Source organism: Bos grunniens, chromosome 7 (genome assembly GCF_055505025.1).
Source record: "Bos grunniens cultivar Pamir isolate PY7600 chromosome 7, Bosgru_T2T1.0, whole genome shotgun sequence".
In the NCBI taxonomy this organism is placed as follows: Eukaryota; Metazoa; Chordata; class Mammalia; order Artiodactyla; family Bovidae; genus Bos; species Bos grunniens.
The window spans coordinates 51,802,569-51,869,966 of record NC_141171.1 but is presented as its reverse complement, the minus strand read 5'-3'; the positions used below and the strand labels follow the sequence as shown (position 1 = coordinate 51,869,966).

Below are 67,398 nucleotides of genomic sequence, written 5' to 3'. Positions count from 1 at the left end.
TTCTCTTTTATTAATTGTGGAAACCATAAATTCAAAACCAACATATTTACCTAGAAGACAGCAGGAAAATTTTAGCTTATAGGTGTGACTAAATTCTGAAAGAGATATGACAAGGAAACAAACCTCTGCATATTTGCTGATAGAAATACTCCAGTTCCTATGGGAATGACTCCATGCTGAAGATCTGTTCCACTTTTGGCTTAAAGAGTTGCTTCATTGATTAAGAACATATGAAAGATAGCTTTTAAAGCTCCCACATATCAAGGTTATCATATAGCTAAATCACTACAGTATATTAATAAACCTGTGGGTTCTTCACTCATCTTGAAACAGGCTATCACAAATGCTAAGCCATTGAGAGCCAGGAATACTAATAATTTGCCTCATTTTAATGCCATCTAATACAGAGCATGTTAAACAGAGTTATAAAAATAAGATGTTATAGTTTCAAAACAAATGGACTAACTCCTTTTTTGGCAAGAATGTTAAAAGCAATCCTTGGGGATTTCCCTAGTGGTCCAAAGGTTAGGATTCAGTGCTTCCTCTGCAGCAGGCTCTGGTTCCATCCCTCCTGGAGAAATTAAGATCCCTCCCTCAAGCTGGGTGGCTCCCAGAAGGAGGGGATGAGAGTAATCCTTGACTCAGGAAATTTATATGACTTCATTCTAAAATGTCAGTCCTTCTGAATTGAATGAAAGAAACTGTCCACAAAGTTGTTAAAAATATTTACGTTGGGCTTCCCTGGTGGTTCAGTGGTAAGGAATCTGCCTGCTAATATAGAAGATAGGGGTTCCATCCCTGGTCTGGGAAGATTCCACATGCTGCCAAGCAACTAAGCCCATGCACCACAACTACTGAGCCTGTGCTCCAGAGCCCTGAAGTGGCAATTACTGAGCCCATGTGCTTCAACTACTGAAGCCCATGAGCCCAAAAGCCTGTGCTTTGCAAAGGGAAGTCACTGCAATAAGAAACCCATGCACAGCAATTAGAGGGAAAGCCCTAATCACCACAACTAGAGAAAAGTCTACACAACAACAAAGACTCAGTACAACCAAATATTTAAAAAAATAAAAAATAGATTTATCTTAATAACAGAGCCACTGGAAGATATTGTCACATTAAAATTTTAAATCAGTAAAAAAAATAAATAAAAATGAAAAATATTTTGAGTCCAAAACACTTAATTCCATTTATTAGGACATATTTTATGAACTATCTCCCAGTCTACATACTCCAAGGTGTAAACACTGAAGTTCAAGTATGCATTAAAAGTTATGTTGCACTACACATATTCTTTATTTAAGGAGCAAAACCCACATTTTTATCACAGAGGGAATTAATCATAGCAGTCTTTTTGTTAATGCAATAGAGTTATTTCAAATTTTAGATTTAATAATAAAGTACTTTTCTTACAAATATTTGTAACATTAAAAGATACTGGTTTTTGGAAAAAAACATTAAAACCTGCAACATACACCAAATATTTGTACTGGAAAATATAAACGAATTTAGTATACATGGCATTTACTAAAAATTGAAGTATCAATCAAAAGGTGATGCAGAGGGCACTGTAAAGAAAATATAAAGTGAATTTTTAGAAAAAAAAACAATATTACAAAACTTATTACAAGAAATCTTTGAGATATTTTATAGAAAGATATGTTCTTTAGACAAAAGAAAGATACTCCAAGAAATATATTTGAGGCGGGGAAACGGGATAAAATATTCACGCAGCAAAGCATGAAAATAAAAAGCAATAACCCACCTTGATAGAGTGGTCGCCTCCAATAGATTGTTCTTCCACTTCCACCTCTGGTTGCGGACACGGAGGAAGACTGGGACTGAAGGCGATGAGGTCGGCCTTGGGCGGCCCCTCGCTGGAGCACACCTTCTGCTGCTTCTGCTGACAGTAAGACCAGCTCCCCACCGCGCTGGAGCACACCAGCCTGGGCTTCACCGACCCGCACGCGCCCTCATTGGGCGGCGCCGAGCACCTCAGGGCCGTGTACAGCAGCAGCGTGACCACCAACAGGCTGGACACCGAGCAGATGGCGATGATCAGGTACACATTCACATCCACTAACGCCGTCTCTGCGCCGGCTGCACCAGACAACGCCCGCGAAGAGGCCTTGGGCGCCTGGCCGCTGTCCTCCAGCGACAGCAGCACGGTGGCCGTGGCCGTCAGCGCCGGCTCGCCGTGGTCCTTCACCAGCACCAGCAGGCGCTGGCGCGGCGCGTCCGCCTCGTCCAGGGCACGCGTCGTGCTGATCTCGCCGGTGTACAGCCCCACGCGGAACGGGCTGCGTGCGCCACCCGCCGCCAGCTGCAGCTCGTACGACAGCCACGCGTTGTAGCCCGAGTCCGCGTCCACCGCGTGCACCTTCGCCACCACGTGGCCCGCGTCCACGGACCTGGATACCACTTGGCTCACCGCGCTGGGTCCTCCACCTGGCCCGGACGGCAGCAGCGCGGGCGCGTTGTCGTTCTCGTCCAGCACGAACACCTGCAGCGTCACGTTGCTGCCCAGGGGCGGCACGCCCGCGTCGCGCGCGCTCACCTGGAACTGCAGCAGCTCCAGCTCCTCGTGGTCCAGCGGCTGCAGCGCATACACCTTGCCGCTCTCCGCGTGCACCGACACGTAGCTCGACAGCGCGCGCTCGCCCACGCGTCGCTCCACCAGCGAGTAGGACACCAGGGCGTTCTCCTCAGCGTCCGCGTCTCGCGCCGACACGGTGAAGATGTGGCAGCCGGGCGGGTTGTTCTCCTTCACAAACACCGTGTACTCAGGCTGCGGGAACGCGGGCGCATTGTCGTTCACGTCGGCCACCTCCACGGACACGCTGGCCGTGGCCGACAATGAAGGCGAGCCCCCATCTCTTGCAGTCACCACCACCTCATAGTTCGCCACGCTCTCGCGATCCAAGACGCTGTCCAACACGAGTGAATAGTAATTCTTGAAGGTGGACACTAGTTTGAAGGGGCTTTCAGGTGTTAGTGAGCAGGTGACCTGCCCGTTGGCGCCGGAGTCACGGTCGGACACGCTGATCAGGGATATGACGGTACCTACCTGAGCATCCTCTCGCACCGGGAGAGCCAAAGAAGTGACAATCACCTCAGGTGAATTATCATTTTCATCCAGGATTTCCACTAGGACGGTGCAGTGACCAACCATGGGTAGGTTTCCTTTATCTGTAACATCTACATGAATTTCGTAAGTGTTACTATCTTCGAAGTCAATGGCATCATTGATTCTTACTTCTCCCGTTCTTTCATTAATTAAAAATTTCCTTCTTATGGTGGGTGGAACCAAAGAGCTAAATGAATATATTACTTCCTTGTTTATCCCTTCATCCGCATCAGAAGCATTTAGCCAAATGACTAATGTTTGGTTCGCTGAATTTTCATACATCTTAACTTCGTACACGGTTTGGTCAAATACAGGTGCATTGTCATTAGCATCTAACACCAGGATCTGCAGAGTAACAGATCCGGTAAGTTCAGGTTTGCCTCCATCAGTTGCCGTTAATAACAACCGAAGCTGAGGGTTTTCTTCACGATCCAGCAGTTTGCTTAAAACAAGCACTGGTAATTTGCCTTTGTCCTTTTTGTTTATAATATCAAGAGTGAAAAACTCATTTGAACTGAGTCCGTAAGTAAGCATTGCGTTCTCTCCAATATCCGCATCAGATGCGCCTTCTAGAGGAAATCGAGAGTCAAGCGGTTGAGATTCCAGAATTGAGAGCTTTTGCTCTGAGGTGGAGAAAACCGGCCGGTTGTCGTTAATGTCCTTCACCTCCACCTCCACATGGAATACCTGGAGCGGCCGTTCCACGATCACCTCCAGGTGGATGCTGCACTCCGCTTTCCGCCCGCACAGCTCCTCCCGGTCGATCCGAGAATTCACAAACAAAATGCCATTCTGCAGATTCACCTCCAGAAAGTCCCCGCGGCCTTTGGATGCAATCCGGAAAAGGCGGGGCACGAGCTCCGCCAGCTCCAGCCCCAGGTCCTGAGCGATGCGACCCACAAAAGTGCCGTGTTTAGCCTCCTCCAGGAGCGAGTAGTGGACCTGGCCGCTCCCAGCGTCCCAGGCTGCAACAAACAGAAAGGAGAGAAGCAGGCGCCGGGTGCTCAGACCGCTGGGTCTGTAGACCAACATCATACCCTTCTTCTGTTTTACAAATCAATAACTGGGTCATCTAGAACACACCCACACGCTCCGAATTTTCCTATTCCGTATCTTACATTCAATTTTATCAAAATGGCTGAGATCTCCGAATGTAGCTCCTTCCTCGTCCTTGAGAAACAGCCTTGAGTCTGTTCTGAAAAGCCATTTTTGTGGAAGACAGCGACATCCGGTGGCTTAATGTGTAAGTACAATTCCATGAGTTTAACAACTCATTCGTATCTTTTCATTCTATTTTCACAAATTCGTATCTTTATGAACTTTCAAAGACACATTATGTTTCTTTTGTATATAATAATGATCATTGTCCATATGCAGTGCAGCATTTTCTTTAATGGAAAAGCACCCAGAAGTAATTCCTTCCAACCATGATTGTCATTAGTTAAATTTGAAGACAACTTTAGTATTTGTATAATACTGAGTGTACTAGCATTTTGTTGGATAACGAATTTAACTCTCTTCAACTTCTAACACAATTCACTCTCTTCATCATTATTTTTATATTAAATAAACCTTATTCAGACATTAATTTCAATCATCAATTCTCTGTGAGGTATTTGCAACTTCTAAATGCCAACCATCACTAGAATGCAGAGAGAAGGTCACAGGCTTCAACATCAGAAATTCCTCTCTTTTTATTCCTAGTCTTCAACTTACTAGCTGTGTGACTTAAGGAAAATAATTTAACCTCTACATCTCAGTTTCCACTTTGATAACATTCATAGAAGATTAATAATAATATGGTGGTTGCATGAATTATGATATATTAAGTGCCTAGGATAGTACTTTAAGGAGAGTGAGTGTTTCATAAATGGCTGTTACTCTCAGCTCACTTCAGCCACATTGTATTCATAAGGCTCAAGATCAAAATTGGCTCTTTGGGAAAAACTGTTACCTATAGAATGGTGTCACCCTATAAAGCCTTTACTGTTGCTACTGCACAGGCTGAGCAGTGTTCCTATCTTTAAGGAACAGAAAAGTGCTTATATTGAGAAATTAGTTATACTGGGGGAAGTTTCAGTTTTTTATACACATCTTACATGAGCAAAAAATCTTAATTGTGATTTAAAATAAAATAATGTTATACTTTGATTTCTACTTTCAGAGACAACTAATTTCATCCTTGTCATATTTATGTTTTTTCAAACACCCCAAATATAGAGTTTTGGCATTATCTAATAATTTTGTGTTTCAATAGTTTTTCATCACCTGTGGTAAAAATATTTTATCTCAAAATTCCTGGAATCAAATATTCAGTAACTGAAATTCTCAATTAATACATCTACACTAATGATAAAACCTGAAGTTTCTCCTTTTCCAAAAAGGAAAACTTAGGAGTTTTGTCTGATCCAAAGGATAATTTCTTTGATTATGTTTTTATTTTTAAAAGAAATCAATAATTTTGAACTCTTACAGTTATTAGGAGCTGGAAAATAGAATATTTATGAATATGAAAATTTATAGGAATGAGGGTCAGTTAATTCACTGATGTATGTATGCTGCTAAATTCTGATTTTATGGTCCTATACTCCTTTAGAATGATTCTAGTGTCAAAGTCTATTCAAATACTGATTTTAAGAGTTACTTTTCTTACAAAACATAATAAAAATTTAAATGAGTTCATCTATCCATACATAATAGCAATGTTCAATGTGAGCTGTCAATACTATCTGGAGTCTAAAAATAAGTTTATCATTGATTAATCATCTCAACACAAGATAATGATATAAGGTAAATTCTATTACTGTTAATGAGCATTTTTGAACCAATTAATAGCATAAATGTCCCAATATAAATCTCCAATAATGAATAAAAAGTAGTGTAGTTAAGTTACATCTTGTCAAATAATAAGAACTTACTTTCCCAAGCAACTCATTAGGGCTATTGCATCTAAAACTTCAGTTGGATAAGAGTTAACTGGAATGTTTGTTAAAATATAAATTTTACTGGTAATTTCAGAAATTTGAGATGATGTCTGGGAACCAGAACGTTCAGTTTTGAGGATAGGCTGACCACAGACCCCAGTCTGCCTGGATACCCTCTATGTTTGTCTGCATTCTTGTATAAATCTATATAGTGCCCCTTTCAAAAGTGTCTAAATGTCATAACTTTAGTTAGCCCTATCTTGACACTACAATTCAGGGACTGGCATAGGGGAGCTTCATTGTTGGTCTCATGATTCTAGCTTAAAGTGAAGAAGGTTACCTATAGATAAACAGAGGGGTAGTTACTAGGCAGGCGAAACACTGAAATGTCTTCCAAGCTCTCACCTCTCTGTTTTGGACTTTCCCCCTGTTTTGGAACTTCCCAGTTCCCTGAATTATATTGTGCTCATGCTTCCTGTGGAGAAGGAAATGGCAACCCACTCCAGTGTTCTTGCCTGGAGAACCCCAGGGACCGGGGAGCCTGGTGGGCTGCCATCTATGGGGTCGCACGGAGTCGGACATCACTGAAGTGACTTAGCAGCAGCAGCAGCATGCTTCCTGATGACCCGAAAAATCAATTACTAAGATGTTTACTGATTTGAAATTTTTCACACAATGATAACCCATGTTCTGGGAGGGAATAAAGATTAGTATAAGGGACTAAATTACTAATTATATTGATACAATTAAAAATGATACAGAATAAAATGTATAATTATAGAAGATGTAGTAAGTACTTAATGAATAATATTAGGTCTAAGATACTAGAAGAGTGATGGGAATTTGGAGGGGGGAAGGAAATGACATTTCTAGTATCCCTCAATCCATATAACATAATCAAATACCTGGACCCACATACAGGTGGCCTATGGAAACTGAAAAAGTGCACAGACAGAAATAATTGAAAGTATAAGTCTGGATTTAAAGTGTGTTATGCCAATAGACATAGGTTTTAGGACGAGTTCTGAAAATACTCAAGTTTTGAAATAAATAGGATGGAAAAAAAGTAGATTGCTTTGTTCAGTTCAGTCGCTCAGTCGTGTCTGACTCTTTGTGACCCCATGAATCGCAGCACACCAGGCCTCCCTGTCCATCACCAACTCCCGGAGTTCACTCAGACTCATGTCCATCGAGTCAGTGATGCCATCCAGCCATCTCATCCTCTGTCGTCCTCTTCTCCTCCTGCCCCCAATCCCTCCCAGCATCAGAGTCTTTTCCAGTGAGTCAACTCTTCCCACCAGGTGGCCAAAGTACTGGAGTTTCAGCTTTAGCATCATTCCTTCCAAAGAAATCCCAGGGCTGATCTCCTTCAGAATGGACTGGTTGGATCTCCTTGCAGTCCAAGGGACTCTCAAGAGTCTTCTCCAACACCACACTTCAAAAGCATCAATTCTTTGGCGCTCAGCCTTCTTCACAGTCCAACTCTCACATCCATACATGACCACAGGAAAAACTATAGCCTTGACTAGACGGACCTTTGTTGGCAAAGAAATGTCTCTGCTTTTCAATATGCTATCTAGGTTGGACATAACTTTCCTTCCAAGGAGTAAGTGTCTTTTAATTTCATGGCTGCAGTCACCATCTGCAGTGATTTTGGAGCCCAGAAAAATAAAGTCTGACACTGTTTCCACTGTTTCCCCATCTATTTCCCATGAAGTGATGGGACTGGATGCCATGATCTTCGTTTTCTGAACGTTGAGCTTTAAGCCAACTTTTTCACTCTCCTCTTTCACTTTCATCAAGAGGCTTTTTAGTTCCTCTTCACTTTCTGCCATAAGGGTGGTGTCATCTGCATATCTGAGGTTATTGATATTTCTCCCGGCAATCTTGATTCCAGCTTGTGCTTCTTCCAGCCCAGCGTTTCTCATGATGGACTCTGCATATAAGTTAAATAAGCAGGGTGACAATATACAGCCTTGACAGACTCCTTTTCCTATTTGGAACCAGTCTGTTGTTCCATGTCCAGTTCTAACTGTTGCTTCCTGACCTGCATACAGATTTCTCAAGAGGCAGGTCAGGTGGTCTGGTATTCCCATGTCTTTCAGAATTTTCCACAGTTTATTGTGATCCACACAGTCAAAGGCTTTGGCATAGTCAATAAAGCAGAAATAGATGTTTTTCTGGAACTCTCTTGCTTTTTCCATGATCCAGCAGATGTTGGCAATTTGATCTCTGGTTCCTCTGCCTTTTCTAAAACCAGCTTGAACCTCAGGAAGTTCATGGTTCATGTATTGTTGAAGCCTGGCTTGGAGAATTTTGACCATTACTTTACTAGCATGTGAGATGAGTGCAATTGTGTGGTAGTTTGAGCATTCTTTGGCATTGCCTTTCTTTGGGATTGGAATGAAAACTGACCTTTTCCAGATTTCTTTGTAGCATATACCAAATGTGTTCTTTGGAAAAAAGAAAAGCACTGAAGTGTTTTATTTTAAGAGATTTTACTAGCACATTTATGGTTATATGGTGGCTCTACTCTCAACGCCATTCTGATTTTCCTCTGCTGAATTTTTAATTAAGAAATACCTTGTAAAACACCTGACACAATAAAGAATAAAATCCCTGAGTAGAAATACAAGATGCATTACACAACTACAATGCAAGAATAAAGGAAGTTTTTAAAATATAAATCAGAAAAGAAAATGAATGTTCAGACTAACCAGAGTATGGAGAACCACCAATTTGAAACTCACAAGCCACAATCCAAGAATTGTAACTTTAACATGTAATAAATTTAAAGGTGCACAACCTCATCTACAGACTTCTGTCTTTTGGACTATTGAAAGAAAAAAAAATCCTCTTCTAAACTGCTTAAGTTCCATACAGTTAATTTCAAGAGAATTCAAAGTGCAGAATGTAGAATATATTTTAATGCTTGAGCATTATTATATCACTAACAGAAAAAAATTTAAAAGCAGAAAGTCTTCTTGAGGAAAGAGAGTACCTTTCAGGAAGTATTTTCAATGATAAAACATGAATTTCAGGAAATTTTCTAAGTGGTAGAAAAGATTCTTAACCAACACTTTCTTGTGAACTACATTGTCAGACAATGTAAAAAAAATTTTTTTTAACAAGAGGGAATGAGTTATATTTGAAACACTTATATTCAAAATGAGATTCCTAAAGTAAAGCATCTCTTTTCTAGGCATAGAGGAAGGTGCTCATTGAAGTTACAGATACTAATTATTGCTGACCACCATGTCTCCAAAAAGGTAGACAACTACAAAGTTAACAAGGTCACGGTTACTCATATACCTGCTATAGTAAAGTAAAGTAAAAGTAAAGTTGCTCAGTCGTGTCCAACTCTTTGCGACCCCATGGACTGTAGCCTACCAGGCTCTTCTGTCCATGGGATTTTCCAGGCAAGTGTACTAAAGTGGGTTATCATTTCCTCCTCCAGGGGATCTTCCCGACCCAGGGATCAAACATTGCAGACAGACTTCACCGTCTGAGCTACCAGGGAAGCCCACTCACTATACCTGCTATTGGGTTGCTTAAAAACAAAAGAATTAAGACTACAGTACCATGCGTAGTTTAGAATGGTGTTTCCATTTACATAAAGTGTAACGACTAAATTTGTTTACACCTAATAGTTTTCAGGTAAGGCGGCAACAATGGATCAGGAATTCAATATGACTCCCAGAACAGGTTCTAAATAAAATGAATTCAGTCCCAATAAATATCTGTTTAGTGCATGGTTTATAATAATTCTCTATTAAAGTACAAACAAAAAAACTCAAAAAAATAAATAAAGGTATTCACTTTCTGCAAATAAATTTAAACATTCTGGCAGAACTAGGATAAATGGATGAAAACTATTCTAATATACCTTAGAAGATAATTAAGATATTTTTCAAGACAGAATACAAAAATGAACAAATAAAATATTAGAATAACCCACCTTACCAGAGGAGTCCAAAGAAGCCTGTGGATCATTGGCTACAGATCCAGGACAGGGAGGCAGGCTGGGGCTGAAGGCCATGAGGTCGGTCTTGGGCGGCCCCTCCCCAGAGCACACCCTCTGTCGCCTCTCCTGCGAGTAAGACCAGCTCCCCATCGCGCTGGAGCACACCAGCCTGGGCTTCAGGGGTCCACACACGCCTTCGCTGGGCGGCGCCGAGCATCGCAGCGCCGTGTACAGCAGCAGCGTGAGCACCAACAGGCTGGACACCGAGCAGATGGCGATGATCAGGTACACGTTCACATCCACTAACGCCGTCTCTGCGCCAGCTGCACCAGACAACGCCCGCGAAGAGGCCTTGGGCGCCTGGCCGCTGTCCTCCAGCGACAGCAGCACGGTGGCCGTGGCCGTCAGCGCCGGCTCGCCGTGGTCCTTCACCAGCACCAGCAGGCGCTGGCGCGGCGCGTCTGCCTCGTCTAGGGCGCGCGTCGTGCTGATCTCGCCGGTGTACAGCCCCACGCGGAACGGGCTGCGTGCGCCACCCGCCGCCAGCTGCAGCTCGTACGACAGCCACGCGTTGTAGCCCGAATCCGCGTCCACCGCGCGCACCTTCGCCACCACGTGGCCCGCGTCCATGGACCTCGACACCACCTGGCTCAGCGCGCTGGGTCCTCCGCCAGACCCGGGCGGGAGCAGCGCGGGCGCGTTGTCGTTCTCGTCCAGCACGAACACCTGCAGCGTCACGTTGCTGCCCAGGGGCGGCACGCCCGCGTCGCGCGCGCTCACCTGGAACTGCAGCAGCTCCAGCTCCTCATGGTCCAGCGGTTGCAGCGCGTACACCTTGCCGCTCTCCGCGTGCACCGACACGTAGCTCGACAGCGCGCGCTCGCCCACGCGTCGCTCCACCAGCGAGTAGGACACCAGAGCGTTCTCCTGCGCGTCCGCGTCCCGAGCCGACACGGTGAAGATGTGGCAGCCCGGTGGGTTGTTCTCCTTCACAAACACCGTGTACTCGGGCTGCGGGAACGCGGGCGCGTTGTCGTTCACGTCAGCCACCTCCACGGACACGCTGGCCGTGGCCGACAACGAAGGCGAGCCCCCATCCCTCGCAGTCACTACTACTTCATAGTTCGCTACGCTCTCACGATCCAAGGCACTGTCCAGGACCAGCGAATAGTAATTCTTGAAGGTGGACACTAGCTTGAAGGGGACATGAGGCGTCAGAAAACAGGTCACCTGTCCATTTTCACCTTCATCTCCGTCAATCACACTGATCAGGGCGATGATTGTCCCCAGCTGTGCATCCTCTCTGATGGGGAGCCAGAGAGTTTTGATAGTCAACTTAGGAGCATTGTCATTAACATCCAAAACTTCCACAAGAACTGTACAGTGACCAGTCAGGGGTGGGTAGCCTTTATCAGTCGCCTCTACTCGGATTTTGTAGGTTTTTCTTTCTTCAAAATCGATGTGTCCTGTAACTGTAATTTCCCCACTTACAGGGTCTATGTAGAACTTAAATTTTATATCAGGAGACGCGTCACTAGAGAATGAATAAATAATATCCGCATTCAAGCCTTCGTCTAAATCTGAGGCGTTAAGTTTAATTACCAACGTTCCATTAGGGACATTTTCTGCTAATTTCACAGCATAGAGTGTTCTATCAAAAATTGGAGCGTTGTCATTGGCGTCCAGCACGTTGATGAGTAACTGAACGGTGCCAGTCAGCTCAGGTTTGCCTCTGTCAGTGGCCGTGAGCACTAAACGAAGTTCCGGAGATTCTTCCCTGTCTAAAGGTTTGCGTAATACAAGACTGAGAGGTTTTACCTGTTGGTCGGTGGTTGGTACCTCCAGAGAGAAATACTCACTAGAGCTCAGCCTGTAAGTCAACAGAGCGTTCTCCCCGATATCTGCGTCGGAGGCGCCCTCTAGTGGAAACCGAAAGTCAAGCGGCCTGGATTCCGCGATAAACAGATTCTTTTGTGTCCCCTGGAACACAGGAGGATTGTCGTTAATGTCCTTCACCTCCACCTCCACATGGAACACCTGCAGCGGCCGGTCCACGATCACCTCCAGGTGGATGCTGCACTCCGCGCTCCGCCCGCACAGCTCCTCTCGGTCGATCCGAGAATTCACAAACAAAATGCCATTCTGCAGATTTACCTCCAGAAGGTCCCCAAGACCTTTGGAATCCAACTGGAACAAGCGGGGCACCAGCTCTTGCAGCTCCAGCCTTAGGTCCTGGGCGATGTGGCCCACGAAGGTGCCGTGTTTGGCCTCCTCCATAACTGAATAACGAACCTGGCCACTCCCTGTCTCCCAGGCTGCGAGGGTGACAAACAACAGTAGTAGATTCCGGTTCCCTTGGTTGCCTTGACTTGCGCACAGCATTTCAAATAGTCGAGCTTATTTCTTCTTAGCGAAAAATTTCTCAATATTAAGGGAAATCTTCTGATTCCGTCAGTTCCATCCTGCTGTGTTCGTCATCGTTCTGCACTAGGAAACTATAAAAGACTCTAGCATATTTCCTAAGCCTCAAAGATGGCTGTCGCCTTGGATCAGAGAATTTCTCGGCGGAGAGTGACATCACGTGGCCCAAAAAGTAAGTACATACTCCATGGCTGAACATTTTACCTTATCCTGAGAAATTTTACTTCCTTCTCTGAATTTTTTCTTAATCATTAACGAAATAGAGAACAGTATTTGAGTCTTGTTGGAGGCATTCTAGCAAATTAAGTACCTCTAAAAGTTTAGTATAAACCAAAATTGTGAACTTTTGTCATCTGAGAAAACATTCCACACAATTTTAAAATAATCACAGAAATGAAGTAAAAATAAAAATGATCGAACAACCAGTAATTTTAAAGTGGAAGATTCTTTCATCTTGTAATTCAGGATCTTCCACATTTATAGATTTAGGGTTTTGGCTATAAGATTTTGGTGACTATTTCCAGGGTCTCTAGGAAACCCTACCATTGAGAAAGAAACTCTCACATGTCTGAAAAAATAATTTAGGAAATTGAGCAATTAACTGAGTATTTTCTTAAGTAATTTTATGAATTGAATGTATGTAAAATGAGAACAGAATTTGCTTTACTATATAGTGTACCAAGATACTATTTTATATTTTTATTAGAAATTATATAACTTGTTTCCATAAGTGTGTTGCATGCCTATATCTATATAGTTCAATTTTTCCAAGCCTTAATATTTATGAATATTTTTTTAAAATCCCCAATATAGTTTATATTCTATCTTTTCATAATATATTTTAATTTCATTATTGTTCATCTTTAGTACTTAGGCCAGTTTCCAGTTTTGAAGCTATGCTTGGGATTCTTCCTTCTTAGTATCTACTTAACAAGGAAAGTTCACTTGTGAATTCTGCTCTCATTTCAAACAGCAAATAGATTACTCGCATCTAGATTTTAGTGCCTCTCAAGAGTAAAAGTGTAAGTCAACTATACTCCAATATAAATTTTTTTAAAGTTTAATTGGTAGAGGAAAAATTATCAGTTTATGGTGCCACTGATGCTTTTATATATCTTTCTTTTCTTTCATATTCCTATAGCAAGCTAAGAAACATTTTTACCTAATGCTGTTATCCTTGATTATTGCAGTAGCTTCCTAGATTTTCTTTCCATCCAAACTTTTGAAATACGATGTTGACTTCTTTGCTTAAAATCTTTTGCTAGCTCCCAACTAACTTCTGAAGAATCCAAATTTCTTAATCTACTACTCAAAGTGACTTAGTCTAGTACTCAAAATTAAGAGATATTTTCATATCACTTTTTTGCCTTTATTTTATGTGAACCATATGTTTTCATCAAAATGGATTATTCCAAGTTTCCAGTCAACTGAGGCCTGTGGGTGTCTTCAAGTTTGCTTAATTTTCTCCTTCACAGAAGTGTTCAGGGGAAATTTACTCGTTTGAAAACACCATGACCCTTCCAAGTGTTCCTTTAAAAATGCAAACAAGGAATGATTTTCTTTCAACTGCAGCCCCACTTTTATACCTGTTTTAATATCTTCTTTTAACTTGTATGACTCATGTGTTTTTTATCTCAAGCTTTACAAAGTCAGAGGCTGGGTGTTCATAATTCAGTGGTTTCTGGCATGTCATGGTCTTAGAATCCTCTAAAGATCTCTAAAGATCCTCTAAAGATCTATTAATGTTTAATGAAGATAAATAGCTATATTTTAAAAGTTATTCTATAACACTCTATATATAAGGCTTACTTCCTTAGTTAGTAGGAAGTAAGTACTACTAATTTTTAAATCATCAATAAGACATATTGTGTATTTCTTTTTAAGGAAAAGGAAACACTACTAATGGAAAAGAACAAAGATTTCAAACACATTCTCAGACTTCTGATTTGAAGCAATTTATAAGCATGGAAAAATACATCACTGTCCACACAAGATTGTCTAGACTTTCCCTAAGGAGGTTTTATCTAAATAACTTTCTAGATCCAAAAAGATTTTCTATACCCAGAGTGCTAATTGGACTTTCCAAAACCTGTAACAACTGACTTTTAGATGAATTTTTTATTCTACCCCAAAGAATTCAAAGCATTGAGACATTCTAGGTTAATCTGAAAATAACTTCACAAAAGACGATTTTTACATAAGAGTAATATGGAAGGTCATAATGACTTTCAAATATTTTAGTTTTTCCATTTCCAAATATGAACTCCTTGTACTTTTGAATAATAGTAATCAGATTTTCTTATGCACATAGTGCTTGCCATAGTTTTATAAGCAATTTTATAAGTATTTACTTATTTGATACAAAAATTCTATGCAATAGAACTCATTCATCATTCATAGGATGTGAAACCAAGGAATTGAAATAACAGATGCTTTAATAAATGTTATATGAAGAAAAATTCATAGAGATGAAATTTTGATACAAGATGCTTCAGGGTTCACAGTATTTAATAACTGAGCTCTGGTGCCTTTCAGTTAAGAAATATTTAATAGCTAAAAGCTCTGCATTAATAAAATAGTGAAAAATATTAAAATACAGATATAGATTTTGACTCCCTCTTTGTGACAGGCATACTTCCAAATTGAAATTCAAATACCAATTAGAGAGTTGGAGGAACACAGAACTAAAACGATTGAAATTATGAGATTAGTCAAGTAAATGGTAGGTGGTGGAAACAGTCTTTGTTTCTAATTAAGGGATTTTTAAAAAATAAACATTTAGGAGGAGAATTGAGTGATTAAAGTTATACCTGAGAATCAGATAAGCTTGGAATAGGAAATCTAAGAGTACCATCACTTTCACAAGGTTAAAACTCCATACTTGATTCAAGCAGTACAATAAAAATAAGCATATATAACAATACACAGCCATTTAAGTTGAAGACTAAAATTTAATTATTCCTTTTATGTCATGTACTTTTAATAACCAAATATAGGCAGTGATGGCATGGTAAGAAATATAAAATAAACTGCAAAATAACACTGATTTCAGATTACTTACAATTGATCAAAGGAAATAACATGAGATCACAAATTATTATATTGCTGACCATAACTGATAATAAGATGAAGAAATATGTTAATAACAAGTTATAAGAATTGAGAATACCAGAAACCCTTCATTCTGTCCCATTAAATTCCCCCATTTTCTCCAAAGGAAGATGCTCAAAATCTATGGCTGTCTGATTAACATCGAGGCAGGTCAAAGAGTTATAAGAAAAAATATTTTTAAAAGACAAGAAGAAGTAAAATAATGAAAAAATGAAATGGCAAACTAATAAACTTTCTTGGACTTTCAAAATTTTACTCTATAACACTAAAAATCTTTACTTGAATTAATGGGTCCTAACATCTGCATTGGAGAAGGCAATGGCACCCCACTCCAGTACTCTTGCCTGGAAAATCCCATGGATGGAGGAGCCTGGTAGGCTGCAGTCTATGGGGTCGCTAAGAGTCGGACATGACTGAGTGACTTCACTTTCACTTTTCACTTTCCTGCATTGGAGAAGGAAATGGCAACCCACTCCAATGTTCTTGCCTGGAGAATCCCAGGGACGGGGGAGCCTGGTGGGCTGCCGTCTATGGGGTCGCACAGAGTCGGACACGACTGAAGCGACTTTGCAGCAGCAGCAGCAACATCTGCATATTCTATGTAATGAAAATTTATAAATTTATCAGTTGGTCACCAAGAATGGCATTAATACATGCTTCTTCTATTCAAAATATTTTTCTAAGTCATATAGAAAATAAAAATCAATGCAAAATATTTTCCCACACTACTCCAACTCATCTACAAAGGGCTGATAGTATTTTATTCAATATTAATCATTAGAGTTAAGTAGATTTTTATCAGTCTAAAAGCAATTATTTACTATACTTACATCCTCAAAACATATTATGATTGACATGACAAAAATTATCTGATAGTAAAGTACATATCTTGAAATGGTAAAATGATCTATTTGATATTGTATTGAGAGGATATTGTATTGTGAGTTTTTTGTGTATTTTCTCCTTGGGGATTTTTTCTTTGTTTGGCTGAGTAGTTTGCAGAATCTTATTCCTCCTATTAGGGACTGACAAACTTGGGTCTCCAGTAGTGAAAGCACTGAGTTCTAAACATTGGACCTACAAGGAATAACCTGATAGTTCCTATTTTTATTATTCCTGTTTTGTATTACCTATTTTTATAACTTCTGGTCTATAATAAATATAGGATGGAAACATTTAAATTTTGAGAAGAAATTATTATTCTTTATAACTAAAGAGATACCAAGGGAACATTTCATGCAAAGATGGGCTTGATAAAGGACAGAAATGGTATGGACCTAACAGAAGTAGAAGATATCAAGAAGAGGTGGCAAGAATACACAGAAGAACTGTACAAAAAAGATCTTCATATCCCAGATAATCACGATGGTATGATCACTGACCTAGAGCCAGACATCCTGGAATCTGAAGTCAAGTGGGCCTTAGAAAGCATCACTATGAACAAAGCTAGTGGAGGTGATGGAATTCCAGTTGAGCTATTTCAAATCCTGAAAGATGATGCTGTGAAAGTGCTGCACTCAATATGCCAGCACATCTGGAAAACTCAGCAGTGGCCACAGGACTGGAACAGGTCAGTTTTCATTCCAATCCCAAAGAAAGGCAATGCCAAAGAAGAATGCTCAAACTACTGCACAATTGCACTCATCTCACACGCTAGTAAAGTAATGCTCAAAATTCTCCAAGTCAGGCTTCAGCAATACGTGAACCGTGAACTTCCTGATGTTCAAGATGGTTTTAGAAAAGGCAGAGGAACCAGAGATCAAATTGCCAACATCCACTGGATCATCCAAAAGGCAAGAGAGTTCCAGAAAAACATCTATTTCTGCTTTATTGACTACGCCAAAGCCTTTGACTGTGTGGATCACAATAAACTGTGGAAAATTCTGAAGGAGATGGGAATACCAGACCACCTGACCTGCCTCTTGAGAAATCTGTATGCAGGTCAGGAAGCAACAGGTAGAACTGGACATGGAACAACATACTGGTTCCAATAGGAAAAGGAGTACATCAAGGCTGTATATTGTCACCCTGCTTATTTAACTTATATGCAGAGTACATCATGAGAAACGCTGGACTGGAAGAAGTACAAGCTGGAATCAAGATTGCCGGGAGAAATATCAATAACCTCAGATATGCAGATGACACCACCCTTATGGCAGAAAGTGAAGAGGAACTAAAAAGGCTCTTGATGACAGTGAAAGAGGAGAGTGAAAAAGTTGGCTTAAAGCTCAACATTCAGAAAATGAAGATCATGGCATCCAGTCCCATCACTTCATGGGAAATAGATGGGGAAACAGTGGAAACAGTGTCAGACTTTATTTTGGGGGGCTCCAAAATCACTGCAGATGGTGAGTGCAGCCATGAAATTAAAAGACACTCCTTGGAAGGAAAGTTATGTCCAACCTAGATAGCATATTGAAAAGCAGAGACATTTCTTTGCCAACAAAGGTCCGTCTAGTCAAGGCTATGGTTTTTCCTGTGGTCATGTATGGATGTGAGAGTTGGACTGTGAAGAAGGCTGAGCACCAAAGAATTGATGCTTTTGAAGTGTGGTATTGGAGAAGACTCTTGAGAGTCCCTTGGACTGCAAGGAGATCCAACCAGTCCATTCTGAAGGAGATCAGCCCTGGGATTTCTTTGGAAGGAATGATGCTAAAGATGAAACTCCAGTACTTTGGCCACCTGGTGGGAAGAGTTGACTCATTGGAAAAGACTCTGATGCTGGGAGGGATTGGGAGGCAGGAGGAGAAGGGGACAACAGAGGATGAGATGGCTGGATGGCATCACTGACTCGATGGACATGAGTCTGAGTGAACTCCGGGAGTCAGTGATAGACAGGGAGGCCTGGTGTGCTGTGATTCATGGGGTCACAAAGAGTCAGACACAACTGAGCGACTGAACTAAACTGAACTGATAACTAAAGTCAGATATGCAGACGACATTACTCTAATGACAGAAAGCGAAGAGGAACTAAAGAGCCTCTTGATGAGGGTGAAAGTGGAGAGTGAAAAGGCCGGCTTAAAACTCAACATTCAAAAAACTAAGATCATGGCATCCTGTTCCATCACTTCATGGCAAATAGCCATGTGGAAATAGTGACAGATTTTATTTTCTTGGGCTCCAAATTCACTGTGGATGGTGACTGCAGCCATTAAACTAAAAGACGCTTGCTCCTTGGAAGGAAAGCTATTACAAAGCTAGACAGTGTATTAAAAAGCAAAGATGTCACTTTGCCAACAAAGGTCCAGATAATCAAAGCTATGGTTTTCTCAGTAGTCATGTATACATGTGAGAGTTGGACCATGAAGAAGGCTGAATGTGGAAGAATTGATGCTTTCAAATTGTGGTGCTAGAGAAAACTCTTGAGAATCCCTTAGACAGCAAGGAGATCAAACCAGTCAATCCTAAAGGAAATAAACCCTGAATATTCATTGGAAGGACTGATGTTGAAGCTCCAATATTTGGGCACCTGATGCAAAGAGCCAAAGAGCTGACTCATTAGAAAAGACCCTGATGCTGGGAAAGATTGAGGGCAAGAGGAGAAAGGGACAACAAAGTATGAGATGGCTGGATAGCATCACTGACTCAATGGACATGCGTTAGAGCAAACTCCCAGAGATAATGAAGGACAGGGAAGCCTGGTGTGCTGCAATTCATGAGGTTGCAGAGTTGCACATGACTTAGCAACTGAAAAACAACATAACTAAACTGCTTGATATACCAATAGAGAAACTCTATATAAATTCAGGCTTCCCTGGTGGCTCACACAGTAAAGAATAACCCCAAATATGGGAGACCTGGGTTGAAAATAGTACATATAGAGTTGTAGATATATCTGTACATCTATATACCAACAGTAAGAAAGAGAAGAAAATGAAATGTATGGACTCTGATCTTAAGTGAGTAAATTAAAACTAATCACCAAAAAATACTTCAATATTATCAGAACATACCATGTGAAGGTTAAAAAGTACACACAATATGTAATCATGAAAAATAAATGCTATGTGGAGGAATACATATACACTGGATGTTCTTAGTGTTCATAAAGTGAGGTATTACAAAGGATAAAATCATATCCAATAAGAAATTCATCCAAGGAAAATTTTAATTTGACCAGAAATCTAACTTGGGGAAATAGTTAATAATGTCTGATAGCACTGAGAAATTGCAACTAAATTTACTATATACATGTATATAAAATTATCATCTTTTACACCTTATGGGGAATGTTATACAACAACTATTTCTCAATAAATCTGGGGAAACTAACGATTAATTGTAGATATTTATAAACCACAATAATGTTTGAATATAGAACTGTGAAATTTGCAATACATTTTAAAAGAAAATATATGAAATAGTTTTAGAGTAAATATGAAATTTCATTGTAAATAATTATAATATAAATGTAAATAGACTTACTTCCGCCCAATGATCAACATTTAAGTCTTGCTGTTTGCCTATGGCTTCAGCATCTGGGAATGGAGGCAGGCTGGGGCTGAAGGCCATGAGGTCGGTCTTGGGCGGCCCCTCCCCAGAGCACACCCTCTGTCGCCTCTCCTGCGAGTAAGAGCAGCTCTCCACCGCGCTGGAGCACACCAGCCTGGGCTTCACGGGCCCGCACGCGCCCTCGCTGGGCGGCGCCGAGCACCGCAGCGCCGTGTACAGCAGCAGCGAAAGCACCAACAGGCTGGACACCGCGCAGATGGCGATGATCAGGTACACGTTCACATCCACTAACGCCGTCTCTGCGCCGGCTGCACCAGACAACGCCCGCGAAGAGGCCTTGGGAGCCTGGCCGCTGTCCTCCAGCGATAGCAGCACGGTGGCCGTGGCCGTCAGCGCCGGCTCGCCGTGGTCCTTCACCAGCACCAGCAGGCGCTGGCGCGACGCGTCCTCCTCGTCCAGAGCGCGCGTCGTGCTGATCTCGCCGGTGTACAGCCCCACGCGGAACGGGCTGCGTGCGCCACCCGCCGCCAGCTGCAGCTCGTACGACAGCCACGCGTTGTAGCCCGAGTCCGCGTCCACCGCGCGCACCTTCGCCACCACGTGGCCCGCGCCCACGGACCTCGACACCACCTGGCTCAGCGCGCTGGGTCCTCCGCCAGACCCGGGCGGCAGCAGCGCGGGCGCGTTGTCGTTCTCGTCCAGCACGAATACCTGCAGCGTCACGTTGCTGCCCAGGGGCGGCACGCCCGCATCGCGCGCGCTCACCTGGAATTGCAGCAGCTCCAGCTCCTCGTGGTCCAGCGGTTGCAGCGCGTACACCTTGCCGCTCTCCGCGTGCACCGACACGTAGCTCGACAGCGCGCGCTCGCCCACCCTCCGCTCCACCAGCGAGTAGGACACCAGGGCGTTCTCCTGAGCGTCCGCGTCTCGCGCTGACACGGTGAAGATGTGGCAGCCGGGCGGGTTGTTCTCCTTCACGAACACCGTGTACTCGGGCTGCGGGAAGGCGGGCGCGTTGTCGTTCACGTCAGCCACCTCCACGGACACGCTGGCCGTGGCCGACAACGAAGGTGAGCCCCCATCCCTCGCAGTCACTACTACTTCATAGTTCGCTACGCTCTCACGATCCAAGGCACTGTCCAGGACCAGCGAATAGTAATTCTTGAAGGTGGACACAAGCTTGAAGGGGACATGAGGCGTCAGAGAACAGGTCACCTGTCCATTTGCTCCAGAATCTCGGTCAGACACGTTAATCAAGGTGATGACTGTGCCTGGCTGAGCATTCTCTGAGATAGGAAGGGACAGGGAAGTGACTGTCAACACTGGAGGATTGTCATTAGCGTCCAAAACTTCCACAAGAACTGTACAGTGACCAGTCAGGGGTGGGTAGCCTTTATCAGTCGCCTCTACTCGGATTTTGTAGGTTTTTCTTTCTTCAAAATCGATGTGTCCTGTAACTGTAATTTCCCCACTTACAGGGTCTATGTAGAACTTAAATTTTATATCAGGAGACGCGTCACTAGAGAATGAATAAATAATATCCGCATTCAAGCCTTCGTCTAAATCTGAGGCGTTAAGTTTAATTACCAACGTTCCATTAGGGACATTTTCTGCTAATTTCACAGCATAGAGTGTTCTATCAAAAATTGGAGTGTTGTCATTGACGTCTAGCACTTTGATGAATAACTGAACGGTGCCAGTCAGCTCAGGTTTGCCTCTGTCAGTGGCCGTGAGCACTAAATGAAGTTCCGGAGATTCTTCCCTGTCTAAAGGTTTGCGTAATACAAGACTGAGAGGTTTTACCTGTTGGTCGGTGGTTGGTACCTCCAGAGAGAAATACTCACTGGAGCTCAGCCTGTAAGTCAACAGAGCGTTCTCCCCGATATCTGCGTCGGAGGCGCCCTCTAGTGGAAACCGAGAGTCAAGCGGCCTGGATTCCGCGATAAACAGATTCTTTTGTGTCCCCTGGAACACAGGAGGATTGTCATTAATGTCCTTCACCTCCACCTCCACATGGAACACCTGCAGCGGCCGGTCCACGATCACCTCCAGGTGGATACTGCACTCTGCGCTCCGCCCGCACAGCTCCTCCCGGTCGATTCGAGAATTCACAAACAAAATGCCATTCTGCAGATTTACCTCCAGAAGTTCCCCGAGGTCTTTAGACGCCACCCGGAACAGGCGCGGCACCAGCTCCTCCAGCTCCAGTCCCAGGTCCTGGGCAATTCGGCCCACGAAGGTGCCGTGTTTGGCTTCTTCCAAGACCGAGTAGCGGACCTGGCCACTTGCTGTCTTCCAGATCGAGAAAATTATAAAAAATAGCAATAGCTGCCGGTTCCCCAAGTCGCCTAGATTTGAGTACATCTCAAATTATTGGGATTTTCTTCCAATCAGTGTATCTTGTTCCAAAATTTAGAGGAGTCTTCTTATCCCCTCTTTATTTTCATGATGTGTTCGCCATTGTTCAACCTCCGAATATTAAAACAGATTGGAGACTCTTTCCAATGTGACTTAATTCTGTCTTGAATTGAGAGAATTTCACAGTAAAGAGCGACATCATGTGGCCCAAATAGTAAGTACGAATTTAAAAATCAGCTTTGTATTATTAGGACACGAGGTTTTATTTCAACCTCTGAATTTTTCTTTATTTTTCTTAAAGTGTAGGACCATATTTCTCATGCTTGCTTAAGGCATTATTAGAAGATTTATGTGCCTAATATTTAATATGACCATAATTGTGGCTTCCTCATGCCTTGAAAATATGTTCTTTACAAAACGTTTAAAATTAGGATAAAAATATTAATGACAAATTGAATTATGTTAGCAATACTAAATTTTAAAATCCTTAGTTCACAGTTCAGAAAATTCAATTTTTCTGAAATAAAATTCAATTTATTTTAAGAAAATTCCTGGTCTCTCTAGGGACCCAGGATCTCAAGAATCTAATGGGAGAAAAACTTAGAAAGGTCGTTTGTTTGCAGAATCAAGGAATATAAGGAAATAATCCACATTCTTTTCTTAAGAAAGCAGACTTTAATCAAGCTTGTGGTGTTTTATCCTTTTTATTTCTACTTAACAGAGTGAGGTGTTTTGTTTTTTTTTTAATATTTCACCCCTATGTTCCCAATGCAAGTAAAATAATTAACATCTGTATTCTAATGCTTTCCAAGTTTTACCTGTGCCTAAATGGGTTTTAAATATTGTTACTGTCCTGAATTATTGCAATAGCTTCTTATTGTTTCATCTTGTCACAACTCCTTTATCCTTCTCTTAATCCTGGCAGTCATCTTAGTGAAAAGCACCTTTTATTCCTATTGATTCACATTTTTTATAGCTTTCAAATAATGAGAGGTGAGTCAAAATTTCTTAGCGAAGTACCCAAATTACCCAAGAAATTTTTCTCACATTACTTTTCCTGCTTTATCGCGTACTCTTTCCTATGGGAACCATATGTTTTAACCAAAACAGACTATTCTCTATGTCCAGGCACATTTGGGATTTTGTATGTACTCATTTCTTTAAGTTCCTCTGTTCCCAAGAATACCTATTATACTCAGTATTCTCTCAAAGGAAACTTTTCCATTTACAAACCGCTAAAAATATCATACCTCTTGAAGGGCTTCTTCAAAAAGAAAAATAGGCAGTTATTTCTGTTCAGTCCACTCAGAGTGGTTTACATTTCTTGTACCTGTTATAATATTCAACCTTCTAAGATGATCATATTTATGTATGACAGATGTCTTTATTTTTCTACCAACTTCTTGAAGCCAGGGGCTGGGTCTTGTTAACTCAATGATTCTTGGCACAGCATCATTTTCAAAACTTACAAAAATTAACACTACTATCCATTTCTTGCATGTAGAGAAATGGTGAATACTTTAAATCATAATACAGAATGAATAATGAAAGCATTAAATTAGAAGAAATAAACTCTCCATGAAAAGGAGCCCACCAAATAAGTCAAACATAAATATGGGGTTTTCAGTGTCTGAGAACTCAATGCACATTTTACATGAATTTACTTGGTCAAAGTCCACATTCTATTGAATTATTGTCAAATATTTGGATCCCTGATAAGCTGAGCAATAACATGGGTATCACATGGTAGTTGAGAGTGTGAAATTTCCCCATTCACTTTTTCATCCCAATCAGAAGTATTCTGGGCCTCACTGGAGGCTCAGAGGTAAAGAATCTGCCTGCTAATGCAGGAGACATGGGTTCAATCCCTGATCCAGGAAGATCCCACATGCCCAGAGCAATTAAGCCCATGAACCACAACTATTGAGCCTGGGCACTAGAGTCCAGGAGCTGCAAATACTGAGCCCACCAGCTCTAGAACCTGTGATCTGCAACAAGAGAAGCCTTTACAATGAGAAGCCCATGCTCCACAGCTAGAGAGTCGCCCTTGCTCCCCAAAACTAGAGAAAAACCCACACAGTAATGAAGATCCAGCAAGGCGATAAATAAATAAAATTTTAAAAAGAAGAATATTAGTTATCAGGATAACTATTATTATGTACTTTGTCTCTAAATAGTTTAAAAGGCCAACAGTAAATGAGCACTACAGACTCTTGGACTCTTGGAATCACCAGGCCCAAAAAGGAATATAGATTTAAGATATGATGAAGATAGTCATTAAACAAAGTGGATAATCAAAAGTGTTGGCTAAGCAGAAGCATCAAAGAAGAGAGAGAGAGAGAAGGAAAGGAAGGAAGAAGGAAGCTGAAGGATAAAACTATAATAAAGTGATGTTGAAATAATATATCAATTAAAATGAGTGTGAAATAACTCTCCTGAAGTTCAAATGCAAAGTAATCAAAGTCTACAATATTAATAAGGAAAAATACTACCAATGCACTTTTTAATGTATCACAAATGGTTATCTAAGGAAATTTTGAGTTTTGAGACAAAAATCTTGACATGTAGAATGATGTTTTAATAATGTCTGATTCCACTCTACTCAAGTTTAAAAAACCAAAGAGATTATAATAATTAACGAAGAAGAAAAGATGTATATAATGCAAAATTACTCAATTTGTTGAAATAGGAAAATTTAAACATAAACCCAAGGAAAATAATGAAAACATTTTTAAAAATCAACTGTTAATTATGAAAACTCAGACTTACTTTGGAAAGACTGTCATCCTTTAAATCCTGATGCTCGCCCATATCCGCCACTACTGGACAGGCTGGTAGGCTGGGACTGAAGGCCATGAGGTCGGTCTTGGGCGGCCCCTCCTCAGAGCACACCCTCTGCCGCCTCTCCTGAGAGTAAGACCAGCTCGCCACCGCGCTGGAGCACACCAGCCTGGGCTTCACGGGCCCGCACGCGCCCTCGCTGGGCGGCGCCGAGCACCGCAGCGCCGTGTACAGCAGAAGTGTAAGAACCAACAGGCTGGACACGGCGCAGATGGCGATGATCAGGTACACGTTAACATCCACTAACACCGTTTCTGTGCCAGCTGCACCAGACAACCCCCGCGAAGAGGCCTTGGGAGCCTGGCCGCTGTCTTCCAGCGACAGCAGCACGGTGGCCGTGGCCGTCAGCGCCGGCTCGCCGTGGTCCTTCACCAGCACCAGCAGACGCTGGCGCGGCGCGTCCGCCTCGTCCAGGGCGCGCGTTGTGCTGATCTCGCCGGTGTACAGCCCCACGCGGAACGGGCTGCGTGCGCCACCCGCCGCCAGCTGCAGCTCGTACGACAGCCACGCGTTGTAGCCCGAGTCCGCGTCCACCGCGCGCACCTTCGCCACCACGTGGCCCGCGCTCACGGACCTCGACACCACCTGGCTCAGCGCGCTGGGTCCTCCGCCAGACCCGGGCGGCAGCAGCGCGGGCGCGTTGTCGTTCTCGTCCAGCACGAATACCTGCAGCGTCACGTTGCTGCCCAGGGGCGGCACGCCCGCATCGCGCGCGCTCACCTGGAATTGCAGCAGCTCCAGCTCCTCGTGGTCCAGCGGTTGCAGCGCGTACACCTTGCCGCTCTCCGCGTGCACCGACACGTAGCTTGACAGCGCGCGCTCGCCCACCCTCCGCTCCACCAGCGAGTAGGACACCAGGGCGTTCTCCTGAGCGTCCGCGTCTCGCGCTGACACGGTGAAGATGTGGCAGCCGGGCGGGTTGTTCTCCTTCACGAACACCGTGTACTCAGGCTGCGCGAATGCGGGCGCATTGTCGTTCACGTCGGCCACCTCCACGGACATGCTGGCCGTGGCCGACAGAGAAGGCGAGCCCCCGTCCCTTGCGGTCACAACCACTTCATAGTTAGCCACGTTTTCTCGGTCCAAGGTGCTATCCAGCACTAGTGAATAGTAATTCTTGAAGGTGGACACCAGTTTGAAGGGAACATAGGGCGTCAGAGAGCAGGTCACCTGCCCATTGGGACCTGAGTCCAGATCGGACACGCTAATTAGGGCTATGACAGTACCGAATTGAGCATCCTCTCGGACGGGCAAGGATAAGGAAGTCAACGCAATCTGAGGGACGTTATCATTTTTATCCAAGACTTTCACTAAAACGGTGCAATGACCAGCCATGGGAGGGTGGCCTTTGTCCGTCGCTTCAATACGGATTTTGTATAAATTCATATTTTCAAAATCTAAGTTCCCTCGAATAACTATTTCTCCAGTATTCGCATCTATTCTAAACTGGTTACTAATAGTGGCTGGAACAAGATTATTAAAAGAATATGATATTTCCCCATTCGCTCCTTCATCCCTATCAGAAGCATTCACTCGGATAACTATTGTTCCGTTATCTGAGTTTTCAAAGATTTTTACTTCGTATTCAGATTGTCCAAAACTGGGAGCATTGTCATTCACATCCAGTACGGTAATCAGCAGCTGAACAGTGCCAGTGAGCTCAGGTTTGCCTTGGTCAGTGGCCATGAGGAGTAAGTTATGTTCGGGCACTTCCTCTCTGTCCAAGGATTTCCTTAACACGAGCCCAATTTGTGTACTGTCATCACTGTTTGTTTTCACATCCAGTGCGAAATTTTCGTTTGAAGTGAGTCTGTAGGTTAAAATAGAATTTGACCCCACATCTGCATCCGATGCGCCCTCTAGTGGAAACAAAGAATCTGGCAGCCTAGATTCGTAAATCAACACTCTTTGTTCCTTTACCGGGAACACAGGCGGGTTGTCGTTAATGTCCTTCACCTCCACCTCCACATGGAACACCTGCAGCGGCCGGTCCACGATCACCTCCAGGTGGATGCTGCACTCCGCGCTCCGTCCGCACAGCTCCTCCCGGTCGATCCGAGAATTCACAAACAAAATGCCATTCTGCAGATTTACCTCCAGAAGGTCCCCGCGGCCTTTGGATGCTACCCGAAACAGGCGGGGAACCAGTTCCGCCAGCTCCAGTCCCAGGTCCTGGGCAATGCGACCCACGAAGGTGCCGTGTTTGGCCTCCTCCGGGACCGAGTAGTGGACCTGGCCGCTCCCTGCTTCCCAGGCTGCAAGAAGCAGAAGCGAGAGCATCAAACACCGGGATCTCAGTCGACCTTCAGATGTAATAACCATTTCAAATACGTCCTGGTTTATATCCATCAGGAAATCTTGTCTAGGCATTAAGATGAAATATTGTATGATCCCGAGTCTGTTAATTCAATTCTTCTGCGACTGCCATCATTCAGCACTCTTGGAAGGATGCAATAATGGGAGGAATGGACTTGAATAACAGCTTGTGTATTCATGGTAGACAGCGACATCATGCGGCTCCAAAGGGTAAGAAATGAATTCATGCTATATATATTATACATATATATGTCTTTTGCCTTACTTTTATAGTAAATCTCCTCATGTTTGTAAATATCTCATTTATCTTATTAGTTTAGAGTAAGGGTTCAGAATATTCAGAGTGAAACAACTTTCCTTCTAGTAATGTTAAAACTGTATCAACCAGTTTAGAAATTTTAAGTGGGAATTAGAAGTGCAAATTATCCTCCATATTTTGTGTAGAGAACATGTGCATATATTTCTGTCACAAGATATGCTATTATATTTTGCTCTGATAAAAGACTGTAATTTTAAAGTAACAAATTTTACCCAAATTTTAAAGACCTTATAGATGATCAAAGTTCGTTCTTTCTTTGTTCAATGAACATCAACTGCTCCTAATAATGTTTCTTTTATTTAATAATGGAGGATGAAAATTTAGGAACATAATCTTTACAGCATTTCTTAATTTCTCTACAGCTTCTATTAGGTCTCCCCCTCAAAATGTTTTCCTTTGCATACTTCTCCATCACTGCAAAATCTTGTGGAATTTCTACCTATTGTGCTTTGCTGCTTTGATCCTTCAGCTGCTCCTAAATGACCTTATCCTTTTCTTTCGACTTCAAGCTCTTACATGATTTCATTAAAATGCTCTTATCCACTTCTAACATTTCAAACAAGACTTTTATTAAAGGTATTCCCCAATTCACATCTTTCTTCCTCTTTTCAATGGTTGTGATAATCATTTTTACCTATACATGCTGATAACTCCCAGAAAATAATTTGATTACAATTTAAAGGTTATGAAGATAAATTATTAATACTCCTCAAATTCAAGCCCTTAAATTCACCTTTTATTTAATAGCATTAACATTTTACATGTCACCTCTGTGGATTTTTTTTTTTAATTACTCCATGTCCCCTACTTGTCCTATTCAAAGTTGTAATATAGCCCATCTGTCTTTTCACATACCACCATATTTATCTTCATGGGTACACCTTTTATTGGATTGCACTAAACAAATAAATTCCAAGATGTTAGAATCACTTCTATGTGACCTGAGATGTGATCACAAGCCAACATTTCTGGTGTTATTTTTAACTATTTTCCAATATTATCTCTATTTTGCAGACAACATAGATCACTTACTTGCCTTCTTCCTCAATACAATCTTTGTTCAATTTTTAAAAATTATCTACACCTTTACCTGTAAAAAATGCTCCACTCATATCAAAGTTATGCCAAAATGTCAATTTTACTATGAATTCATCCTTACTGTCATCAACTGTAGATAATTAAACTCTTTCTCTAAATGATACAATGAAAGTCATAAAAAGATTTTTCAAATAAACACACACCAACACTCACCCTTCTCCAGAATTCTGATATACTTGTATAATCCTCACAGACAACTGTAATACAAAGTATCCCCAACATGAGAACACCTTACATAAATTACATAACATATCCTACATCTAATATTTATACTGATAAGTAGTAGTCCTTATCACTGACTTTCTATTACAATTATTTTTAGTAAGTAAAGAGTTCATTTGCTAACCAATACTAAGCCCCCCAAGCAAAAGATTCCTTTGCTTACAGAAAGATAAGCCTTGACAAAATCTATATTGCCATATAGTCTTGTTAGTTGAAAGTTTTCTATAGTGGTTAAGGTATTTCATAAATTGCTGCCCTAAATGAAGAGTCTCTTTGAATATCAACATCTAACATAGTTAAAGTATCAACTTTCTCTTTCTATTGAAGTTCCTAGCAATTTCCATAAGGTTGCTAATATAATCTGATTAATTGGAAGAGTAGCAATAATTCTATTTATTGGCTCCAGGTAGAAAATTATACAATGTTACTGAAATCATATATGCAAAATAAATTAATTTGGAAAAGGGAAATACTGGTCTCCTCATAAGAAACATCTTATATTTTTGTTCAGTTATTAACTCAAATAGTTCATTTAGTCAAGGAAAAAGATTATGTACAGAAAAAAAGCAGTTTATTAACAGCTTTCTCCCCAGCAAAGAAAAATTTTAGCTATAAATCAAAGAGTTTATATTTCAAAACTGAATTAACTTGATTTTTAAAAAGCTGACAACTGGTAACTACAAATTCACACAATGATGAGAATGCCTTCTCCATTTATAGGACTTCCCAAAAGTAATGAGGTATTAGAAATGTTTAAATAATATGTTATAAATATATTTAAGAATTAAATATATGTGAGAATATATAGAAATAGAAAAAGCAATAAAAAGGGAAATTATCATTTTGTCATATGAAATGTGGAATATTTATTACTGCCTTAGCCCACACTGTTTTTTCAAAAAGTGTAGAAAAATAGTTCTCTGTATTTGATATGAAGAGCACTATTGCCTACATCAGATAAAACGTATGGCTTTGTTGTAAAAAAATGTATTAGTAAACAATAAAGTCAAGAGGGATGTTTATATCATACAGTATTTTTTAATCTAAAAACAAAAGGCAACAATAAAAGCAAACGTCTTCTAACTAAAAAAAAAAGTTAAGATTTTCCCAGCTGTGGGAATTCACAATTATTTCTCACCAATATAATAATTTGTGAATTGAAAAATAAAAAATAAGAGCATAATTAATCATTCCTCCATTTAACATTGGTGTTGGGAATTATGATACAGCTGCAAAATGGGACAACATGGACTAGAAAAAAGAGTGAAAAATCTCCTTAAGTAATAGACAAACTATATTAAATGAATGAGGAAAGGAAAATCAATACAAACATTATGTTTTAAAGTGGAAGAAGAGAGTTTATTTGTATATAAAAAATTCTCTAGGAGAATAACCAAGAAATTAGAACATTTGAAATATTTGAGCAGGTATATGGTGGAGAGTTCTGACAAAACATGGTCCACTGGAGAAGGGAATGGCAAACCACTTCAGTATTCTTGCCTTGAGAACCCCATGAACGGTATGAAAAGGCAAAAAAATATGACACTGAAAGATGAACTCCCCAGGTCGGTAGGTGCCCAAAACACTACTGGAGAAGAGTGGAGAAAATAACTCCAGAAAAAATGAAGAGATGGAGCCAAAGCAAAAACAATGCCCAGTGGTGGATGTGACTGGTAATAGAAGTAAAGTCCGATCCTGTAAAGTACAATATTGCATAGGAACCTGGAATGTTAGGTCCATGAATCAAGGTAAATTGGAAGTGATCAAACAGGAGATGGCTAGAGTGAACACTGACATTTTAGGAATCAGTGAACTAAAATGGACTGGAATGGGCGAATTTAACTCAGATGACCATTATATCTACTACTTTGGGCAAGAATCCCTTAGAAGAAATGGAGTAGCCCTCATAGTCAACAAAAGAGTCAGAAATACAATACTTGGGTGCAACTTCAAAAACAACCAAATGATCTCTGTTCATTTCCAAGGCAAACCATTCAATATCACAGTAATCCAAGTCTATGTCCCAACCAGTAATGCTGAAGAAGCTGAAGTTGATTGGTTCTATGAAGACCTATAAGACCTTCTAGAATTAACACACAAAAAGATGCCCTTTTCATCATAGGGGACTGGAATGCAAAAGTAGGAGGTCAAGAGATACCTAGAGTAACGGGCAAATTTGGCCTTGGAGTACAAAATTAAGAATGGCAAAAGCTAACAAAAGAGTTTTTCCAAGAGAACACACTGGTCATAGCAAACACCCTCTTCCAACAACATAAGAGAAGACTTTACTCATGGACATCACCAGATGGTCAATACCAAAATCATATTGATTGCATTCTTTGCAGCCAAAGATGAGGAAGCTCTATACAGTCAGCAAAAACAAGGCTAGGAGCTGACTGTAGCTCAGATCATGAACTCCTTATCGCAAAATTCAGACTTAAATCGAAGAAAGTAAGGAAAACCACTAGACCATTCAGGTATGACCTAAATCAAATCCCTTACAATTATACAGTAGAAGTGACATATGGATTCAAGGGATTAGATCTGATAGAGTGCCTGAAGAACTATGGATGGAGGCTCATGTACAGGAGGCAGTGATCAAGATCATCCTGAAGAAAAAGAAATGCAAAAAGGAAAAATGATTGTCTGAGGAGGCTTTACAAATAGCTCAGAAAAGAAGAGAAACTGAAGGTAAAGGAGAAAAGGAATGATAAAAGCAGCTGAATGCAGAGTTCCAAAGAACAGCAAGGAGAGATAAGAAAGCCTTCCTCAATGATCAATGCAAAGAAATAGAGGAAAACAATAGAAAGGGAAAGACTAGAAATCTTTTCAGGAAAAAGAGATACCAAGGGAACATTTTATGCAAACATGGGCACAATAAAGGACAGAAATGGTATGGACCTAACAGAAGAAAAAGATATTAAGAGGTGGCAAGAATATACAGAAGAACTATACAAAAAAGATCTTCATGACCCAAATAACCATGCTGGTGTGATCATTGGACTAGAGCCAGACTAGAGCCAGGGAATGTGAAGTCAAGTGGGCTTTGGGAAGCATCACTATGAACAAAGCTAGTGGAGGTGATGGAATTGCAGTTGAGCTATTTCAAATCCTAAAAGATGATGCTGAGAAAGTGCTGCACTCAATATGCCAGCAAATTTGGAAAACTCAGCAGTGGCCAAAGGATTGGAAAAGGTCGGTTTTCATTCCAATCCCAAAGAAAGGCAATGCCAAAAAATGTTCAAACTGCTGCCCAGTTGCATTCATCTCACACACTAGCAAAGTAGTATGCAAAATTCTCCAAGCCAGGCTTCAACAGTTATGTGATCCGTAAACAATGGAAACAATGAGAGACTTTATTTGGGGGGGGGGGTCCAAAATCACTGCAGATGGTAACTACAGCCATGAAATGAAAAGACACTTGCTTCCTGGAAGAAAAGCTATGACCAAAAAGACAGCGTATTAAAAAGCAGAAACATTACTTTGCCAACAAGTTAAAGCTATGGTTTTTCCAGTAGTCATGTATGGATGTGAGAGTTGGACTATAAAGAAAGCTGAGCACTGCAGAATTGATGCTTGTGAACTATGGTGTTGGAGAAGACTCTTGAGAGTCCCTTGGACTGCAAGGAGATCCAACAAGTCCATCCTAAAGGAAATCAGTCCTGAATATACATTGGAAGGACTGATGTTGAAGCTGAAACTCCAATAATTTGGCCACCTGACTTATTGGGAAAGACCCTGATGCTGGGAAAGATTGAAGGCAGGAGGAGAAGGGGAAGACAGAGGATGAGATGGTTGGATGGCCTCACCAACTCGATGGACATGAGTTTGAGTGGACTCCGGGAGTTGGTGATGGACAGGGAGGCCTGGCATGCTGTAATCTACGGGGTTGCAAAAAGTCAGACACAACTGAGTGACTGAATTGAACTGAACTGATTAAGTGGCTTGATGTTGGAGGTGGAATGGACACATTTAAAACATTTTAAATCATGAAATATATTTTATAATAATGAATAAAATTAAGCCACTAGAGCTAAAAATTTTAAATTATAAATATCAAACTCACCATGAGTATGCCAAGGCTAACATTTAACAAGACTTGAAAGAGTCATTCAATGCACAAATATTACTAGAAACACTAATTCAATTTCTGTACTGTCACCCTGCTTATTTAACTTATATGCAGAGTCCATCATGAGAAACACTGGGCTGGAAGAAGCACAAGCTGGAATCAAGATTGCTGGGAGAAATATCAATAACCTCAGATATGCAGATGACACCACCCTTATGGCAGAAAGTGAAGAGGAACTCAAAAGCCTCTTGATGAAAGTGAAAGAGGAGAGTGAAAAAGTTGGCTTAAAGTTCAACATTCAGAAAATGAAGATTATGGCATCTGGTCCCATCACTTCATGGCAAATAGATGGGCAAACAGTGGAAACAGTGTCAGACTTTATTTTGGGGGGCTCCAAAATCACTGCAGATGGTGACTGCAGCCATGAAATTAAAAGACATTTACTCCTTGGAAGGAAAGTTATGACCAACCTAGATAGCATATTTAAAAGCAGAGACATTACTTTGTCAACAAAGGTTCGTCTAGTCAAGGCTATGGTTTTTCCAGTGGTCATGTATGGATATGAGAGTTGGACTGTGAAGAAAGCTGAGCACTGAAGAATTGATGCTTTTGAACTGTGGTGTTGGAGAAGGCTCTTGAGAGTCCCTTGGACTGCAAGGAGATCCAGCCAATCCATTCTAAAGGAGATTAGCCCTGGGTGTTCCTTGGAAGAACTGATGCTAAAGCTGAAACTCCAGTACTTTGGCCACCTCATGCAAAGAGTTGACTCATTGGAAAAGACTCTAATGCTGGGAGGGATTTGGGGCAGGAGGAAAAGGGGATGACAAAGGATGAGATGGCTGGATGGCATCACCGATTCAATGGACGTGAGTCTGAGTGAACTCCTGGAGTTGGTGATGGACAGGGAGGCCTGGCGTGTTGCGATTCATGGGGTCGCAAAGAGTCAGACACGACTGAGCGACTGAACTGAACTGAACTGAACAAAATTTCTCAAATAGAGGCTTCCCTGGTGTTCTAGTGGTTAAGAACCTGCCCTGGAGCAAGTAAGCCTGTGGGCCATGACTACTGAACCCACGCTAAACAGCTCTCTAGTCGCAACTACTAAAGCTGGCACATCCTAAAGCCTGTGCTCTGCAACAAGAGAAGCCATAGCAATGAGAAGCCTGCGCACCACAACTAGAAGGTAGCACTCTCAGAAACTAGAGAAAGGCCAAAGGCAGCAAAGAAGACCCACCACAAACGAACAAAATCAAGCAAACAAACAAAACCAAATAATGGATAGTCAGTGGAGGAAAAAAGAGCAAGTTGACACGACGTGTTACAATATTTCTATGTAGTTACAATACTGGACTTTGACAATAAATGATAACACCAAGAATGTATCTTACAAGTATCTTCCTATAACACTTATTAAAATTTGAAAATTGAAATGTTCACTAAAAATTTAATTATGGAAACATTTTCTATGGTGAACTGAAAACCAGTTCATTAACTCAAGCCTTTAAACCTCATAAAAAGGGCATTGTTACTGAAATAAACAATATAGTGCAAAGCAGTTGTCTTCAACAAAGTAAATTTTAATCATAACTGTAAGTATAGAGAAATTAATTAGTACCAAGAGAATTTATACCTAAAAGGATACAATAACTACTTATAAAGCCATACTTTAAAAATGAAAAGAGAAGATAAAGGATATTAAATATTTAATACTAAATACATAACGAAAATCTGGAGAAGGCAATGGCAACCCACTCCAGTATTCTCGCCTGGAGAATCCCAGGGACGGGGGAGCCTGGTGGGCTGCCGTCTATGGGGTCGCACAGAGTCGGACACGACTGAAGCGACTTAGCAGTAGCAGCAGCAGCACATAACGAAAAATTTCTGTAAGGTTTTTGAGACTCACTGTGTCCGTAGAGATGGGACCCTGAGGCAGGCTAGGACTGAAGGCCATGAGGTCGGTCTTGGGCGGCCCCTCCTCAGAGCACACCCTCTGTCGCCTCTCCTGAGAGTAAGACCAGCTCTCCACTGCGTTGGAGCACACCAGCCTGGGCTTCCCGGGTCCACACGCGCCCTCGCTAGGCGGCGCCGAGCACCGCAGCGCCGTGTACAGCAGTAGCGTGAGCACCAACAGGCTGGATACCGCGCAGATGGCGATGATCAGGTACACGTTCACATCCACTAACGCCGTCTCTGCGCCAGCTGCACCAGACAACGCCCGCGAAGAGGCCTTGGGCGCCTGGCCGCTGTCCTCCAGCGATAGCAGCACGGTGGCCGTGGCCGTCAGCGCCGGCTCGCCGTGGTCCTTCACCAGCACCAGCAGACGCTGGCGCGGGGCGTCCGCCTCGTCCAGGGCGCGCGTCGTGCTGATCTCGCCAGTGTATAGCCCCACGCGGAACGGGCTGCTTGCGCCACCCGCCGCCGGCTGCAGCTCGTACGACAGCCACGCGTTGTAGCCCGAGTCGGCGTCCACCGCGCGCACCTTCGCCACCACGTGGCCCGCGCCCACCGACCGCGCCACCACCTGGCTCACCGCGCTGGGTCCTCTGCCTGACCCGGGCGGCAGCAGCGCAGGCGCGTTGTCGTTCTCGTCCAGCACGAACACCTGCAGCGTCACGTTGCTGCCCAGGGGCGGCACGCCCGCATCGCGCGCGCTCACCTGGAACTGCAGCAGCTCCAGCTCCTCGTGGTCCAGCGGCTGCAGCGCATACACCTTGCCGCTCTCCGCGTGCACCGACACATAGCTCGACAGCGCGCGCTCGCCCACGCGTCGCTCCACCAGCGAGTAGGACACCAGCGCGTTCTCCTGCGCGTCGGCGTCTCGCGCCGACACGGTGAAGATGTGGCAGCCGGGCAGGTTGTTCTCCTTCACGAATACGGTGTACTCTGGCTGCGTGAACGCGGGTGCATTGTCGTTCACGTCGGCTACCTCCACGGACACGCTGGTCGTGGTGGACAAGGCAGGCGAGCCCCCATCTCTCGCAGTCAGCACCACATCATAGTTCGCCAGGCGCTCACGATCCAAGTCGCTGTCCAGCACCAATGAATAGTAATTTTTGAAAGTGGACACCAGCTTAAAAGGAACATCAGGCGTCACAGAGCAGGTGACCTGTCCGTTGGCACCAGAGTCGAGGTCTGATAGACTGATCAGGGCAATGACGGTGCCCAGTGGAGCGTCCTCTTGCACAGGCAGAGATAGGGAGGTTATGACCATCTCTGGGATATTATCATTTTCATCCAGCAATTTCACTATTACTTTGCAGTGTCCAGTTAATGGGAATGAACTTTTATCAACAGCATCAATATTAATTTCATATAAATTACAGTCTTCGTAATCCAGTTTTCCTGTAACTGTTATTTCCCCACTATTAGAATTGATCGCAAATTTAGATTTTACATTGTCAAGAACAAGGTTGTTAAAGAGATACATTATTTCCTTATTAATACCCTCATCTGCATCTGAGGCGTTCAGTTTAATAACTAGTGTCCCATTCGGTGCATTTTCCAGTAATCTGACATTATAAACTGATTTATCAAATTCTGGAGCATTATCATTCGCATCCAAAACATTGATCAATAACTGAACTGTACCTGTTAGTTCAGGTTTTCCTCCATCAATTGCAATCAGCAATAAACGATGTTCTTGCATTTCTTCCCTATCTACTGGTTTCTTCAAAACTAGTTCTAAAAAGTTTGTTTCCTCTTCGTTTGTTTTAACATCCAAGTCAAAATACTCATTTGCTTGTAACTTGTATCTCAATTCTGCGTTTCTTCCGATATCCATATCAGACGCGCCCTCTAGCGGAAACTGGGAATCCGCTCTTCTTGACTCTAGTATAAATAGTGTTTGTTCTTGTCGCAAGAACCTTGGCGGGTTGTCGTTAATGTCCTTCACCTCCACCTCCACATGGAACACCTGCAGCGGCCGGTCCACGATCACCTCCAGGTGGATGCTGCACTCCGCTCTCCGCCCGCACAGCTCCTCCCGGTCGATCCGAGAATTCACAAACAAAATGCCATTCTGCAGATTTACCTCCAGAAGGTCTCTGCGGCCTTTGGATGCAATCCGGAAGAGGCGAGGCACCAGCTCTGCCAGCTCCAGTCCCAGGTCCTGGGCGATGCGGCCCACGAAGGTGCCGTGTTTGGCCTCCTCGGAAACCGAGTAGTGGACCTGGCCGCTCCCCGACTCCCAGGCTACGAGGAGCAGAAGCGATAGCAGCAGACGCTGAGATCCTGGACTTTTTCTCTGAGAATATACCATCGCAAATTTGTATCAACTTTCAAATACCTATTGCACTACCATATAGCTCTTGGAAATTTAATTCCCAATTTTATACAATTTTGTATTTGCTCACCTTTTATGCTTCAGCAGCAGAGTGAAAAAATGGAGTGGCTCTTTTCCTTTCTCAGGAAAATAAACTCGCTGTAGTCCTTTGTTGTTAAAAATAAAAAAAAACTAAACTTGCGGTTTCCAGCGCCATCATGTGGAGGAAAGGGGAGTTATTTTACTTTGTTATGCTTTATTTACCTTACATTCGTTAAATATTTCCCAGTTTCAACGTCTCATTATATTCCTTATCTCTAATCAAATATATAATTAAATTTTTAATAAAATGTATCAAATTTAAGTAAAATACTGCAGAATCAATACTATTCAAGTTGTGACACCCAATCTTTACTAGAATGATTTGTATTGGCCTATTCTGTATATTTAGGGTTTGTATAGTTCCTAATGGACTTTAAAAGTTTTAGATTTTTTATATCTTTCTGTATTTAAATATTACTTACTAAAATTACCGATTTTTTTCTCTACTATTTTGATGGGATGCTTGTATATTAGTCTTTATATCACTCATAAAACAAGTTTATATTCCTATTTGCAATATTTAATATTGGCTTTTGTAATGTTATTTTCAAAGTAACAAGCTATGTGAATAGAATTCGTATCTGAGTTCCATTTGGAAGTCTGATTTTCAAATTGATGAAAATTTATTGATTTCCTTTTTCTTTATATTACCTACTTACTTTTAGTGTTAACTCAAAAACTGTAATGTGGACATGACACTATTTGCAACTTAATACATCTAGCACAGGACAGAATACAGACAAGCATTTCTTCAAGTTGCTATTGCTGATAAATCAGATTGATATAAATTGTGAAAGCACATATATTTTCTTTTATGTAGCAAATCAAAATCCTAATGTTGTTTGTGAGATATATTATTCTATAAAATATTTGAGTTCCAGTAAAAATTGAAACATGGAAAGAAATCACATTATTAATGTTAACTCTGTTAATTTCATCTCATTCTACTGCTCCATTTTATTTGCTACACGGACTTGGAGTTCACTTAATAAATATGGCCAATATAAAACAAACCTACTTTTCCTCTTAAAAAAGTTTAACATTCTACTTAAGTATATACTCCCTCAGTTCAGTTCAGTCTCTCAGTTGTGTCCAACTCTTTGTGACCCCATGAATCACAGCACACCAGGCTTCCCTGTCCATTACCAACTCCCAGAGTTCACCCAAACTCATGTCCATTGAGTCGGTGATGCCATCCAGCCATCTCATCCTCTGTTGTCCCCTTCTCTTCCTGCCCCAAATCCTTCCTAGCATCAGGGGCTTTTCCAATGAGTCAACTCTTTGCATGAGGTGGCCAAAGTATTGGACTTTCAGCTTCAGCATCAGTCCTTCCAATGAACACCCAGGACTGATCTTTAGGATGGACTGATTGGATCTCCTTGCAGGCCAAGGGACTCTCAAGAGTCTTCTCCAACACCACAATTCAAAAGTATCAATTCTTTGGTGCTCAGCTTTCTTCACAGTCCAACTCTAACATCCATACATGACCACAGGAAAAACCATAGCCTTGAATAGACGGACCTTTGTTGGCAAAGTAATGTCTCTGCTTTTTAATATGCTGTCTAGGTTGGTCATAACTTTCCTTCCAAAGAGTAAGCATCTTTTAATTTCATGGCTGCAGTCACCATCTGCAGTGATTTTGGAGCCCCCCAAAATAAAGTCTGACACTGTTTCCACTGTTTCCCCATCTATTTCCCATGAAGTGATGGGACCAGATGCCATGATCTTAGTTTTCTGAATATTGAGTTTTAAGCCAACTTTTTCACTCTCCTCTTTCACTGTCATCAAGAGCCTTTTTAGTTCCTCTTCACTTTCTGCCATAAAAGTGGTGTCATCTGCATATCTGATGTTATTGATATTTCTCCCAGCAATCTTGATTCCAGCTTGTGCTTCTTCCAGCCCAGCGTTTCTCATGATGGACTCTGCATATAAGTTAAATAAGCAGGGTGACAACATATAGCCTTGAGGTACTCCTTTTCCTATTTGGAACCAGTCTGTTGTTCCATGACCAGTTCTAACTATTGCTTCCTGACCTGCATATAGGTTTCTCAAGAGGCAAGTCAGGTGGTCTAGTATTCCCATCTCTTTCAGAATTTTCCACAGTTTATTGTGATCCACCCAGTCAAAGGCTTTGGCATAGTCAATAAAGCAGAAATAAATGTTTCTCTGGAACTCTATTGCTTTTTCCATGATCCAGCGGATGTTGGCAATTTGATCTCTGGCTCCTCTGCCTTTTCTAAATACAGCTTGAACATCTAGAAGTTCATGATTCATGTATTGCTGAAGACTGGCTTGGAGAATTTTGAGCATTACTTTACTAGTGTGTGAGATGAATGCAATTCTGTGGTAGTTTGAGCATTCTTTGGTATTGCCTTTCTTTGGGATTGGAATGAAAACTGACCTGTTCCAGTCCTGTGGCCACTGCTGAGTTTTCCAGATTTGCTGGCATATTGAGTGCAGCACTTTCACAGCATCATCTTTCAGGATTTGAAATAGCTCAACTGGAATTCTATCACCTTCACTAGCTTTGTTTGTAGTAATGCTTCCTAAGGCCCAAATGACTTCACATTCCAGGATGCCTGGGTTTAGGTGAGTGATCACACCATCATGATTATCTGGGTCATGAAGATGTTTTTGTACAGTTCTTCTGTGTATTCTTGCCACCTCTTCTTAACATCTTCTGCTTCTGTTACATCCATAGCATTTCTGTCCTTTATTGAGCCCATCTTTGCATGAAATGCTTCCTTGGTATCTCTAATTTTCTTGAAGAGATCTCTAGTCTTTCACATTCTGTTGTTTTCCTCTATTTCTTTGCATTGATTGCTGAGGAAGGCTTTCTTATCTCTCCTTGTTATTCTTTGGAACTCTGCATTCAGATGCTTATATTCCTTAAATATTAAAAAATCATCTTTTCTTGTGAATATAAGAGGGGCCAGGAAATCAATAATTCTATTACTTAATGCTTTACATGTAAAGCATAAACTCCAAACACATTTTTTAATGTTGGTATAAGTCATATGTGGAATTAGATGTATTTTGTGTCCATGTATAAAGCAAATATGGAAAAGTGATACTATACAAACTAGCTTGGAAAGAAATAAGATTACTAGAAAATACAAAGTCAATTGAAATTAACTTGCTTCTCAGTATTCAAAACAGTAATGTAAGGACATCAGATAATGTTACTGACTTTGTTTCTGATACAGTCTTTAAGAGTACATTTATCATTTCCTTTAGTTTTTGAAAGATTTCTTAGCATTCAGAACATCCAAACACTAAAAAAGCTAAACAGTAATCAAATTTCAGAGCTATTTATCTAACAGTCACTTACAAGGATAATTTAAAGTATTTTAATATATAATAAGAAAAAATTATAATATCTGAGTTGAAAATATCATCAGTTAATGTTGATTCACCTTCTATTATGAAACCGTGATTGATGTGGATCTACAAAACTACAATAAAAAATTTACTGTTGAGAAAAGTAAATATTAAGTATTTGAAAGCCAACTGATAGTGTGATATTAACAATGCATGCATAGTATTTTACAGAATATTTTCAGTAAATATTTAAAACTTTAAAAAATATACTTAATGGAGAAAATGCCATCAATAGTATCATATGCTTCTTTCAGCTTGTAATTTTTTCACATAAATATATACAGGAGAAAATAAGCCTCTTGGCTTTTGAACTGTCTTCATATCTTTTAGACTGCAGAGTTTTAAAATTATCCTTTGCATTTGTCTTTCATTGCTCAACTCTTGTTTTGGAGGTTATTTTTTCAACAAGTGTAGCCTCTTTACTTGTAATTCCATGAAATCTATAAGTAGAGGAAATTCTTTAAATCTTTTTCCAATCCATTCTTTCAATTAAATATTATAGCTTATTACTACATAGTTTCTGGAAAATTTTCAGTTATACTTATGTATGCCCCATGGCAAAACTAAGACTCCTTTCCTGACAATGAATTTAGATTAAGGAAACCAAATAGTATTTTGAGATATCTCTGCTTAATTTACTGAGGAACATTCAGGAAAACAGTACACTAGAAAATTTCATTTTGTATTGGAGTCTAGATGACTTTCATTTCCTACAAAACTCCAGAATAAAATTTTAATAAGCTATATTTCTCACCTATGTGTAGAAAATTATGTAAGTCTACCACACTGTTGAGATATAACAGGTGAAACTGAAGCAATCTTTTAAAGGTTTGTAAACAGTTCATCCTCTTGCATCAAATATGAACAAAAGGTTTAATTATATGTAGAAAATAATTTATCCAGTTACCCCACATAATATGCATATGGTACATATTTTTACATTACTTTTGTAATGGTTCAACCTCCCAACAAAATATTGTGCTAAAATATTTATGTTATATACACATTCTGAGGAGACCTGAGAGTAAATTTTAAAGTACCTCTGAGGGAATAAGGAAGCTAAATTAAGCATAGTTTTTACTCACAATCCTATTGCCTTCATTTTTCCCAAATGAGCTCATTTAAAAATGGAAAGAGACAATAAGCTAAATTTAAGCACTTTTGGTTCTATTCTATGCATTCATATTAATATTCATGTGGCCCCAATTTTTTTGTGTGTCTCCAGGCCACAATTCAGTCTTTATTAAATTGAAAGAAATTATAATCTCTGAGGTCATATCTTTTAAAATTCCAGGCCAAGTGAGTGGAAATGTGATGAGATGCAAGATTCTTAAAGCATTAGTAAATATCCAGGATAAGAAAGAAGGAGGGAAACTAAACAGCAAAAAATAAATAAATTCAGTAAGCTTGGGTCTTAGGAACAAAGGAAAGAGGAAAGGAGGACAGAAAAAGGGTTAAAATAAAGTACAAAACCCTTATTCTACTAACTTTGTATGAGACTACAAAATAGACCTTGGGTTAAGTAGAAGAGATAAAAATAAAATCTTCAGAAGATTTGTAATGACAGACATCATTGTAGTAGATAAAAAAGGAAAAGATATAAAATATTACCTCAACTCAAACTTTTCCATAAATTTCTAAATGCATATCTATCAGGTATTTATAAACTCTTTATCCATCTATAGAGTAATATAACTACATCTAGAATAGTTACAGCTTCTCATGTACAATACCCAGAACTCAATACAAAATTATCAGGCTTACCAATAAAGAGAATCATGAGAAAAAATGAACAATAAAACCCACAAACAGATGATCCAATTATTACACTGATATGACAGACCATAAATAAACTGTAATTAAGGTACCAAAATAAATACATAATAAATTATTTCACCAGAAAAAGATAATAATCAATGTTTAGATTCAATTGATGACTTAATAAGAGGAATTTGCTTAAGTATAAGATTGGTCAGGATAAAAATATCCATCAGGTAATAGCAAAAATGATGCTGAAAAAATAGACAGGGGCATAGAAGATATAAGAGATATGGTGAAAAGATTTAACACACCTATTCCTTGACTTAAAGAAGAGAAAGAGAGAAAAACATGAGGCAGAAGGAATATTCAAAGGCAGACTGCTGGAATTTTTCCTATACTGATGAAAGACATCAAACCACATATTCAAGAAGCTTTAAAAACTGCAAACAAGATAAAAATCAAAGAAAACTAAAGCTGAGCATAAAGCCCTTGGAAATAAAAAACAAAGAAAAATTTTACAAACCAGCTGGACAGGGGAAAAAAGGTTTTACTACCTGAACAATAAACTTGACAGCTGTCTTCTCAAGAGACTATGGAATGTCATCTTAAAAGCAATGGGGTGGGGGGAAATAAATTACAACCTTGAACTTGATACTCAACAAAACTATTTTCCAGAAGTGCTGGCAAAATAAACATATTTCTCATATACCAAATATTAGAGAATTCTTTACCACCACTAAAAAATATATAAAATAATTTCTTCTTTAGTTCCCCAACCAGGGATCTGGGCCCTCAGAAAGGAAAGCACAGAGTCCTAACCACTAGACCACCAGGGAATTTCCTCATATGTACCATGATTAAAGAAAATAATTTAAACTTAGAGCTGATATTTATTATGATAACAAATGGCAATTATCTAAGAATAAATCTTATGAAAGATGAATAGGACCTCTACACAGGAAATTATAAAATATTAAGAAACATTGTAGGTTATTTAGATAAACAGAGCATGCTCATGAAGTGAATGTCTCATGATTGTAAAGATGTCAGCTGGTTTCATGTACAATGCCCAGAACTCAGTACAGAATTATCAGGCTAATATAGCTAATTATCCTGACAAAATTATCAGGATAATTATCTATTATCTCAATAGATATGATGCAATCCAAATCAATACCTCACCAAGTTGTTTTTATGGAATTAATATATAAATCTAGGTTGAATTAAAGAGACAGCATGACATTAATGGAAAAAACAGTCAAATTGATTAGAAAAACAAAAGCAAAAAGACTATGGTTATATAAGGAACAACTGTGGAACTAATTATTTTTAATGGTCTTGCCTCAGCTGAACGTGTTTGGCAAAAGTTAAGCTTGATCCCTGGGTCTCAGCAAAGACAAAAAATTAAAATTAATTTCATATGTAACGTGAACAAGAAAACAAAAGACACAAGAAATTATCTTCAGAGGATAGAATCAAGAAGAAAAAAATGGTAAGTTGAACTTAACTAAAATGAAAATTTCTATTCACCAAATGACAAAAGAATGAAAAGACAAGTCACAGTGTGGAACAATGCAGAAAATCAAGAAAGGGGTCATATCCAGAACATAAAACTTTTCAAAAAGAAGTAGAAGGAACTTCCTTGGTAGTCCAGAGTTGAAAGTCTGCCTGCCAATGCAGGGGATGTGAGTTGGATCTCTCCTCCAGGAAGATTCTACATGACACAGGGCAAATAAGCCCATGCACCGCAACTACTGAAGCCCTAGTGCTCTAGGGCTTTACTCTCCAACAAGAGAAGCCAGTACAATGAGAAGCTCGTACACTACAACTAGAGAGTAGCCCCCCTCACCAGAAACCCTAGGTGCATCAATGAAAACCCGGTACAGCAAAAAATTAATTTAAAAAACAGTAGAAGAATATAACAGAATAGGAAAATAGGCAGAAGACTTGAACAGTTATTGCACAGAATAGGATATTAAAATGGCCAATAATAATACAAAAATGTGCTCAACGTCAATTACAAATTGGGAAACATAAGCACATCTAGCAAAATGGCAACAATGTAAATTAACAATGCCAAGTTTTCCAGATGATGAAGAGCAACTGAAACTCATACAGAACTAACAAAAGTGTGAACAGGTAAAAGCATTTGGGGAAATTGACATCAATTAAAGATACCAATTGATTGACATTATCAATTAGTGATACCAAGGGCACAATAAAGGACAGAAATGGTATGGACCTAAACAGAAGCAGAAGAGATTAAGAAGAGGTGGCAAGGATATACAGAAGAACTATACAAAAAAGATCTTCATGACCCAGATAACCACGATGGTGTGACCACTCACCTAGAGCCAGGCATCCTGGAATGTGGAAGTCAAGTGGGCCTTAGGAAGCATCACTACAAACAAAGCTACTGGAGGTGATGGAATTCCAGCTGACCTATTTCAAATACTAAAAGATGATGCTGTGAAAGTGCTGCACTCAATATGCCAGCAAATTTGGAAAACTCAGCAGTGGTCACAGGGCTGGAAAAGGTCAGTTTTCATTCCGATCCCAAAGAAAGGCAATGCCAAACAATGTTCAAACTACCATACAATTGCACTCATCTCCCACACTAGCAAAGTAATGCTCAAAATTCTTCAAGCCAGGCTTCAACAGTATGTGAACCATGAACTTCCAAATGTTCAAGCTGGATTTAGAAAAGGCAGAGGGAACAGAGATCAAATTGCCAACATCCGTTGGATCACAGAAAAAGCAAGAGTTCCAGAAAAACATTTATTTCTGCTTTATTGACTATGCCAAAGCCTTTGATTATGTGGTCACAACAAAATGCGGAAAGTTCTTAAAGAGATGAGAACAACAGATCACCTGACCTGCCTCCTGAGAAATCTGTATGCAGGTCAAGAAGCAACAGTTAGAAACAGACATGGAACAACAGACTCGTTCCAAATTGGAAAGGAGTACCTCAACGTTGTATATTGTCACCCTGCTCATTTAACTTATATGCAGAGTACATCATGTGAAATGCCAGGCTGGATGAAGTACAAGCTGGAATCAAGATTGCCGGGAGAAATATCAATAACCTCAGACACGCAGATGACACCACCCTTATGGCAGAAAGCAAAGAACTCAAGAGCCTGTTGATGAAAGTGAAAGATCAAAGTGAAAAAGTTGGCTTAAAACTAAACATTCAGAAAACTAAGATCATGGCATCTGGTCCCATCACTTCGTGGCAAATAGATGGGGAAACAATAAAAATGGTGAGAGACTTTATTTTGGGGTGCTCCAAAATCACCGCATATGGTGACTGCAGCCATGAAATTAAAAGTCGCTTGCTCCTTGGAAGAAAATCTATGACCAACCTGGCGAGCATATTAAAAAGCAAAGACACTACCCTGCCAACAAAGGTCCATCTAATCAAAGCTATGGTTTTTCCAGTGGTCATGTATGGATGTGAGAATTGGACTATAAAGAAAGCTGAGCACGGAAGAATTGATGCTTTTTAACTGTGGTGTTGGAGAAGAGTCTTGAGAGTCCCTTGGACTGCAAGGATATCAAACCAATCAATCCTAAAGGAAATCAGTCCTGAATATTCAATCCTGATGCTGAAGCTGAAACTCCAATACTTTAGCCACCTGATGCGAAGAGCTGACTCATTTGAAAAGACCCTGATGCTGGGAAAGATTGAGGGCAGGAGGAGAAGGGGAAGACAGATGATGAGCTGGTTGGATGGCATCACCAACTCAATGGACATGAGTTTGAGCAAGCTCTGGGACCTGGTGAAGGACAGGGAAGTCTGGCTTGCTGTAGTCCATGGGGTCACAATGAGTCAGACATGACTGAGCAACTTAACTGATCAATTAAAGGAGAAGATAAGTACAGAGCCTATGTTCCACTAATCTCCATCTTAGCTAAATAATACAGAAAAGTTTGTAAATAGGCATTGAAAATTTTACAAATATACTGATGGCAGCATTAGGTAAAATAGATACAAAGAGAAACAATGTGAAATTCTCAACAGAGTAACACATACCCTATTCCTAAAACATACTTTAAAGAAAGAAAAAAACTATTAGAGATAATAAATTAACTCCAAGTACTTAAGGCAATATGGATGACTCCACAGAATAGTGAATGATAAATATGAACACAGAAACACAAGCACACATACAACACATTTTGTGCAATTCCATTTAGAAAAATTCAAGAAGCAAGTAAAAATTAATCAGCTATAAAATTAAAGCTGTGGCTACATATGGGGGGAAGAGGGAAAAGATATTTGGGAGGTACATTTGAGTGTCTTCTGGAGTGAAGGTAACAGTTTTCACTTTCAAATAGTTGATTAAGCTGTAGTATTCTGTGTACTTTTCAATGATTTATAGGCAAATAACAAGAAAAGCTTTTTAAAAGTTGATTACAACTGAAAATAAAGATGAAGATAGAAATCACAACATTTATAACCCTAGTTATATAAATATGCATTGAATAATGAATATTAAAAACAAAACAACATATATTGCCTTGGTGTCCTATTACTCTAAAAGGTTTTAGTTTAAAAGGGGATGAAAGAAAAAGTAAACAAATTTAGTTCAGAGAAATTTAGTTTTGAGAAAGTTTTTAAGAAGAAATTGATAGAATTAAAGAATACCCAGACTTCAGAGTAAATAAGGATATTTATAAACTAACCTTTGAAGGAGAATCCACAGTTGCTGGCTGCTGATCCTCCCTGTCCCCAGAGTCCGGAACACTGGGACTGAAGGCCATGAGGTCGGTCTTGGGCGGCCCCTCCTCAGAGCACACCCTCTGCCGCCTCTCCTGAGAGTAAGACCAGCTCCCCACCGCGCTGGAGCACACCAGCCTGGGCTTCACCGGCCCGCACCCGCCCTCGCTGGGCGGCGCCGAGCACCGCAGCGCCGTGTACAGCAGCAGCGTGAGCACCAACAGGCTGGACACTGCGCAGATGGCGATGATCAGATACACGTTCACATTCACCAGAACAGCCTCCGCTTCAGCCGCGCCAGACAATGCCCGCGAAGAGGCCTTAGGCGCCTGGCCGCTATCCTCCAGCGACAGCAGCACGGTGGCCGTGGCCGTCAGCGCCGGCTCGCCGTGGTCTTTCACCAGCACCAGCAGGCGCTGGCGCGGCGCGTCCGCCTCGTCCAGGGCGCGCGTCGTGCTGATCTCGCCGGTGTACAGTCCCACGCGGAATAGGCTGCGTGCGCCACTCGCCGCCGGCTGCAGCTCGTACGACAGCCACGCGTTGTAGCCCGAGTCGGCGTCCACCGCGCGCACCTTCGCCACCACGTGGCCCGCGCCCACCGACCGCGCCACCACCTGGCTCACCGCGCTGGGTCCTCCGCTTGGCCCGGGCGGCAGCAGCGCGGGCGCGTTGTCGTTCTCGTCCAGCACGAACACTTGCAGCGTCACGTTGCTGCCCAGGGGCGGCACGCCCGCGTCGCGCGCGCTCACCTGGAACTGCAGGAGCTCCAGCTCCTCGCGGTCCAGCGGCTGCAGCGCATACACCTTGCCGCTCTCCGCGTGCACCGACAGATAGCTGGACAGCTCACGCTCGCCCACCCGCCGCTCCACCAGCGAGTAGGACACCAGCGCGTTTTCCTGCGCGTCCGCGTCTCGCGCAGACACGGTGAAGATGTGGCAGCCTGGAGGGTTGTTCTCCTTCACGAACACCGTGTACTCGGGCTGCGCGAACGCAGGTGCATTGTCGTTCACGTCGGCCACCTCCACGGACACACTGGCTGTGGTGGACAAGGAAGGCGACCCCCCGTCTTGAGCGGTCACCACCAATTTATAGACGGACACTTTCTCGCGATCCAAGCTGCTGTCCAAAACGAGTGAATAGTAGTTCTTGAAGGTGGACACCAGCCTGAAAGGGACGTGGGGCGATAGTCTACAAGTCACCTGCCCATTGACACTGGAGTCGAGGTCAGACAAACTTATCAAGGCAATGACGGTGCCCAGTGGAGCGTCTTCCCTAATTGAGAGTGACAATAATTTGAATTCCATTACTGGGGCATTATCATTGGTGTCTTCAACTTCCACCATAACTGTACAATGGCCAGAAAGTGGCGGCTGCCCCTTATCAATGCCCTCTACAAGAATTTCATAGGATTTGGTTTCTTCAAAATCAATATATCCCTTTACCATAATTTCTCCAGTAATTGGATCCATGTAGAATTTGGATTTCACAGTGGGTAAAATATCAGCTGAGAATGAATAAATAATATTCCCATTCAAGCCTTCGTCTAAATCTGAGGCGTTAAGTTTAATTACCAACGTTCCGTTAGGAACGTTTTCTAGTAATTTCACTTCATAGAGTGTTCTGTCGAAAGTCGGGGCGTTGTCGTTGGCGTCCAGCACTCTGACGAGTAATTGAACAGTGCCAGTCAGCTCAGGTTTGCCGCCATCAGAGGCTGTAAGGACTAAAAAAATCTCCGGAGCTTCTTCTCTGTCTAAAGGTCTCCTTAATACCAGCCCAAGACGTTTTACCCGCTCCTCATCGGACGGTTTTTCCAACGAGAAATATTCATTGGGACTCAGCCTGTAAGTCAGCAGAGCGTTGGCCCCAATGTCTGCATCAGAGGCGCCCTCTAGCGGAAACCGAGAGTCAAGCGGCCTGGATTCAGCCATAAACAGAATCTTTTGTGTTCCTGGGAACACTGGAGGATTGTCGTTAATGTCCTTCACCTCCACCTCCACATGGAACACCTGCAGCGGCCGGTCCACGATCACCTCCAGGTGGATGCTGCACTCCGCACTCTGCCCGCACAGCTCCTCCCGGTCGATCCGACAATTCACAAACAAAATGCCATTCTGCAGATTTACCTCCAGAAGGTCCCCGCGGCCTTTGGATGACACACGAAACAGGCGCGGCACCAGTTCCACCAGCTCCAATCCCAAGTCCTGAGCGATTCGGCCCACAAAGGTGCCTTGTTTGGTCTCTTCCAGGACAGAGTAGCGGAGCTGGCCGCTCCCAGCCTTCCAGGCTGCGAGGAACAGAAGTGAGAATAGCAAACGCCGGTATTCCTGGCCAGTTCCCCAGGAAAACTCCATCTCATGTCTTCAGTGTTTTGTTGTCATGAAGAGAGTCTTGTTTCCAAACGAAGCACTACCTCCTGACCGTTCAGTCCAATGCCATTGCAGCCTCCATTTTTTCAGTGGTGGCTGTAGCTTCTTTACCATAAGAACAGGAGGGATTTCTTTCTTTCTTTCTTTTCTTTTCTTTTTTTTTTTTTTTTGCTTTATGGTATCAATTTTACGGTACAGAGCGACATCATGTGGCTCAAAACCGTAAGTAACAGATTCTGGAAATCCATACTATGAACTGCTAAGTCTTCATCTTTCTTTCCGCCTTCCCGTGGATTTTAATGCCCTTGGAGAATAGAATCACAACTTTACACTACTGCAGCACACATTTTGCGCTACTGATTGACTGAGTGTGAGTTTCACCACAGGAGTAGATTTCACTTCAGTGGAAATACTTTTTTCATACAAGTTTTAAGTATTTACAGAGACCCAACTATAGTTAACACTTTATACAGTTGGCAAAGTGTTGACTAGGAAAATTCATGACATTTTTGTGTTCCTGAGAGTGAAGAAAGGTAGTCATTAATGATGACACTATTCATCATTGGATTTTACATTCTGGTTATTGAAGACTTCAGAGAATACATCTCTAGGAAAACTCTGATCTCAGAGATAGGTAGTTGAAAGGGAATTTCAAAAAATATTCAAACAAGGAAGCAAAGACCATCAGCACTTAATTGAGAGTCTTTCTTAAATAATGTAAGGGCTGAGGGCAATGAAGCTTTAACAGGAAAGTAGGATATTGCAGTATACATTGTGTTGGAAAGTATTCCAAATAATTTCATTCCCTGGAACCCATTCACCTCCCATGAACAACACTGGTATTCTCATTTTGGTTCTCACGGTTTATAAACACTTGCTTGTTCTTTTTTTTTTTTTTTTTTGCTTGTTCTTCAGGACCTAATATGCTTCAACTTCTGTTTCTCCTACAGTGCTCATATAGTCTAGCCAAAGTGGACAATTTCCTGCTTCCAATAACATTTTTTGCTAAACAAATATACTCATTTCATTCTCTGCCTAAGTAATATCCAGCATTTCCAAACTCTTCTAAAAGCAGTCTTCCCCCATTATATAACAACTTAAAACTTCCTTGACCAATAAAGACTTTCATGATTAAGCCAATTGGGCAGGCATCTTTACTTTCTTTTATACTATAGCATCTAGGTCAATCACATTAGCCATTTATTACATTAATTTCTCTTTTGTAGGTATTTGGGTATATGTATCTAATCATAAATTTTTGGAATGTAAACTTTTAAAGAGAATATTTTACCATAATATTTTAACATTCAGAATACTTATTGAGTAGTTAGTGAATATTTACTGAATAGTTTGGTTTTCTTCTATTGCTTAAATGCATTAAATTTCTTCTATTGCTTAAAATGCATTAAATTAAGGTGATCATGTAGCTAGTTAAGAAAATACGATGTCTCAGCAACCTCTATAACTTTCCAGAGATAAAGGAAATATTTTCCTTAGGCACTGCTCTATGTAAGATATATTTCAATTGCCATATTGAAAACATGGATTTCAGGTTAGTTTTCTTTCTAGTTCTTAGCAAGCATGATCCTTGAGACATTAATAGTTCTGATGGTCAATAAGGCATTCCCAAATAACAGAGCACAATATACTCTCCACACACACACACACGCACACACACATACACACACACCAATATAGAAGGACATAATGGTAGTTATTTTCAAACTTTGACTCTTCTGTTCATAAGCCGTGTATTCCATAGTTGTCTAGGACAAAAAACATCAGTCTAGGACTTCCCTGGCAGTCCAGTCATTAAGACTCTTCACTTCCACTGAAGGGAGCAAGGGTTGGATCCCTGGTTAGAGAACTAAGATCCCCAGCATGTGCATGGTGAAGCCAAAAAAAGAAAAAAAATTAAATCTAGTGAAAATAGCCCTAGGCTCCCATTCTAGGAAAAGCCAGACTCCTCACCACCATCATTTTTTTCTGAATTAAAACATAAATCTGAAAACATAAAACTGAAACTAAAGTAGTTTCAGTTATAGGACCCAACCTGTTGACTTGTGCAAAATGATTGGTATTAAACACTGAAACAGGTGTGCCGGTTCCTGTGTCCGGCGGACGATGCCGCCCGGCGGCTGGCGCTGGCTGCGCGGCCTTTGGGCTGCGGGTCAGCCCTAATAAAAAAAAAAGAAAAAGAAAAAAAAAAAAAAAGAAACACTGAAACAAAGTAAAAGAGAATCCTTGACCATTTACTCCATTTTGCTAATAATTAAATAAATAGATAAGGAAAGCAGAAGAATAGAAAGGATATTTGGAAACTATTCAGTATTTACCTGGTATAGTAGCAACACATCTCTAAGGGGCAAAATTCAAAAGTTTTAAAAATGTCTTATTAGCTGAGACACATGTTAGTCAAAAATTTGAAGAGGAGAACTGAACTTGAAGACTGAAGTCTCATATCCTGGAAGATAAGAACTCTGGATGACCCTATTATTTACAACAGGATGAAAATGATACCTAATAAAATAAATAGTGAACTGAGGTTGAACATGCTGTGGCTCACACTTGATGGACAGGGAGTCACAAAGGACAGAGCCAGAAAGTAGAAATGGAAGTGGGAAAATGCAGGATTTTCTGTTTTATATGTTAGCCGCCCCTACAATGTCATTGAGTATTAACCAGGTTTTACCAATGAAACTTGAACAAGGAAGTAGAAAGTTGTAGAGTACATACCTTGTGTAGAAAAGTATTCCATACAATTAGAATGGAATACATGGGAACACATTCCCCTCCCATGAGAAAGGTTGGTGTCTTCATTTTTATCTCTAATGGTTTGAAATACTTGCCCATTCTTCAGTCATTAACATGCCTAAGCTTTAGTTTCCAGTGGCAAAGAAACATCAGTGGGAGTCCACCAATTTACTAGGAGAACTGAACAAATATCAATGAATGGTATGAATGGAAAATAATTTTACTTCCAGTTATTTGGAACTTTGTACTTACTATACGACACACATTAATGGGTTGGTATTCAGAGGAGGTCACCAATAATGACATTGAACTTTTCGGATATTAGCATCCTTAATATTGTATGTAAAAGAGATTAATGACAATAAGTTTTGCTAGTAGTATGGCTTTAAAATGAGATGTACAGTATTTTTCCAACACTGTGCAGGTAGAAAATAATAGTTCTTAACAAGACTAATAATACTCTTCCAAAAGCAACATTTTCTAAATGATGATATAATAAAGGGAATATTAAAATTTCACTTCCTGTTGATTTCTTAATGCTCTCTAATAAAAAGTAGTAAGAAACTGAAGAAAAAGATACAATTCTAAAAGCAATAAATTTACTATTCTAGCTTTTTTGCCCAATTGGAAAACTAGGAACAATACACAGTATTGCAAAATGTGAGCACAAAAATTAAAACATCATGTTCAAGTAGAAAGAGGAAGTGAGAATCCAAATAAATAGATAAATGAGTAAAGGGGATCTATAGGAGAGAACAGGTTTAAAAAACTAAATGGGCCAGTGACATTTGGACTAACATCTACTCCAAATTTCAAATGAAAAGTATCATTAGCTATTGAAGCATTGTACAGGAATTAGTACACCACAGTTAAAAGTTAAATATTGTAAACAATGCAAAATACCCTGGAAAAATCTATTTTATCTATCCAGACTTTTAGCAATATAATAATCCTCCAGCGATTTTTAAACACTGGCAAGTATGGTACTCACTTATTGCTGATTTGGTTCAAAATCATTCATTAGTCACAAGAAATTCAAACATTTTAACAACAAAACCAATACTTGGAAAAGTCTACTGCCAGAAGCAAGACTAATTACTGTTAAAAATGCTTCCAAAGAAGCAGAAATAGTCAATCAAGAACAAAGACATCTTTGAAAGGATTTTTTTTAATTACTCACTTTGGCAGGAAGATCAGTCTCCACATCCAGCTGCTTTTCTCTGTCTCCACTAATGGGACCAGGTGGAAGACTAGGACTGAAGGCCATGAGGTCGGTCTTGGGCTGTCCCTCCCCAGAACACACCCTCTGCCGCCTCTCCTGAGAGTAAGACCAGCTCCCCACCGCGCTGGAGCACACCAGCCTGGGCTTCACCGGCCCGCACCCGCCCTCGCTGGGCGGCGCCGAGCACCGCAGCGCCGTGTACAGCAGCAGCGTGAGCACCAACAGGCTGGACACCGCGCAGATGGCGATGATCAGATACACGTTCACATTCACCAGAACAGCCTCCGCTTCAGAGGCGCCAGACAACGCCCGCGAAGAGGCCTTAGGCGCCTGGCCGCTATCCTCCAGCGACAGCAGCACGGTGGCCGTGGCCGTCAGCGCCGGCTCGCCGTGGTCTTTCACCAGCACCAGCAGGCGCTGGCGCGGCGCGTCCGCCTCGTCCAGGGCGCGCGTCGTGCTAATCTCGCCAGTGTACAGTCCCACGCGGAACGGGGTGCTCGCGCCACCCGCCGCCGGCTGCAGCTCGTACGACAGCCACGCGTTGTAGCCGGAGTCGGCGTCCACCGCGCGCACCTTCGCCACCACGTGGCCCGCGCCCACCGACCGCGCCACCACCTGGCTCACCGCGCTGGGTCCTCCACCTGGCCCCGGCGGCAACAGCGCGGGCGCGTTGTCGTTCTCGTCCAGCACGAACACCTGCAGCGTCACGTTGCTGCCCAGGGGCGGCACGCCCGCGTCGCGCGCGCTCACCTGGAACTGCAGCAGCTCCAGCTCCTCGTGGTCCAGCGGTTGCAGCGCGTACACCTTGCCGCTCTCCGCGTGCACCGACACGTAGCTCGACAGCGCGCGCTCGCCCACCCGTCGCTCCACCAGCGAGTAGGACACCAGCGCGTTCTCCTGCGCGTCCGCGTCTCGCGCCGACACGGTGAAGATGTGGCAGCCGGGTGGGTTGTTCTCTTTCACGAACATGGTATACTCTGGCTGCACGAACGCGGGCGCGTTGTCGTTCACGTCGGCCACCTCCACGGACACGCTGGCCATGGCCGACAGCGAAGGCGAGCCCCCGTCCCTCGCAGTCACCACCACCTCATAGTTCGCCACGCTCTCGCGATCCAAGACGCTGTCCAACACTAATGAATAGTAATTCTTGAAGGTGGACACCAGCTTGAAGGGCACATGATGAGTCAAGGTGCAGGTCACCTGCCCATTGGCACCGGAATCGAGGTCGGACACGCTGATCAAGGCGATGACTGTGCCGACTGGAGCATCTTCTAATATCGGTAAAGAGAGTGATTTGATAACCAACTCAGGTACATTATCATTTGTGTCCAAAATTTCCACTAGAACCGTGCAGTGATCTGCCATTGGGGGATTTCCTTTATCTGTTGCCTCTACCTGTATTTCATATAACTTAGTTAACTCAAAATCTATGTCACCCTTTACAATGATGTATCCATTAACGGGGTCTAAATGGAATTTCGACAGAGTATCTGCTGATGTATCTGTATTGAAAGAATACACAATGTCCTTATTTATTCCTTCATCCAAATCAGAGGCGTTAACAGTCACTACTAGGGTACCATTTGGTGCATTTTCAAATAATTTGACTTTGTAGATCGTGCTCTCAAACTCTGGAGCATTGTCGTTTACATCTAGAACGGTGATCTTCAGTTGAGTAGTACCAGTGAGTTCTGGTTTCCCACCGTCAACTGCAGTTATAAGTAAGTGATGCTCAGGAGTGTCCTCTCGATTTAAAAGTTTTTTCAGCACAAGTCCAAGGGATTTAATTTCCTCATCATTTCTTTTTACATCCAAGGTAAAATATTCATTGGAGTTAAGCCTGTAAGTTAATAAAGAATTAGCTCCGATATCTGCATCTGATGCGCCCTCTAGCGGAATCCGAGAACCAGGCGGCCGGGATTCATAAATAAACAAATTTTTTACTGCCATTGGAAAAACCGGTGGGTTGTCATTAATGTCCTTCACCTCCACCTCCACATGGAACACCTGCAGCGGCCGGTCCACGATTACCTCCAGGTGGATGCTGCATTCCGCCCTCGGCCCGCACAGCTCCTCCCTGTCGATCCGAGAATTCACAAACAAAATACCATTCTGCAGGTTTACCTCCAGAAGATCCCCGCGGTCTTTGGACGCCACCCGGAACAAGCGCGGCACCAGCTCCTCCAGCTCCAGCCCCAGGTCCTGCGTGATGCGGCCCACGAAGGTGCCGTGTTTGGCCTCCTCGGAGACCCAGTAGTGGACCTGGCCGCTCCCGGCCTCCCAGAATAGGAGAAGCATTACCGAAAGCAGTAGTCGGCAGTCTCCCTGACCTTCTCTCCAGGAAAGTACCATTGCAAGCGTTTTCCAAGTATTGGGTCGCTTTTGCAACGATCAAAATTTTGAAAATACTTTTAGTTCCTTATTCTTCATTTCATAAATAATCATTCCATGCCCGTATTTCACAGATGGTGAGGAAAAGCAGCATCTTACTACGTAATGAATGCTGTATTTCTTCTGTGGTAAAATACCTTGCGGTGGACAGCGACATCATGTGGCTAAATGTGTAGGTGTTAAATAAATCTATCTTTTCCTTCCATTGAACTTACCTCAATTTTTTTCCTTGTTAATTTCCTTCCCACTCCTCAAAGTCTTCATGTTTTTTTTTTTCAAAATATATGCTTAGAACTTTTCTACTAATTCATGCCCTTCAATTAGGCCAGTCCATTCCATACAGTTCAATATAGTAAAATAGTGATTATTGTTTTAACAGTAGTGGACATCTATTGGAAATATTTCCCCTGTGACAAGTACTATTCCTTTTGTTTTAACAGGGTTATCTCATTAAATTCTCACAACAACCTTCTGATGTAGGTATTAATATGATTCAGTTTTTAGAAACACTGAAGTGGAAACATGTACAGGTTAGTAACTTAAAAAATAATATTGACTTGTGGTGTTGAGTGGGATCTCAATCTAAATCAAGATTCATGACTTTAACCACTTGACCACAAAGTCTACATTTTACATAAAAATCAGGCCTTTGATATTTGTAACCATTAAAACAACAAGACTGATAAAAACTTTTTTTTTTACACAATTTACTTCTATATTATTATGGCAATTTGTTAATTTATAAATTATGTTCACTTATATTTCTTCCTTTATAGAATGTCTACAAACCATTCTTGTGTCCTTTATCCAACAACTGCATCTTTGTTAGCTGTCTCAACTATTATTTATATAAAGATTTCACAAATCAGTCTTGTTGTTGTTAAGTCATTAAGTCATGTCTGACTCTTTGGCAACCCTATGAACTGTAGTCCACCAGGCTCCTCTGTCCATGGGATTTCTCAGGCAAGAACACTGGAGTGGATTACCATTTCCTTCTCTAGATAATCTTTCTGACACATGGATCAAACCCACATCTCCTGCATTGGCAGTCGGATTCTTTACTACTGAGCCACCAGGGAAGCCAAAGTCAGTATTTTACAGTACCGTTATTTTGTAAATTTGATTTTTGCTGCATAAAAACACAGCAAATTGTTTGATTTGGAAATTTGTTATATTCACATCATACCAGGGAAAATTATATTAATTTTTAAAATCTCTATACCATTTATACATTTCAATTTACCTGTATATCCTAAAATGTTTCCAATATGAAATAATTGTGTTTTTAATAATCTTCACTCTGGATGAATTTCTGGCTTCCAATTTGTTAAAAAGTTGTTACTTGAAAGAACTGGTGTTTAGTCATTAAAGAGAGAAAAGTAGTTTTAGAATCTGACTCACTTATTCAACATATGTAAAACTAGGCCATGAATTATACTAAATGTATCTGTGAAGTTAGTAAGATGTGTGCATTCTCTGAGCGTTTGGAAGTTGAACAGAGAAAATTCATGGGAAGGGGTTGAATTTAGAGAGGTAAGGGTATGCCCAAATTTTGCTTATAATCAGACTCTTTTTAAATGAAATCGAACATTCGATTTAAGGGAATTCCTTGTTGATCCAGTGGTTAGGACTCCTTGTTTCCACTGCTGGGAGTGTGACCAAAAACAAACAGTCATTTAAGTATTACGAGAATAGTTCTCATAACAGGTTTTTTCATGTACTCATTGAATGCAACCAACATTGCAGTTTATTTATATTTTATTATTCATATTTAGAATAAATTATCAATTAAATTTTAATGAATAAGTGAATATTTTAAATTAACTTTCTTTAAAATATGAGGTAAATTAAATTAATGATATTTGTTTATATCAAACACATAATTTCTAATTGATTCTGCTATACTAGTTCATGAAAAAGAAGTTAACATTTAAGACTTATTTTGGAAAAGAACGGATCTAGGAAATAATTATAATTATCAGTATGCCAGTAGGTGCTTTGGTGGATCTTTAAAGGCAGTAGCTAGTTTTAAAATGAGAGGCAAAATTAAAATTTTTAAATATCATGGACTTCATATCAGTAAGATACCTTTCACAGCTTACTGTAATACTATACATTTCATGACACTTAAGAGTATACTCTCTGCAAAATAGAATGCCATAGGGAATTTATAAGAGAGTAGACCCCATAATGATTAATAAGAGATGAAGGTAATAGTAAAGAAACTATATGAGTTTAGAAAACTGAGCTAATATGTGGATAAAGTATTAGTGAGTAATATCTACTCTCACTTAGACATCTCTTGGCAACTGAATCTAGAAAATGTAAATATAAAATAAAAATCAGTAAGAGCTTATACAATGATCTGTTGTGATTCCTGGAGATATGGACACACCTGGATATAATATAAAAGCTTACAATTTACGTAGAATAGAATATAGTGACTAGACTGCTGGTAGGAGAGATTCCATTTGATCATTCATACTTTCTGCACACAAGTCTCAAGAAAGTAATGAGTAGTGATGACTCATCTTAAGAAAGAGCTTTTTCCTCATCTGTTCAAGACATTTGTTTTTCTCTGTAAAGTCTCAGATGAACTTTTCTGATTCCCAGCAAATATATACTCCCTGCATTTTGAGGTATATCAACTCTGAGGTGCTAATAAGTTTCCTGCAGGAACAGATTATACTTAGATGCAGGTCACTATTTCCCCCACCAAACTCCATTCCTTTAATAACAGATAGAAATGTATATTCTGGCCTATCTGTAAAATGGCTAAAGCTATTAGCCAAGTGATCATAAAGATCACTTAGTATAAGTTATTTCATGAATCATCAATATCCACATATATTTAAGGGGGGAAAAGCAAATAACTATGGACCAAAGAGTAGTAAAAGACAGTAATTTCACCCCAAGACATCTTCCTTTGGTTGGAAAAAAAGTGTTTTTAACATCCTTTCCAAATGTAACATTTACTCACCAAGTTTAGTGTTTAACCCAACATAGTAGTTTCCATTGAATAACTACATTTTCCTTACCTTGTGTGCAGTGCTAAGTTGCTTCAGTTGTGTCTGGCTCTGTGAGACCCTATGGACTGTAGCCTGCCAGGCTTCTCTGTCCGTGGGATTCTCTAGGCAAGAATACTGGAGTGGGTTGCCATGCCCTCCTCCAGGCCCAGGGATCAACCTGAGTCTCTTAAAACTCCTACATTGACAGGCAGGTTCTTTACCACTAGCGCCCTTCCTTATGTTACCTTTTGGGAAAACTCCAACTTCATAGGAATATGATTGCTGCCAGTCTTGGAAAATGTTATCACAGGCATTCTGTGTGGCACCAGAGGGAGGTGGTCAATCTCTGCACAGTGGGAGGTCTACATATATTAACCCAGTGATACACTTTAAGCCTGACTAAACATCCCACTAAATAAAGACTGGGTTATAGTATTCTCTACTTGTATGAAGAAAAAGTCCCACTACCTGGCCACCCCACAATGTGACTTTTAAAAATGATTTTTCAATTAAACAAAGTTGAAAGGGAGCTCTTTTCTCAGTGAACTCTCTATTGTGCCTTAAAACTAAGAATTTTGCAAATGTGAAGTCTTTATTCCAAATAACGGGTTATTTTTTACTACTGAAAGACATATGTAAGATTAGCAATTATTTCTAAATGATGTCATGTGTTGTGATGACCTATGATATGTACTTTGGAGGTCCTGGCATTATAAATTTATTCAGGCTGCTTTTAAATACATGGAAAGAAAAACTAGCATATTAACTGTTACATAAACAGATAAAGACAAATTCTTGATCAAAGGAATAATTTGGGAAATTTCCAACATATTCTGACAGAATGGATGAATGATGTAAATTGAAAATACATATTCCATAATCATGCTCTAAATTTCCCCAATTGTGATTTTTTAATACAAGAAAAACAATTTACAGGTAATAGTAAGTTTTCAAATTTTGCTGAAGTATTTTTTTCATTCCTTTAATCCTATTATTCATGGTGAAAGGAATAATTTGGAAAATTATTTTGGAATAATTTTGGAATTTATGGAAATTTCAAAATGTAAAAAGATCATCTAAGTAATTTATTCTCAATGCAAGAAATTGATTTCTATTCATATCACATATTGCACAATAGGATAACGATATAAATAAAAACAACTATAAATCAAAATAATTAATAGAATTATAGAGAACAAAGGAAATAAAACAATTTTAGAGATTATGGGGAAAAAGTTAAGACTCACCTTTCCGAATTGTTCTGATTCGGAGAGTTGTTGTCTTTCGTCCGCTGAGCCTGGACCTTGAGGCAGGCTAGGACTGAAGGCCATGAGGTCGGTTTTCGGCGGCCCCTCTCCAGAGCACACCCTCTGCTGCCTCTCCCGCGAATAAGACCAGCTCCCCACAGCGCTGGAGCACACCAGCCTGGGCTTGCCCCTCGCGTACGCGCCCTCGCTGGGCGGCGCCGAGCACCGCAGCGCCGTGTACAGCAGCAGCGTGAGCACCAAAAGGCTGGACACCGCGCAGATGGCGATGATCAGGTACACATTCACATCCACCAGAACGGCCTCCGCTTCAGAGGCGCCAGACAACGCCCGCGAAGAGGCCTTGGGCGCCTGGCCGCTATCCTCCAGCGACAGCAGCACGGTGGCCGTGGCCGTCAGCGCCGGCTCGCCGTGGTCTTTCACCAGCACCAGTAGGCGCTGGCGCGGCGCGTCCGCCTCGTCCAGGGCGCGCGTCGTGCTGATCTCGCCAGTGTACAGCCCCACGCGGAACGGGGTGCTCGCGCCACCCGCCGCCGGCTGCAGCTCGTACGACAACCACGCGTTGTAGCCCGAGTCGGCGTCCACCGCGCGCACCTTCGCCACCACGTGGCCCGCGCCCACCGACCGCGCCACCACCTGGCTCACCGCGCTGGGTCCTCCACCTGGCCCGGGTGGCAGCAGCGCAGGCGCGTTGTCGTTCTCGTCCAGCACGAACACCTGCAGCGTCACGTTGCTGCCCAGGGGCGGCACGCCCGCGTCGCGCGCGCTCACCTGGAACTGCAGCAGCTCCAGCTCCTCGTGGTCCAGCGGCTGCAGCGCATACACCTTGCCGCTCTCCGCGTGCACCGACACGTAGCTCGACAGCGCGCGCTCGCCCACCCGTCGCTCCACCAGCGAGTAGGACACCAGCGCGTTCTCCTGCGCGTCCGCGTCCCACGCCGACACGGTGAAGATGTGGCGGCCGGGCGGGTTGTTCTCCTTCACGAACACCGTGTACTCGGGCTGCGCAAACGCGGGCGCGTTGTCGTTCACGTCAGCTACCTCCACCGACACGCTGGCCGTGGCCGACAACGGAGGTGAGCCCCCGTCCCTCGCGGTCACCACCACCTCATAGTTCGCCACGCTCTCGCGATCCAAGACGCTGTCCAACACGAGTGAATAGTAGTTCTTGAAGGTGGACACCAGTTTGAAGAGGTCTTGGGGGATCAGGGTGCAGGTCACCTGTCCATTGGCACCGGAGTCACGGTCGGCCACCGTGATGAGAGCAATGACACTGCCCAGTGGAGCTTCCTCTCGAATGGGAAGTGAAAGAGACGTGATTGAGACTTCTGGTGAGTTATCATTGATGTCCACAAGTTTTACTGAAATTTTACAGTGCCCAGACATTGACGGAGTCCCGTTATCATACGCAATGACATGAATATCATAGAATTTCACTTCTTCATAATCTAATTGTCCCTTAGTTCTGATTTCCCCTGAGCTAGGATCTATGTTGAACTTGGTCTTTATATCCCGGGACACATCACTACTAAATGAATACACAATCTCACTATTTGATCCTTCATCTGCATCAGAAGAATTTAATTTAATCACCAAGGTTCCATTTGCCACGTTCTCTAACAACTGTATTTTGTAAACTGATTGGTCAAAAGTAGGTTCGTTGTCATTCACGTCTAATACCTTAACAAGCAACTGAACGGTGCCGGTGAGCTCAGGTTTGCCCCCATCAATAGCCACTAGTAACAAATTAATTTCAGCAGTTTCCTCTCTGTCCAGAGATTTCCTCAGCACAAGAGACAAAGACTGACTTAGTTCATCATTTGTCTGTATATCTAGAAAGAAAAACTCACTGGAGCTGAGCTTGTAGGTGAGAAGAGCGTTTACTCCGATATCTGCATCAAATGCCCCCTCTAGAGGAAACCGTGAGTCAAGCAGTCTCGATTCGTGAAACCGGATAGTCTTTACCGCCACTGGAAATACTGGCGGGTTGTCATTAATGTCCTTCACCTCCACCTCCACATGGAACACCTGCAGCGGCCGGTCCACGATCACCTCCAGGTGGATACTGCATTCTGCTCTCCTCCCGCACAGCTCCTCCCGGTCGATCCGAGAATTCACAAACAAAATGCCATTCTGCAGATTTACCTCCAGAAGATCCCCGTGGCCTTTGGATGCCACCCGGAACAGGCGCGGCACCAGCTCCTCCAGCTCCAGTCCCAGATCCTGGGCGATGCGGCCTACGAAGGTGCCGTGTTTGGCCTCCTCAGGGACTGAATAGCGGACCTGGCCGCTCGCGGCCTCGCCTACAGCTAAGAGCAGAAGCAGCGGAAGCAGATCCCGGACCTCCACGCCCCTACTCTTAGAAGACACCATCACCAATTCTCAGTGAGTTGATCAAACTAGAATATCGTGTTGTGCAAAATTTTAAATGTTGTTCTCTAATCTATGCTCAAGTCCTGCTGCTTCTCTTATTGTTCTCCTCGCTGGAGTTACAATAGGGTTCTGGGTATTTTTCTTCTTAGAGGATATACTGTGGTAAGACAGCGACATCATGTGGCCAAAATGTAGGCTCTACTGTTGATTGTGTAGATTTAAATTTTAACAATTGTCCAGGCTAAGTTTACTGATAGCTTTCATTTAGGAAAAATACCTATCTTAAACTGAAATATATCACTTCCCCCTTTTACTGTGTTAAAATATATAACAAAATTTACATATCATCCACTTTTAAGTATACAGTTTAGTTTGTTTTAGTCACAATGTTGTGAAATATCTTGAGAACTTTAATCTTGCAAACATGAATCTCTATACCCATTAGAAAACAACTCCCCTTTTCCACCATACTACATCCCTCTCAGAACCATTCTACTTTCTGTTTCTACAAATTTGACTACTCTAGGTACCTCACATAAGTGAAATCTCAGTTTGGTTGTGACTGGATTGTTTCACTAAGGTTCATCCATGTGTAGCATGTGATGAATTTCCTTACTTATAAAGCCAAACAATATTCTGATTTTTTTATATACCACATTTTGTTTATTCATTCATCCATCTGTCCATGGATATCTGGGTTGCTTCCACCTTTTAGCTATTGAGAATAGTGCTGTTATAAGCATGGGTATGAAAATATGGGCTTCCCTTGTAGCTCAGTTGGTAAAGAATCCACCTACAATGTAGAAGACCCAGGTTCTATTCCTGGGTTGGGAAGATCCCTGGAGAAGGAAATGGCAACCCACTCCAGTATTCTTGCCTGGAGAATCCCATGGACTGTAGCCTGCCAGGCTCCTCTGTCCATGGGATCGCAAGAGTCAGACACAACTTGGCGACTAAACCACCACCACCATGAAAATATCTGTGAGACCCTGCTTTCAGTTCTTTGGGATATAACAGATTTTTTTTCTGTTTCTTCAAGTAAAGCACATAGAAATCAAAGGATATTTTAGTTTATATTTTATAAATTGAAAATATATTTATATATTTAATTTTTGCTTTGGGATTTAATTTTGCTTTCTGGACTGTTCACAGATGTTTGTAAATTAATAATTTATTTTCCTCATCTGGATAATATATTCTTAATTAAGAATATCCCCTTTTCTGCTACATTTGGATTTTTATTCAAGAACAGTACAATTGATCTCTTTTTAGTGTTGAGAATATCTTAACTTTAATAATTCTTAGCTGTCCCCTTAATATACAAATGATATGAAAATATGACAAAGATAACATAGGGATAAAACAAAATGAATTGAGGGTAAGTCAGTGTCAAAATGCATAAAAGTTATCTTCAGTTACTCTAAGCAGGTCACAACCACAAAGAAGGCTGAACGCTGAAGAACTGATGCTTTCAAACTGTGGTGCTGAAAAAGACTCTTGAGAGTCCTTTGGACAGTAAGGAGATTAAATCAGTCAGTTCTAAAGGAAATCAACCCTGAATATTTACTGGAAGGACTGATGCTGAGCTGAAGCTCCAATACTTTGGCCACCTGATGCAAAGAGCCTATTCATGGGAAAAGACTCTGATGCTGGGAAAGATTGAGGACATGAGGAGAAGAGGGAGACAGAGGATGAGATGGTTGAATGGCATCACTGACTCAATGGACATGAGTTTGAGCAAACTGCAGGAGATGGTGAAGGACAGGGAAGCCTGGAATGCTGCAGTTCATGGGGTAGCAAAGAGTTGGACACATCTTATGACTGAACCACAATAAGGAGGTCACAAACTTTGTTTTTGGCAAAGAGGAAAACAAAAATTAACTGCAAAATTTATAGTGTCAGTAAAAGAAAAAATCCTTGCTAAAGAAAAACTAGCTTTTCCTGGTACTGAAACCCAAGGCTAATTTCTCCCTTGAGTCCAATATCTTAAGATATTCATTCACATCATCTATAAAAGTATATATGTCTATTAATCATATTCTAACAATAAACCCCAAGTAAACTGACTTAAGCAAAAAAGCAGAACATTATTTATTGTTTTATACATGGAAGTGGAAAATTATGTACTAGTTTCAGGAAGAGCTTGGTGTACACACTTTAATAATGCCATAAGAAAATTATCTCAACTTTTATAATACTTTTACATGTGATGGCAAAAATGGTTAGGGTAGCTTTTAGGCTACCTATTTTCAGGCCACATGTAGTGACTCTCAGCAGAAAGAAAAATGCCCTTTTCTTAGTAGCCCAGGAAAAAGTCCTAGACAATCACTTCCTTTGATCCTGTTTAGATGACATATCTTTTCTTTAGTCAGTAGTGGTGATGGTCCTCACACTGGCCAGACATGGTTTGCTTATCTATTCTTAAAGCCAGGAGATGAAATCAGGCACACCTAAATTATGGGGACTAAAAACAAGGAGGTTTGTTTTTGTTAAGGCCAGTACAAAGACTCATGTATTTAGTTTCTCCTGGAGCTTAAAGAGATTGCACATAGCTACAGGCTAGCCATTATATCATTAAGTAGTTGCAGTGCAACTGTATATTTGTAATACCCTATGGGTTTTTTTAATAATCAGTGGCCACATACCAGCTACTGTTGACATACTAAGGAATTATGCCTAAAATCCAGATATTAGCTCTAGGAAACATGGCTTGCTTAAAGGGAATTTTTGCAATCCTATAAACTAATTTTGCTGGATTTTGAGAATCATATGTCTGAAGGTATGAGGCACATTCTTCTGTTATTCAGGGTTTCTGAGGACCCGGAATATCTCTCCCCCTCTCTCAGAGAGATAGATTCCCATTGCCAGAAATGCAAGCACATTTCCTCCAATGGGGATAGGAGTCTGAGAAGCCAAGCTTAGCCAATAAGCTTGATACTTCTTTGTATCTATAGTGGTTGGAATAGTAGCTCCCAAAAGATATATCCACTCAGAATCTTAAAATGTGTCTTTATTTGGAATAGAGATCTTTACAGACATAATTAAGATAAACCTAAACTTAGCATTATCCTAGATTTGGGTGGGTCACAAATCCAGTGACAAATATCCTTATAAGAGACAGAAAAAATGCACAGAGGCATGTGAAAGAAGGAACTGTGACCACTGAGACAGAAACTGGAGTTACACTTCCACGAACCTTGGAATGGCTAGAGCCACCAGAACCTGGAAGAGGCCAGGAAGAATTCTCCCCTTACAGTCTTCAGAAAGAACATGGCCCTGCCAACACCTTGTTGGACTTCTGAACTCTAGAACTGTGAGAGAATAAATTTCTGTTGTGTTGTTTCAAGCCCCCAAGGTTGTGGTAATTTGTTACATACAGAAGCATTACAAAACCAATATAGTATCCATTGCTAAGAATACCCTTTGCCCTTACCAAAGCAAACTGTCAATTCCCTACAATTTTATGTCTCTGAGGATTCATTCTTCAAAAATGCCCATTCAAGTCTTTCACAAAACTACAACAAAGCCCCAGAAGGAAGAAAAGAAGAAAGGGAAATGGATGATAGGCAAGAAAAAAAAAAAAAGAGGTGCCTAAAACATTTTAAATTCAGTTTATTTTTCTTCTCCTGATTTTTATATAAAAGAAATCACTACACAATAATTTTTCCATGAAATACAAGTTATCTAATCTACTTAATGGTCAGATACTTTAGTGAAAGGGTCAATAATAATGTTCTCCTATCAGTTGTATAGATTACATGTTGTAATGCTCTTCTTGTAAAATGTATTCTATTCACATTAGCTTAATGGCAGTGGAACCCCAATGACCATGTTGCTGTATATTGACTATTTCCATTTTAAATAAACATGATTTTATCTCTGACTCCTGAAAAGTCCTCTGTGGTTATGGGAGACTGTCTAGGACAGCTTTTCTCCACATGTTGGCTCAGCATCCCAGAATATTTTGATCAATGGCATCTCAGCATCAACCTGTACTTCCACAAATGCTACAATAGGAAAAGACAGCAGGAGGCAATCTTTCACTGGCAATTATCTGTTTCTGCTTGGAAGTGATATACATCATTCACATGTATTTGATCAAAGAAAATCAAAGCTCAGGGTAGCAAGGAAATGAAATCCTCCAGTGTTCCCAGAAGGAGGAGAACAGAAATATTGACAGTGGCTACCAAAATAAACAACTGTTTCTCATTCTCATCCATTTGCATTCTTGCCTAATCATAAGTCTCAAAGGTACTTTGAAGTGATACCTAACTTCTCTAATTATTTACTGTTATACTAGAAAATGGGCTTCCCTAGTAGGTCAGCTGGTAAATAATCCTGCAATGCAGGAGACCCTGGTTTGATTCTTGGGTTGGGAAGTTCCCCTGGAAAAGGGATAGGCGACCCACTGAAGTATTCATAGGCTTCCCTGATGGCTCAGATGGTAAAGAATTCGTCTGCAATGAGGGAGACCTGGGCTTGATCCCTGGTTTGGGAAGATCTGGAAGAGGGCATGGCAACTCACTCCAGTATTCTTGCCTGGAGAATCTCCATGGACAGAAGAGC

The 67,398-nt window shown here is 41.4% G+C and overlaps 7 protein-coding genes and 6 pseudogenes across 9 annotated transcripts; 7 read left to right on the top strand and 6 right to left on the bottom strand.

Moving 5' to 3' along the window:
• Window positions 1-2,092: 2,092 nt before the first annotated feature.
• LOC147369518 (uncharacterized) lies at window positions 2,093-4,718 on the top strand (the record flags this gene model as incomplete). The annotated part of the gene is made up of 1 exon (XM_086413822.1): window positions 2,093-4,718. A coding segment is annotated over one exon (768 nt), but the record flags the coding sequence as incomplete, so codon positions are not given.
• Window positions 2,895-4,159, bottom strand: LOC147369519 (protocadherin alpha-10-like). The gene is made up of 2 exons (XM_086413821.1): window positions 3,068-4,159; window positions 2,895-2,927 (listed from the first exon to the last, which is right to left on the bottom strand). The coding sequence occupies exons 1-2, from the start codon at window positions 4,157-4,159 to the stop codon at window positions 2,895-2,897; spliced, it is 1,125 nt and encodes a 374-aa protein (XP_086269947.1).
• A 4,588-nt stretch (window positions 4,719-9,306) lies between the features above and the next one.
• Window positions 9,307-14,853, top strand: LOC147369517 (uncharacterized; annotated as a pseudogene). The gene is made up of 2 exons (XR_015168656.1): window positions 9,307-9,320; window positions 10,000-14,853. The product of XR_015168656.1 is annotated as an uncharacterized LOC147369517 (transcript).
• Window positions 14,854-19,996: 5,143 nt separating this feature from the next.
• Window positions 19,997-22,504, top strand: LOC147369515 (uncharacterized; annotated as a pseudogene). Its single transcript, XR_015167531.1, has one exon. The product of XR_015167531.1 is annotated as an uncharacterized LOC147369515 (transcript).
• On the bottom strand, window positions 21,316-22,363 carry LOC147369516 (protocadherin alpha-9 pseudogene; annotated as a pseudogene).
• Window positions 22,154-27,701, bottom strand: LOC147369514 (protocadherin alpha-6-like). The gene is made up of 2 exons (XM_086412050.1): window positions 25,127-27,701; window positions 22,154-22,520 (listed from the first exon to the last, which is right to left on the bottom strand). The coding sequence occupies exons 1-2, from the start codon at window positions 27,566-27,568 to the stop codon at window positions 22,464-22,466; spliced, it is 2,499 nt and encodes an 832-aa protein (XP_086268176.1). The 5' UTR covers window positions 27,569-27,701; the 3' UTR covers window positions 22,154-22,463.
• Window positions 27,702-35,080: 7,379 nt separating this feature from the next.
• On the top strand, window positions 35,081-36,482 carry LOC147369513 (uncharacterized; annotated as a pseudogene).
• On the bottom strand, window positions 36,370-37,483 carry LOC147369512 (protocadherin alpha-5-like). The gene is made up of 2 exons (XM_086413820.1): window positions 36,479-37,483; window positions 36,370-36,402 (listed from the first exon to the last, which is right to left on the bottom strand). The coding sequence occupies exons 1-2, from the start codon at window positions 37,481-37,483 to the stop codon at window positions 36,370-36,372; spliced, it is 1,038 nt and encodes a 345-aa protein (XP_086269946.1).
• Window positions 37,484-44,781: 7,298 nt separating this feature from the next.
• On the top strand, window positions 44,782-48,640 carry LOC147369511 (uncharacterized; annotated as a pseudogene).
• A 1-nt stretch (window position 48,641) lies between these two features.
• LOC147369510 (protocadherin alpha-4-like) lies at window positions 48,642-49,804 on the bottom strand. The gene is made up of 2 exons (XM_086413818.1): window positions 48,761-49,804; window positions 48,642-48,665 (listed from the first exon to the last, which is right to left on the bottom strand). Exons 1-2 carry the CDS (start codon window positions 49,802-49,804, stop codon window positions 48,642-48,644), a joined length of 1,068 nt encoding a protein of 355 aa, XP_086269944.1.
• A 222-nt stretch (window positions 49,805-50,026) lies between these two features.
• On the top strand, window positions 50,027-55,841 carry LOC147369509 (uncharacterized). The gene is made up of 3 exons (XM_086413817.1): window positions 50,027-50,041; window positions 51,916-51,989; window positions 53,693-55,841. The coding sequence occupies exons 1-3, from the start codon at window positions 50,027-50,029 to the stop codon at window positions 54,927-54,929; spliced, it is 1,326 nt and encodes a 441-aa protein (XP_086269943.1). The 3' UTR covers window positions 54,930-55,841.
• A 2,549-nt stretch (window positions 55,842-58,390) lies between these two features.
• On the top strand, window positions 58,391-61,767 carry LOC147369508 (uncharacterized; annotated as a pseudogene).
• A 31-nt stretch (window positions 61,768-61,798) lies between these two features.
• On the bottom strand, window positions 61,799-62,832 carry LOC147369507 (protocadherin alpha-2-like). The gene is made up of 2 exons (XM_086413816.1): window positions 61,868-62,832; window positions 61,799-61,820 (listed from the first exon to the last, which is right to left on the bottom strand). Exons 1-2 carry the CDS (start codon window positions 62,830-62,832, stop codon window positions 61,799-61,801), a joined length of 987 nt encoding a protein of 328 aa, XP_086269942.1.
• Window positions 62,833-67,398: the final 4,566 nt, after the last annotated feature.

Coding starts and splice junctions, on each gene's coding strand:
- LOC147369507 (XM_086413816.1), bottom strand. CDS start 62,832: ATGGTGTCTTCTAAGAGTAGGGGCGTGGAGGTCCGGGATCTGCTTCCG. Junction 61,821..61,867: donor TATGATATTCATGTCATTGC/GTATGATAACGG, acceptor GTAAAATTTCAG/TAAAACTTGTGGACATCAAT.
- LOC147369514 (XM_086412050.1), bottom strand. CDS start 27,568: ATGCCTAGACAAGATTTCCTGATGGATATAAACCAGGACGTATTTGAA. Junction 22,521..25,126: donor AGGATGACAGTCTTTCCAAA/GTAAGTCTGAGT, acceptor TCTCAATTCAAG/ACAGAATTAAGTCACATTGG.
- LOC147369510 (XM_086413818.1), bottom strand. CDS start 49,804: ATGGAGTTTTCCTGGGGAACTGGCCAGGAATACCGGCGTTTGCTATTC. Junction 48,666..48,760: donor ACACCAATGATAATGCCCCA/GTAATGGAATTC, acceptor CCTCGACTCCAG/TGTCAATGGGCAGGTGACTT.
- LOC147369509 (XM_086413817.1), top strand. Junction 51,990..53,692: donor GCGCGGCCTTTGGGCTGCGG/GTCAGCCCTAAT, acceptor ATGCTTCCAAAG/AAGCAGAAATAGTCAATCAA.
- LOC147369512 (XM_086413820.1), bottom strand. CDS start 37,483: ATGGTATATTCTCAGAGAAAAAGTCCAGGATCTCAGCGTCTGCTGCTA. Junction 36,403..36,478: donor CATTAACTGGACACTGCAAA/GTAATAGTGAAA, acceptor TGCCTGTGCAAG/AGGACGCTCCACTGGGCACC.
- LOC147369519 (XM_086413821.1), bottom strand. CDS start 4,159: ATGTTGGTCTACAGACCCAGCGGTCTGAGCACCCGGCGCCTGCTTCTC. Junction 2,928..3,067: donor CGGTGCGAGAGGATGCTCAG/GTAGGTACCGTC, acceptor CGTGTTGGACAG/CGTCTTGGATCGCGAGAGCG.